We start from the raw sequence: 72,089 nt of genomic DNA, 5'->3' as shown, positions 1-72,089 counted from the left end.
AATCATTCATCTGTGACAAATGGGCGTAGTTGCAGGATCCTAAATCAGGGTTCGCGACAAACTGGCATAGTCAGCAGGAGCCTAAATCAGGATTCATGACAGGTTCCTGCCCCAAAACAGGGCTCCCCCTGTTAATGCTGCAGGGAGGATGCTTCGGGAGCATTAATTCTGGTGCACCAAAATCAACGTGCAACTTTGTCACTGAAGGTCCATGAAGAAGTGTTCGGTGTTGCTGTAAGAGGCGTCCAGCACTGCAGCAGCAGCATCCACTGGAAAGAAGCAGCTCATTCTTGTCTGCTGTGCAGAAATAGGTGTGTTAAAGAAACTGGAGACGGCAATGTTATCTTGAGAAAACTGCTGAGTTCGCAGAAACAAATAAAATGAAAAGTGTCTCATTAATGCAGAGGAAAATTAAAAAAAGCATTTAAAATTATAGAAAATTTTCTATCTTAGAATAACTCAATAGGTAAGGTAGAAAAGCTTGAAATGTCTTTCTTCAGAACCAGGCAATGGAGTGTAGTTTAGTTGAATAGCTCTGCCTCAGACTTTCTTTATTATCAAAGCAACATGAAAGGTGTAAGAGCTTGGGCAAAAGAGAAATGACTTGCAACCTTTCTTCTCCTTGAGTTGTGCCTTTGTGCATGACTTATTTTGGTGTTTTCAAAGGTATTGAGGAACAGGATGAAGTGTGCGTTTGCATTAGTGGTTTTGTTCAGATCAGGAATGCATTTTGAAACAGCTCTTCCAGTTGTCTGCACTAACGTCATTTGGTTTGCATTACAGGGCAATCTCAGAGCTCACACACTCAGCTCCTCCTGGATGAAAATGAGACCAGCACTCCCACCGCTAATGGCCATTCAGTCCATCAGACCTGAACATAGAGCTTGTCTGAAGTAAATCCCCCCCACCCTGCCCTCCCCGTTTTTTTAATAATGTGGGCATTAGGTGCTCAGCACCAACCGTTTATCTCCGGATGTATCTTCTAGTTGCAAAATATAGATGCAGCCTTAGGCTATGGAAATGGCTTAGGTTGCTACCCCACAGCTCCCTATCTGATCTTTGGAAGATCTGTAGCTTTCTCTCATTCTGAGGATTGATAGTAAGTGCCTGTTAAGTTTTTTTGCAGAAGAAAACAGCTGTTTAAATAGCAATTATTATTGGTAAGTGTGCAGGGTACAACCTATTGCTGTCTTTCTCCTGAGTAAGCAATGAACAAAATTCCCCTGAGAGGCAGAGCCATTAAGGAGCTATCTCGAAACATATGCTTTTGCAAGTCTTTCATCTAACTCAGAGGTGGGAATGCAAATGTGAAACTTGGGGACATCCTGTGGCTTTGTAACACTCTCTGGGAGAGATGTGCTCATCGTGATGAATAGAGCTCTCTCATTCATATTCCTCGTTTACTCATGTAACATTTATAATATGGATAATGTTCCCCCTTTAATAAGTAATTAATAATAGCTCAGTGAGAGTTACAAATAGGACTTAAAATTATACTTCATTGTCCTTAACTGTTTCAGATCAGCACAGCCTGGCTTTGCAGACCTGTGCAAGGGGCCCAGCAAAGCTGCTCCCCTGCAGTGGGAGTCCAGGGAATACTGTGCTGCAGGCAGACGTGAGCACTGGATTTCCTTCAGCGTGCGTGCAGGGATAGCAGAGCAGGTGGGGACTTGGACCTGCCTGGCCTCCTGTCCCTGATCTCCCCAGATGCTTTGGTTTGCTCTGGGAGCAGAGCTTCTTTGAGGTCCTGCCTCCTATCTCTTTGTTCCCTTTCTGGGGTCCTGTCTTTTGGGTCAGGAGCCAGAAGAAGCTGCTCTGGCGATGTGGGGGGACCACAGCTGAGGAATGCTTGTGCCGTGGGCTTCTTGCTCCTGCTTTGCAGGAGTCTGGCTCCATATTATTCTTGACATGTAGGGATACATGATTTGCAAACTTGTAATATGTGATGGGGTCATTGCTAAAGAACACTTTTCATGCAAGACACAATCAGCTTTCCTGCTGTCGTATCTCAAAGGACCCCTCTCCCGTGCCGTGGGAAGGAGCCCCTACTGCACGGTGGCGAGAAGGCTGTCTCGAGCAGAGCTGCCCTGGTGGCTTGGGGCCTGGTTCAGGGCAGTACTTAAGTCTATGCTTAAAATAAAGGACTCAGGTGCTGTCCTGTTTCTCTCTCAAAGGTCTGCACTACCACCCTTCATCTCACCAAAGACGTGCCTTTTTACAGCAATACCAACAACAAACATCCTAGTAAATTTTATGCAGTCCTTGGAGTTTATTCTTTGTTGGGGTGTGAACTCTGCTTCAGGGTAGTGTTTTTTGTATTATATTTTTTCTTCTTTTTTTTTCTGGTTGATTTGTCTCAAATGATTTTTTTTTTTGTCTGTCTGATCAGTGCATTTTGGAGGAAGATCATGGCTGCTTCATAGAATCAAAGCCTGTGAAAAGATTTCTTAGTAAGTCTTTTTTGGATATAACAATTTTAATAAGCACTTTTCACAGACATTTTGAGACTCCTGCTTGCTTCAATAGCTATAGCACAAAGACTCGAAGAAGATATATCTGAATAGCTGTGGTCATAAAAATAGTTTTTTAAACCATAGAACAAGAGCTTTCTTAAATTACAGTGTGATGTCAGGAGTGAAAAAGATTGGTGCTGGTGCCAGAGACTGATAGAGGAGAGAGAAAGGAAAAAGAAAACACCAGCGATAAAACCAAGCAAGTTCATTTAAGAACTGCTGCTAAGGCCTTACAGTAGATTTCTTAGTTCATCGCTAGGACTGTCAATATTGTGCATGTACAAATTATAAAAATCCCACCTTGCTCTTCTCAAGACAGAAGGGAACAGCTTGGCCAGCTTCATTGCAAGGACAGTATAAACTGGGCAGTAAATATAAGGACAGTAAATTGAAAAAGATGTGGCCAAGACTTTGAGCAATTGACTTGGGTCAGGAAGGAGTGAGGGGGAACTTGGGGCAGGGCTGGTGTGGCGCTGTTGCTTGGGAAAGGGGCTTTTGGGTTCATCAGTATGCCGCATTATTAAGACATGCATGGGGAATGCTTCTGACATGACTGAATGTAGCGGTTTGACATATTGCTCTGGCCTTTGTCTTAGCAGAAATACAGTAACATTTTCTGTTCTGAACCCAGCTCTTAGAGAAATTAAATCAATCTTTCTTTCCATCTGCTTGAACAGGAGTTAGATTGGACCCTAAATATTTTAAGTAGCTTTGTGTTGAATTTCAGCACGAGCGTGGTCAAAATTAAAGCATTTAACCTGGGAAAAGAAAAGAAAACTTTAATGTGGGCTTTAATGACAGTTAGGGAAAAAAATACCAGTCAACAAGTTGTCATTCTTAGCTTCCCGTTCAGTTTTCATTACACATCACCTGACACCTAGGAGGCATCCGTTTGCTGTTGGGAACTGTGGGCACCACCTCCAAACAAAGAACAGTAATTATGAAATGCAAAAACCTTCTGGTACATGAGTTCAAGATCTTGCTGTAGCTGCAGTGTTTATTGTTTCTGTAAGTGGCTTGGATGATGGCACTGCTGTCAAATGCAGAATCTCAAGGTCTGTAGACTACAGTAAATAAAGACAAGGATGATGCAGGCAACCGTAGACACTTAGATAATCTACATTTTACCAGCTTAGGTCAAAAAGCATTCAAGAAAGACATTCCAGCAAAAAAAAAACCAACCCAGCGTGATGCGACAAAATACATCATTCAAAGAACATAACTCAATATTTTAAAAGATGAGCTGTTTTCTAGACTAAAGAGGCACTGATTAGCCTGCCATACAGGGAAATTACCAGACCAAGTCTGAGTTAGTGAGGATAGCTCACATTGTTCCCCTAAAATAATAGAAGCATATTTGGAAAGTGTAAAGAATCTCTTGATTTAAGAAAATTAAATGTTTTGCTCAATTCCAATTTCAGTTGCTTCAATTCAAATGCAAAAAGCAACTTAAATCAATATATGCATATGAAAAAGCAAGGAAGTAGTTCAGAATAATTATGTTGGAAAAACTCAGATTTGGCTTGATTATATATCTTAAAATGTCTAAAAAAGAGTAGTTCCTACTGTACGTTGAATGCATAGAAAACTTATTGAGAGAAGGGCTTAATGTGATGTGCATTTTTTAGATTAATTTGAACAGATGAGAAAATAATGAAAGAATTTTACTGTACTATGGTGGATTTTTCTAAAAATTGGCATTGTGTGGTTTTTTTTTTTTTTTAAATCTATGTTTTAATTTTGGGGGTGCTTTGTCAGACTGTGTGTGTGCATACAAATGACAGAGAGAAGGAACTTCCAGTGCCTAGAACTGGCAAGCTTAATTTAGGTTTCTTAAAACTATCAGTGCTGGTGGCGACAGTAGTAGTTCTCTTTCTGTGTACTCTTTCTAACATGATTCATTTGTTTGTGGTTAAAAATTTAAAAAGCCACTTCAGGCATCCTGTGAGGATTTTCTGCGAATCCCTGTGTTTGTGTCAATGTGCCCATATGCAATTTTAGCTCAAAAAATACCTTTGTAAATCTGGCTTCTGGCATCTAGGTTGTTAATAAAAGATGAGGTCATGGCCAAAATTTGCCTCTTCTATCATTGCTGCTGTAAATGGGAGGCTAGCTTGTACTTTCAAAGCAGAATTTGGCCTTTAATTGGTATTGGCTCACCCTGTGTGATCATGAAACATTATAGCAACACATGGGGTTTTATTGAAATTCCTTTGCAACGGACCTGCTTGCTTTTTTTTGCTTCCCTGTATACTGCTGTTTACCAACTCTGCCCAAAGGAGAATACCATTTTTTCTATAATGATAACTCTCTCTCTAGCCTGGTCAGTGGACACATCGAGATTTGCTAGTTCATGTTTATCTCAGCTAAACATTATTTGGTGAAACACTGGGAACACTTTTGCTAAGCCCAGCCTCTCTGTCCATTTTTTTCATTGGCTTTCTCTCCATAGGGCAAATGACATCTGAGATTTTTTCTATGTGTTATAAAGGATTTCATTAAATCTTTTCCATAGCACTTCTAATCCAAATCTGTCACTTCTCAGCCAAACCAACCATTTATGTTCATGACCCTGCCCTTTTGAAGGGCGTGGAAATCTGAAGAGGTGACTTTAGTTGGCTGCTTTTTTGCCTACAGGTTCTTTGTGCGCTTCTACAGAAGGGTTTTTTGGTATGTATTTCACACTACTGAAAGGGCTAAAAAGGGGCTGGTGTATTTGCAGAATGAAGGAGGATTAATGGATCTTTTAGGGAGGCTGAAGGGAAGGCTGGGAAGTCAAGGGGGATAAGCAGATAGTTTGATAGAAACTTCTGTCTGCTGCTCATCTGTGCTTATGTGGTCTATCTTGTACTTAATTTCGCACCTGGTTCTGGTTTTGGAGTCTGAGGTAAAAAGGCTGTTCTAGAGTGGAAGTGTTTAAGAATTAATTCCTCCCATTTTTTATCTTATTTTGTTCATTGTACAATGGTTGTGTGTGTTAATTTAGGATGAAGATTGTGCTAGCATGACTATGCTGAATTTTCTCAAGGGTAAACTGCTGCATACACTCCACCTGAAGCCACACTGAAAATCAATGTGGAAATCAAAATCAGAACAAGGCAATTTGCTTTATGAGCAGGGTGATTCACCAGGGGCAAATGAAAGATCCAGGAGAATCAGTCTGATGTCAGCAGAAGATTAGTAACACATGAGGATTTCTCATAAAGTTCCAGTTCTGACTAAATATTTTTGTTGTAAACAACTGCTGCTGAAATGATACAAGAGAAGAGAAACAGTACTACATTACAATGTTTGGAGTCTTTCTCTTTTCACAATATAAATGCATCAATTTTCTTTGGCTTTTATAGCTCTGGCAGATAAAGTGTAGAGGGTAGCTTGAAGGGTCATCTAGTTTAACCTTTATTAGCACATGAATGCATGAAACAGTATTAAATAGAAAATAGAAACACTTCAACATCATATCAAGTGCTCAGTTTGTATTTACAGGTCGGACTGTAATTTGTGAACATACTGGATGACAGGTCTTTGTTTCCCTGACTGTTAAATAGAAAAGGTGGGAATTCTAGAGGTACTAAAGCAAAAAAAAACCCAAACCCCTATTTCATTATTTTGATTTCTTTACCTTTTTCTTAACTGCATTTAACAGTTTCTTTCTCTCTTGGAATAAAAATTTGTAAATTCTAAATGTATCATTTGGCTTTCATGACATTTTATTCAGTGACAGAATGTGACAATGCTCATTTGTTTTTACCCATCAACATGATAAATACGAAGCTATGAAGTATATAAATCTTTTTTCTGGAGGTGCTGTTGAATTAAAACCCTATTCTAATTTCCCTTAAAACAGAAAGTTTAATTGGAAGAAAGTTGAACACTGTGACAACATGCAGCAAATATACATATTTTTTCCGTTCATATCTTGTATACTTCTGGGCTTTTGAAATCAACCTGTTGGCTTACATGCGTATTCTTTATACCGAGATTTGACTGGTGTGAGCAAGTTCTATAAAAAAATTCCAGTTATTTTGTAAAATGCCCTGGTAAGCTTTTTCCTTCCCCTAATAACCCTAAAAGGCACACGCATAAGAGTAGAAAGGGCTCCCCTACCCACCAAAACATATCGGTCTGTAACTCATGCATAATCCAGAGGTGCTGAACAGAAGATTCCTGCTGTAGACACTAGGAACTCATTTTCCACGGGATATTAGCAGGCATTTTCCCTTTCAATTAGAATTCTATTTGCTGCAACTCATTTAGCCCTCAGCACTTCATAACTGTGCATAAAAAAATGAAAGGATGGCCTACAAATAAACTTTATTGGAAGCTACAAGTAGATTGGCCAAAGATAACTTTGCAGAGGCAATAGCTGTGGATGAGTTTCTGTGCCAAACCAGGTCCAACCACTTTTAATCCATATTCTGTTGCAATTTGATATCCACATTCTCCTGCTCCATCAAAGTTGCTGTATCGTTCACCCTTGCTTTTCTTCCTTGTTTTCCAGCTGCAGGGCTCAGGTCGGTGAGCTGTGAAGCCTCCTGCTGTTGCCGTTTCCAGCGCAAGCATGGGAGCACTCTGCACTGGAGCGGGGAGGTAGATGGCGGCGGTCCCAATGTGGGGAAGGCTAAAGGGGACAGAGGAGAACTGGGAGGATGAGGGGGCATCAACTGGGGCTTCTGGGGGTGTCGCTGCTGGGACCAGCAGTATTTTTGAAAGGATTATGGTACCACGTCCTTGCCATGTACCATATTTTTCCAAGTGGATGCATCTAATTGTAATTGTCACTTACTCAGTTAGATGGAAAAATTTGGGATTTTTATTCCCAACATCCAGTTTTCCTCACAGAGCCACATAGTTTGTCGCAGACCTTTCTGTTTTGTGTAAAAAAGGATCTTTCGCTTTGTAAGAGCCTCTTCTGCTCATCAAGCTTTCTGGCAGGGTGACAGGGGTGAGGTTGAGTTTTGGTGGCTTTGCTTTGTGTGGTGGAGGAGGGGAGGCAGCCCGGGGGGTGGTGGTGGTGGGCATCGGGGCCGGGGGGACAGGGCTGGACCGCTGCTGGCAGCCAGTGCTCAGGTTGATGTGGTCACCTCTGGGACTTCTCCCTCAGCGAGCTGAGCTCTCCATCCTCTCAGGACTGCTCAGATGAAAAATGCTTTAGTAGGAACTTGATCTTTTCTTCCCTGGTCACCAGGAGTCTGGGAAAAACAATAAACTTGTATCAAAATTGTTATTTTCTCAAGAAAAGCTCACTATTGTTTAAAAAAGGGGATTTTTTTGTTTGTTTGTTTTTATAGGCTGGTTTTATTGTTCAGTTATTTCAGGCGGGGAGTACAAAGAACCCAGCTGTTTCAAGGTGTGAGTCGAGCTGCTATAAATCAAAGGGATATGGGGGGTGGGCTGGGCACTCCATGGGAGTCGTAAGCTTTGACGAATGAACAGATATCTTGGTTTCCCTTAAACCCATTGCTAGCCAGTTCAGGTCTTCCACCTTGTCTTCAACAAACCAGCAGTGAATGCCCCCCAGATATTTTCTGGTATTAATAAAAAAAGCCCAGCAGAGGTTCTTTTTGTGTCCTTGGATTTGGAGGCAGGGAGCCTTAGCGAGGGTCCTGTGTGAGCAGGTCCCATCATACTTCTCTTGACCTGGTTAAGATGGTTTCTCATGTTGAAGAATGGCAGAAACTGTCAGGAATTTTGTTTTCTGATGGTTGACTGCTGAAATTCTGAATTTTGAAGGCTGCTGTTAGCAAGTAAAATAAGCCCAGAGCCACTGAGAAGCCATCAAATGTTCAGTATTTGCATGTTTTCTCTTTCTGTTTTGCCCTTGTCAATGTAGAAGAGCTTCAAAAAATCACAAAACTCAAAACATGGGCTTTTTTGGACTAATTTTTAATTACTTAGCACTCAGAGCCTAAATTACTGTTTTTCTTGAAACACCTCATAAATGTCAAGTTTTAAAAAGAGAGTATGTGGTAAACATTTGAGGGTGATACCGCGTGTTTTGCATGTTAAACAACACAATAAAACATAATGCAGCTTAACTGTGGCATGGCAACAGGTCTTCCATAATTAACTGTGCTAGTTGCACATGAATCTCACTGATTTATTTCAAAGTGGGCTGGAGTATGAATGTTTCTTAACCAAAGCCCAGAGAAGAGAACGATCCTTATATGAATTATAAATATGCAAGAAAAATACAGGATGCTAGGAGTGTTGTTTTTTTTTTTTTTTACTTTTTCACAATTTTTCTTCTCTCAAGTTGTCTATCAACAACTGTGTGTCTGCTTAGATGAGCATTTAGTCTCATCAGAGGGATCTTTACCAACACGAATGCCAGTTCACAAGCAGTACCAAACAGCTGCAGCCCACTGACGTTATTCAAATGTTTGTAAAAACGTCCTGGTTTTATGAGTGAATATAGTGAATCCTGTAGATGAAAAATGAATCGGAGAGTGACTAAGCAAATTCAAAGTCAGATGTATCTTTTCCATGCAAAACCATCTTATATTGCTCACAGCTCTTATTTAGATAAACTTTTCTATGCTTATGGACTAGCATCATGTGGTAGTAGGGCTGCAATAATAACAGTGCTTCCACAGGGATGAGTAGCACAGGCAGCCCAAAGCATTTAATGGCATCAGTGTTTCCTATAAATTAAGTGTGCAGCATTACATTTTATTGACAGGAAACAGCTAATTTGTCTCAAGGCATCTGGCTCTTGATTTTATTAACCTGCAGGATGCCTAAACAAAGAAGCATTTATACAACATTATGTCAAAAAGATAATTATTTCCAGAAAGGCACTGCTTACATATGAAACACTCTAGTGTTTCATGTAACAAGCAGTGGAATAATTGTCAATGCTGTACCTAATCAGAAAGTAACTATCATCTCAGAAGGGGATAAAAGCAAATAATTTTTCATTGGCATCTTGAGAAAAAACATTTTTTAATATATATATTTAAAAATATAATTATATATGTATATGTGCACTTCAGCCTCCCTAGAGTTATTTTGGTGCATTTAATAATAGCATTTCATATTCTGTCAACTTTCATCCAAGCAGTTAACAGACATTAATTGAGATCCATGGTCTCACACCTGTCACTTTGATGAGAGATGGTGGAGTGGAAACGGAAGAAAAGCGAAGGGCCTGACGGCCAGAGAGGCAGGCGTCCCTCGGTGGACAGCGTGCTGAGAGTCTGCCTGCAGTGCCTTCCTGGTGCCGCCAGCTCTGGGAACTTTACTGTGGGAGTCACAGCTTTTGGTGTTTTCCTTGAAGATTCCCTATCTGAAGTCAAGTTATTATATTGCATCATCAGGAGGCTTTCATAGTCAAAGAGAGCAGCTTGGACGGGGGGCTCCAAAGACTCAGAAACCGGAGCATAAAAGAAGACGAATGCATTCTATTTCAAAAATCCTGTAATTCTGAAGGACAATCTTATGTGGCCCGACGTGTGATTTCTGCGAGTGCGGGGCTGTCGGGGTGGTTTCCCTGAGCTGAACGGGAGTCACGAATCTCAGGAGAGCACCGGCATCTCCAGATGCCTGCCCTCGAGCCTCTGCTGCTGTCGGGGCTGGGAGAGGCTGCCTGCACCGAAACCTCATGCACCCAGCCAGGGTACGTGGGACACCCTCCTGCGGCCGTGGCTCGTCTTAGGCTTTGTTACTGCAACTGCGACAAAGTCCTCCTCCCCGCCATCCTCAGAAACGTGGCAGAGCCAGGGCCGGCCCGCCTTAAGGGACATGTGTTTGTTGCATACAGTGAGCACAGATGAGGCATCATTATTTCTATTATTGGTTAGCTCTGTGGCTGCTACATTAGTCATTCAGGGGAATATACAATTTTGCCCTGAATTCGGGAGCAGGATCCAGACCCCACATCTGTTTTCCCATTGAGACTGCCAGCCCAAGCCTGCAGGTCTTTGCTGCATGAGTGAAGTCTTCAAGCTCCTGGTGGACCAGCCCTTCTGGTGACACACAGGGAGTTTGAAATCTCTCCTCAAATACTGTGCCTGTAGTGCTGGGGCACTAACCACCAGCCGTGAATGAACCTGGGGCATGGGCACTGGCATTTGAAAGAGCTCAAAGCTGTTTAAGAAGTTTGGGCTGTTTCAGCGATGGTTGCAGCATCCCAGCTGAGTGAGAGGAAACTGCCTGTTGAGGCGCAGCTCCTTCAACTTCTTACATGTTATTTTGTGAATGAACATCTGCCCAGCTTGAACCATTTTCCAAAGCTTCCCTTTTGCTGCTGGAGGCAACCTGAAGCTGCAGGTGCATGGGGTCCAGCTGGAGCACTGGCTGGTCTTAAGCCTGGTGGGCGCTGATTAGTTTGGCTGTCGCAGCAGCAAAGCAGGTTGGGAGCCTCACCAGGCTGGCTTCTGGTCCCAGACCTCAGGCTTGGGCCTAAATGGCAATCTAGATGTACCGCAGAAAGCCGGGTCTGTCTGTGTTTGAAAGGGGATGCTGCAACCCGGTTGGCGTAGGACTGTGAGCCGTGACCAGGCAGCATGGCTACCCAGCATTTTGTAGCCAGCTGCACTAATGGAGTCACTTGGACTTGGTATATCATCCTTTCTTCATTTGATGGATTTGACAGATTTGACAAAACTCCTTCTAAAAATACACGGAGCATGCCCACACGAACCTCCTCCCCTCCCCAAGGCTATCTGTGATCTCTGTGGCACCTGCGGTATCGGTAACTATGACAGACGGTACCAGGCAGCCTATAGTTGCCCCATACTTCTATATACACCTAAATCTGTAGTTGGGCTAACAGATTATAAATTTATTATATAAATAAATAAATATAAACACAATATAATTTATTATTATATTATTCTAATATATTCTTTTTAATTAAAATAAATAAATAAATACATACATATAAAACAGATTATATAAATAAATAGTATACAGTTGGGCTAATATTATAAAAATAATGCTTGTCAGTCAGCCATAACTGTTTGTAGTTGCGGATAGCAGGTATGATGTTTGCAGAACAGATGCTTATATTGAGTGAAGCTGCCTGTAAGTCCCTCCACAGTACAGATGGGCACAATCATCTGATTCAGTTGGGATTAGGTCCGTGTAATTTAGTACTGTAGAGAGAGATGAAAAGACTTTGGAGAGGGTGCTGCCTGTTAGTGGAAAGGATAAATTGGAAGTGCTGCTAAAAAGCTTTGGGTTTTAGTTTCGGATACGGAGAAGGGACACTATAGAGAGAATTTACCCTGCAATCTCTGACTAGCAGAGGACTTCCCACCTGATGGAGAAAATGACACTAAATAGTGTGGTCATTTAGTTACTGTTTTGTCAGCTGAGGTTATCTGGTTATCTAGAGCCCACATGCATGTCCTTTCTGTTTGTAAAAGCTTTCCTTAAAGAATGTAGCTGGGTAATCAAGCCTCACTCTAGGATAGAGCAATATTCATATAATTGTTTTTCTGTGTTTTATGACTTTGCCAAAATTTAAGAGTTTATATTTAAAACTTTTGCTGTCAAAATGTGTGCACAATTTCTATTCTCTGAAACAATTTAGCTGTTTGCAAGAAAGAGATGACTGCCTTGCTCAAGAGTAAAAACTCCAAACCTTTTAATACAGGTAGAGCTCTAGAGCGGGGCTGGAGAGCTGGGTGAGGAACTGGGCTGGTGTCAGGCTTTGTCCCTTACTCTCCCTGAGAAAATACCCCCAAAAGACTGCTGTTTCTGCTGTCTTATTTCATCCTGTGTGCACGGGGCTGTGCATGCTCTCATGTGTCTGTGGTGGAGAGGGGTGTGGGAGTGGGTAAGGGATGGGTGGGAATGGGGAGGCAGGAGCAGGCGGCAGGGCTGAGCCCTGTGGGCTGGGGAGGGGGCTCAGGCGGGGCCGAGCCGGAGGCATCAGGAGTCACAAGTTGCCAGGACGGCTGAACTTGGCCTGAGGAATAGAAGAGGTCTGGGTAAAGGGTGCAAGGTTAAAAATTCACTTATTGCCATTGCAGAGTGTAGCTCCTTTCGCCAAGAAGCCAGAGTGGCCATTTCCCGTTGGCATCTTTGTGACACCTGAGCAGGGGATTCTCCCTGCCTCACTGGGCAGCTTGGGGCTGCAAGCACGCAACCCGGGAACTTCCTAGCCCCTTCCTCACTTGTTGTAAGGGGTTGCTTACAGCACCAGAGGGAGGCAGTGGACAAGAAAAAAAAAATCATTTTTCAAATTGCCTGTGCAAATCAGACTTTACTATCCTGAATGGTAACAAGTGCAGTGCTGCTCACACACAGCATTTTCCACAGACTTACAAATAGTTCAAGGTACATGGGCCGGGGATGTATCACAGCTGTCAGGGAGAAAGATGCTGTCGCCTCCAGGATGTCTGCATTATTTGCTACAGGAACTGGGAAAGTGTGCAGTGAATAAGATGGAGCAAGGGAAAGTCTCCTGGGATGGGCTGTTAAATACTGCCCTGGAGAACTTAATTTTCGTCCTGATGCTGCCTAAATTCCATGGGGATTTAAATCACATCACTTCACTGACATTTTTCACAGGTGATGCCTGTGTGTTCTTCAATTTCTGGATTTCTTATCTGAGCTCTTCAGTCTGACTTGTTGAAATGAAATGAAGAACACTTGGAGTTTCCAATGGAGACCAGGAGAGCTCTGCTTTGCTCTGGAGAAATATAGTGCAATAAAATGCCAGGTTCCCTAAAACAGTCAAACGTAAACGTTTCAAATGAGTTAGCGCTGTTGACATTAATATCTCTGTGCCTCAAGCCTTTATTTGTAAAATGGAATGAGGAAGTCTCCTCATCTCATGGGACACTTGGGAGAACAAAGTCATCGTTTTTGGGAAAATGCTCATACGCTGAGGAGTGTGTAGGGAGATGGATAATTCTGTCTTTACAACGGAATTTGAGTAACTTGTAATAAGGGACACATTGGTGGAGCACTGAACAAAGATGGAAACAATATAAGGAACTAACTTCAACAACGTTGGATGCTCTTTTGCCATTCCCCCAGTGAGGAATATCAGGTGAGCACCAATGCCCCATCTATTCTGTGTAAAAAGAGGAAGGACAGGAGTGTTGCAGAGAGGATAGTGTATCACCAGGCAGTTAAAGGGTACCACAACATCATTTGATGGAGCTAAGCTAGGTTTGCAACGGCAGCCTTGCCTTGGGAGCCTTGTGCTTAGCACTACCAGCTGCTCCTTGGGGTCTGGGTGTGCTGCACAACGCAGTGCCGAGTTAAAGGCACCGAAAGAAAGCACAAGGAGGACGACCGACAAAACACCATGCAGTGGTGCTCGCTTGCTTCTGCCAAGCAGTGCCAAGTGTCCTCGCCCTTGGGTGCTCTCTGCACTGAAATGCATTTGCCCAAAGGTGCTCATGCACCTTAGAGATAACAGCCAGTGAGAGCTCAGGGTACCTGTAGGAACGCACATATGCGGCAGGGCTGAGTTGGAGAATTAATTTGCAATTCAGATGTAGTTACTGAGGTAGATAAATTTAATTATTTAGAGACATTCAAGCCAGATTTCTGAGTGCCACACTCATGTGTATTTGTCAAAAACGATCATTTGCTTCATTTACTCTGCAATGATTTTCATATTTTGAATTGTCACCTCAGCTCTTAAAGTTGTGATGTATGGCTAGCACTGAAATATCTGAGGAACTCCAGACAAAGAGTAAATGCTTGGGAACGTGGCCGAGGCTGTTCCTGCTCCAGTATGACAACAAGCAGGCTTTATTGCTTAGTGCTTGCCATCAGAGCTAATACACACCACCATCTGGCAGGTGTGCATGAAGAGAAAGCAGTGCATCAAAAAGTCAGATTATCATCGTGCCTAGGCGCATAACCATGTGGAGGAGGCCACGAACAGAAGCTGTACGTTTCAGAGAATGAAGCCTCAGCAGATGAATTTTCCACGAGGTAATGGGAAAATCTTGCTCGCCTTATTCACCTCAGTAATTTCACTGATGTGAACTTGCATGAGAAAGGCAGGCAGGACCCTTGTAGGTCTGGTGAAAGATACAGGAGGAGCATGCTTAAGACAGAGATAAAAATTACAGTGCTTTGGTAGGACAGAAATGGAAAGAAACTGGGAGTAGATGTGCAGCAAATTTTCCGAGAGCATACAACTAATTTTACTCTTTTCAGATACAACATTATGAACAGTACATAATTTTCAACTCAGGCAGATCTGGCACTAGCATATTTTAGAGGTTTTTCCTGTAGAGTGGCACACTGCAGCTCGAGGCCCTCCGTTCCTCATGATTAATGTATTGTGCTTTCTACATACAAGAAACCTTGAGCTGCACAGGTACATAATGGGCACATAAATGGGAAGAATTCAGAAAGGGTTTTTCTCACAACCCTGGTGACTGAAAAATCCAGAGAATTTTGCTTCTTTGTTTCACCTGACCTGGTAGCTTTGGTGAACTCTGTCCCTCTCTAAATAAGAAACCTGCTTGTTCTGCTTTTTGATGGATGATTCTGCTTTACTACCTGGCATTTTACAACTAATGCAGTATTTCTGGAAAGGCTCATATCTTGCAAATCAAAGATATGCTTTTGCATCATAACCAAAAATATTATTGGACAGTGTCCTTAAAAATAGTCTTTATTCAGTATTTTTATTCTATCAAGTTTGTTTTCTTGCCCTACCTGCTGTACATCATTGTGACACATTCTTTTGCTAAAAGACTTCTAGAGGGAAATATTAAGTTTTCTTTCCTTCAATATTATGTGCTCGGGGACCTTGATTTTTAAGAGGGAGACAAATCCTCCTCCTGTTTTAGTGCCTAGATATAGATATGTTTGATTGTATAGGCCACTCAGGAACATACCTGAATTTGTTCCCTTGCTTAGCTGTGGTCAGAATTCAAAGCACACAGTACATGAGACTCAGTCACTCCTTCTGGCTAATTAACATGATTGGATATTATCTGTCTTCCCATCCCAGATAAGACATATAGAGAAGCCTACAAGCCTGATGGCTCCCTATGGATTGTTGTGGCTCTGGTATCTAGACTAATGTTTAAATGAAGAATCATTAGGCTTTTGCACTAAGATGGTCTTGAAGACCCAAGCCCATTACGTTTTAGGGTGTGCTTTCAAACATTAGTGTTTCTTATGCTGATGCACGGGGTGTAATGTGCTGATCTCCTTGTGTGCCAGCAGACAGGCAGGGTGATCAGGCAGCCTGCCGGTAGCGGTGCCCGCAGTGCCCCTGCCCGTCCCCTTCTTGGTGTGGAGCACCTGAGCTGCTTTGGTGGAAACCGTATGTCTGGGAGGAAGCGGGGCTCCCCTCCGGCAGCTGTGCCATTGGGATGGGGCAGTGCAAGGGCAGCCTGGCAGCCCGACCCCCTCTGTCGGAGGGCAGGGGTTGAGGTCCCTGAGGGAGCAGGGCTGGGGGGGCTGGTGCTGTGCCGTGCCCCTATTATAGACCAGAGCCCCACCAGAGAGACAAAATAAGCTGGCAGATTGTGCACCTGCGTCTGTGAGGTCAATGAGAAGTTGGGAAACGGGCATCCCCGCAAACTCCAGAATCCCTCTGGCCACCTGCCAGCCCCTCCAGATTGCCATGGACCTCATCAGCTCCCTGCCCATAGCCCCCGTGACCCTGTGTCCCCCTGTGCTTACCCACAGCCCTCCACCACCAACACCTGAGTTTCACTGCTGTCTGAAATGAGTCCTACTCGCTCATTTGCTCTTATGATAGTGACGTTCAGTTTTTGTCTAAACTGCCAAGAAATCTTTGAACAGGTGCCACCAGTGAAGCATTTATCTAACTCTTATGTGACACTATTGCTATCTTGTCTGGCCCCTGTTTGCAGGTTGTCTTATCAGACCCATCAGGTGGATGGATGGAAACATTGACGGTCCAAGAAACATGGTCTCAGTGTAACGATTCAAGCGTTTGAATACTCACTTTATGCGGTATGTTCTAAGTCTGAAGAGGATGAAATGATTGCGTAAATTTTGGCTACTCAAAATTTTTTCAGCATCCTTTGCAAAGCGGGTGGGGGAGGCTAGGCAGGCCTGGGTAGGAGTTAAAAGAAACAGCAAAAGAAGAGCTATTGATGGGTGGAGAGGTGTAGGTTTACTCATTTATTTGATTTTCCTGTACTGCTTCCTGGCTAGTTTGCATTAGGCTCAGTGTGGATTCATGAAATTTGAATGAGTTTACAATATTTTTCAGATAAGAGCAGTCCTTGTGCAGAAAAAAAGGTAAGATGTAGTATTCAATTATGCAAGAATAGGGAGAAAGTACAGAGCAGCTGACTCAAGGCAAATAGACTAAGTGTTGGGGAACGCCGCAGTGCTGCTGATCTATCTTTTAATGATTATTTATTAAGAACAGACGATATGTGAGCTCTCCCTTTCTGGCTTCTCTTCAGCTGGATGCCATCAATAGAGGAAGGCTAACAACAGTGGTTTTGGGATAGACGTATATTAGGAGTGTGTTAGAGGCTACAAAGAGATGGGAAAATGGTGCAGGGATGGAAAGAGTATTGTGTTTACATTTTCTGCGATGAAAACAACATAGATTTGAATGCTGCTGTTGCTATTGATTCTCATTGACTTCATTGAGAAATACATGCAGTCAGAGATGTGGAATTTGATTTTATGTGGCTAAACATTTAAGCAAAGTTGTCATTGGCTTTTCAAGGCAAAAATTCAATTACTAGGATTTTGACATCACCTTCTATTTTCTCAGAATTATTTTAAGATCTGGTATCATCCTTGCATTTTCCCAATATCCTTTTTTTTCTTCACTGTTTTTTTCTTCATACTGAGGGCATCACTAAGGTATATTTTGCCTTTTTTTTTCTGCCTTTTTTCCCATTCCACTTATTTCTTTGCTTCTCTTTTCCCCTCTTCTGTTAATCTCCTTTCTCTCCTTGTATGCTTTCTGTTCTTTCATTTGCCCCCTTTTATTTCCACCATGCAAGCTCTCTCCACTTTTACATTAGCAGGTCAGCCACAAACAGTCAGCAGTTTTAGATGGCCTATGTTTTACAGTAAAGAAAATGAACCTTTCCATTTGTGAATAAAAATGTCCTTGATAACTTTGAATTACTTTTTCTAGCAGTTTGAAATGGTGAAAGAGGAAGTCTGAGGTGGGCTTGTGAGGAAGACGATTCTGCAAAAGCAAATGCTGTGGTGTATATGACATTCTCCATTCTGAAAAAGTTAAAGACAACATGCTTAAAGAAGGCATTTGATGGAGCTGGACACATTAAACATCTAATACAGTGGGTCTTGCTATCACGTGCTCCTTGCAACACAAATATTTCAGTGTTCAGTTCCTGAACCTCTTAATTGACTCCGTTGAAGTCATAGGGAAATTTATAGAACTACCTCCATGTAATGCGATCATCAAAAGACCTGAGTACGTCTGGAAAAACAACGGTGGTCCTGTTTAAGCTTTCCTTCCTCTTCAAAATCTGCTTGCTGAAGGACCTTGCCAGTTCTCTGGCATCATTTGGCATCCTCAGTGTTTTACATGACAGAAACAATGCCTGCTGTGTTAGCTGGTCTGTCTGGCATCCCTAAATTTCATGACAGAGGTGAATTGAAAGTTCTCCACACAAGAATTTAATTCTTTGTTCCAAGGAGCAGAAGGAGAGTTCCTCCTGTTGGTCCATGTACTGTACCCTACCATCCTCTTTGACCTGAAATGAGGGAGACTTCCAGTACGGTGGTAGTTTCCTTCACGTAGGGACTATTGAAATAAGATTTGAGACTAAGGTCATAATCCTTTTCTTACCACTTGTGTGCAAACCAAGTGTAAGCATATACATAATACACGGTTGGACTCAATGATCTTAAAGGTCTTTTCCAACCTAAATGATTCTATGATAATGGTGTATGAGAACAGCTCAGCCAAAACTATGGAAGATATGGGGGACATAAGTGGCAGAAATGGGATGCCTGGGGAAGTCCTTCTGTTTCCCTGGTTAATCTTGCTTCTCTTCAGGCAGCTAATTTGGGAAGTGGGAGCCCAAGAGGGTCCCTGGTTTGCCACCAGTAGTAATTCCCACTGGCCAACTTAAGCCAGACGCCTGCATCTAATTCAGATGCTCAAGTCAGGAGGTTAGCCCACTCCACTGCATCAGTGGAGAGAGAGATCCTGTAGAGCCTGTTGAAAACAAGACCTTAATTGAGCTTGAAGGAATCTTTGCATCAAGGACAAAAGGAATCTGGTGGGACACTTGCCTCAGGCAGGTGGTATGAATACTCAATTGTGGAACAAAGCAATGGCAGCGAAAACGCACTCACCTAAAGCTGTGCTAACATAATTTTGAATAATGAATATGTGAGAGGAAACCAATTTGCTTTTAGATATCCCACAAACAGAAAAAAAATAATCAGATAAATTATTCATTGTGAAGTATTTGCATAGGCCGATAGGAACTCATTAAACACCGAAAGATTGATTTGCAAGAAAGAAATGGAGAAAGTCTTTAGTCTGGTATTTCTCTTCTCCTGAATTTCCAATAATTGTCTATCCAGCAAAGGAATTTGTCCCTTTCTTCTGCTGTTATTCTATATTTCCTGGACCATCCTTGCTGAATGTTTTATGGCAGAGTTCTTCTGTGAGCCAAAGAGCTTGAATTTTACAGCTACATATTAAAGTGCATCAGAAGATAGTAGAAGACATCACATTTCCTCCACTTTCTTGTGGCTGAATTGCTACAAATTTTTAAATTGCCATACCTAAAAGTATTAGCTACAGATAGATAAATCTCCCATTTTTTTAAACACAACCCAGTCTCTACAGGCCAAGAATCCAGCTTTTACATTAAGTAATATGACAAGCAATTCTCTGTTTCTGAATACCCAATTTGAGCCAATTTAAAGGGACATAGCTTGGGGCAACTTAAATCACTATACCATACTTGAGTTGGAAAATACTGGATTCTTGTAGAAAAAGAGCTGAATCAGTATCTAGGTTGTTTCAAGCAGTTTTTTGTGTAACCTGTTCTTTAAACCCTGCTAAAGATGGTTCCACAGCCAGCCTAGGCAGCATATTCCCAGTGCATGCCTATTCTTGGAATTAGGATACGCAAATTGAATTATATTTGCTGCAAATTAAGCTGATTTTGTCTTGTCCCACCTTCAGGGGACACGAGAAACATTTGATACCTGTCCTTCTTATATATCCTTTTCATACAGAAAAGTGTTACTGTGGTTCTCAAATTCATCTCTCCTAGACTAAGTAGGCTTTCCTGCAGAAGGTGTATTTTGCTGACTCCTCATTCTCATTCATTTCTGTACTCTTTCCAAGTGTCATGCCCACAGTGTTCAGCTGAAGACTCATCAGCTCCAAGGAGAAGAGAAAAAAATGTCTTCCATGTCTTCTGTATGTTATTCTTTTAATAAACTGGGTAAGGATTATATGTGGTGGCTTTGTAGCATTGCCATAGTTTTTACTCATGGTAAAGCGGTGACCAAGTGCAACCTCAGATACTCTTCTGCAGAACTGCTGTTTAACCAGTTTTCCCACACCTTGTGTTTGCACCACTGACTTCTCTTTCCCCTGTGAATTTGCCTTTTCTGAATTTCTTCCCATTCTTCCAATGTCAAGTGCATTTTGACTTCTGTTCTCAACCTTTGAGATTCTGCAGTCCTTCCTGACTTAGACAGTATTTTATTAATATAGTCTCCTTTCCACTATCCATGCTGGTAGTAGTGAAAACATTGAATAGAGCAGGCCCTAGACAGCTGATGTGGGATCTGCCTTTCATGTGTCTGCTAAGGGTAACATTGAGTCCACAAAATATATGCATACAGACACATACAGTGCAAATGTGTAGCGGTAGAGTACAGAGATGGAGTTGAAATTTGACATGATAATTCCTATTGTGCCACAATAACTCTGGGATGAACACAATTAAATGTCATAGTCACTTTTTTTCCCAAATAGTGCCATTTGACACTGTAATTGCTTTGTATTCAAAGCACAGATCAAAACTGCTACCACAAAGAATACTATGATTCTGTAACCATTGAAAAAAATAACGATATGGCCTCTCCACATATGATTTAATTCTAGCACTCACTGTACTTACACTAGACTCACAGTACATTTTTTGTAAAAATTAGTAGCATGCTTGCCCCTTGCTCCCTCAGCAGTATTTTGGATATCAGTCGTTAGATCATCTTTCTCTGTTTCTGTGGTTTAGTGAGGAAAGCAGAAAGTTGTTCATTTTGCCAGAATTACAGATTGCTTTCCTTTGCCGGTGGAAGTTGTGTTGGCTTAAGTTGGAGGGGAATGGGCTGAGATCACCCTTTTGCACTGGAATATCTTATGTGGATGTGTGTGAGATAAATGAGGACGAGAATAAATGAGGAGAGAGAAGGAGGATGGCAGGGCAGGAGGGCAAGGTGCAAGGAAAATCTTTCTCTACAGAAAGACAGAGCTGTCTGGAAATGTGCCCCTCTCCCAGAGGAGAGGGGGAGAGTCCTGCTGGAGGTCTGTGAAGCAGTGCCTTTGCATGTCATGGAGACTTGGTGGGACTAGTCCATGGATCAAACTTGGGCAAACTGGCAGGAGCCTGGCTTTCTGCAGAGCTGCGCGTCACCTCCCCATTTTTAGGGCATGCTGGAGATTCACCTGTTCTCCACCCACGCATGGAAGACTTTTTTTCCCTTTTCTTTTCCCACGGGCTTTGTGGCCGAGGAGAGAGCCCAGGCGTTAGAAACACCCTTTGGTATTTCATTACTGGCAGAATGGACCATAAACACATTGCTGGAAAAATACAGTCCTTTAAGCAGTGACCTAGTTAAGGCTCCCAAGTCTGCAGAAATTTGGTTTTCCCACCTAGGCAGCTCCTAGCTAACCCCTGGTAAGCTGCTCCTTTTCTCTCCCACTTTCTCTGGAAGGCCGTAGCTCTCTCTTTGCAGGTGTAACTCAATCAAACAGGCACTGCATATTCCTCGCTAGTCATTGCCTAGTTCCCCGGGCACTGACTGAGCCATTGCCTACCCATCGGCCTCATCAGCGAGTTGCATAATGCTGCAGAGACACAATGGAGAAAGGGATATTTTTAAATGTGTGCTTTATTTTTTTTTAAACCTGTATAAATAAATACAAAATGACAAAGAGGTTCATGTTTACTAAACATTGCATTTGATTGTATGACATTACACAGTGTGTGTCACAATAGTTCACCTTGTAATTGTGTCCTTTTAGCTGTTGGTGCATAATTCTATAACTCATAGGATACAATTAGTCCTGAAGCTGCATCCAGCCACCCTTTTAGTGGAACCCCTGAGTGCTTACAATTGCAAGAGTGTATTAGGGGAGCGCTTGAGCCAATTGGCTGAAATTGGGGAATTTCATAGGAGAGCTCTGGCATAGCAAAAGAAGAAGCTAATGGAAGGGATAGGATAGATTCTCAAGAAAAGAAAAAGTATTAAAGCTTTGGAGCATTTTTATTTCTGATTTTCTTCCCCTTAGTGGTTAACAGAAATATATCTGAAGTAATCAAAGTCAGCAGAGATCACAGGTTCATTTAGGAATACGATTTTTTTCACGCTCACTGAGAGCAGGCAAATGGACAAACCTTGCATGATCAGTTTTTACCTGAAGAGCTGGTTCATATTTTGATAAGGGTAAAAATATACTCAACCACTTGATGAAATGCTGATTCTCCAAACTGCTTACCATCCTCACCCAGTGAAGGTCAACTGCCAAGGTTTTATAGACATACTCGGGTCATGATTTGCTTGCTTGCTTCTTTAAATTGCACTCCGTGTGCTTTTTCACATTCATTCTCTCTAATTCTCTTCAGAAGGCTTGAATAGAGCTACTTTACCTTCACATTTAGAGCATATAAAAGTATTTGCTGGAAACAATTTTTGCATTCTGTTCGGCCTGTTTAAAGGAAATTGTTGTTTTCAGGTAGATTAGAATTTTGTATAGATTTTTCCTGTTATTCTGTGAAATACATATATTTCATATGTGTTTTAGGAATGGGGGTAGTTGTAAAGGATGACCCTTGACTACTTGAGATCTATGATTGGACACCTCAGTATGGTTTATATTTGCTCACTGGCTAACTTAATGTATATTTATGGGAACCATGTCTAAAGAAACAATTATGGATTTGAGTGGTGTCAGCACCAGGGAACTGGTGACATTACACATAAACCATAACAAGAAGTTAAAAGCTGTAGAGAGGTTTTGGACTTTGACGATCTTTCCCTGACTTTATTTTCCCCCGGATCAGGGGATTTTTGGTAACATTTAGCTGATTCTGCATTCAAATCCTTGTTTCCATACAAGTACCACGTTTGCTATTGTTTGCATTTGCTATTGCCTTCCTATGAAGTACTGCTCACTTGAGGTTCATCTTCCCCATCTTCCCCGGACGGTGGAGTTACAGCTCAACACCTTCCTTCCTTTTGGCTGCATTTTGAAATAAGCTTGGTGGGTATCTACCTTACCGGGGAACTATTTACCACTTCACTGTTCCATAAAACGATTGTATCCAAACACAGGTACCCCACTGCTTTGATGCTGGACATACTGCTGTTACGTGGGTCTGTGACAAGGCTGAGACATTATAGAAGTAAGTCAGAAAAGATATGTCTTTTCTCAGCTCACATTCTTCCTCTCCCCTCCTGCACAGAAGTTTTTGTAAACGATTTCATATGCTTCGAATTTGTCGGACTCAGTAAGACTTTCCTATCAGGACAAAGGTAAAAATGTGAACTTCTTTTAAAAAAGAAAACCAAATATTTTCTGCTGAAAATCTCAAATCCAGCAACTCTATCCTCCTCTCCTCCCCTTTCCAATGTTTTATTTCCACTGGGCAACATGTTTTGAAGCCAGCTGTTATACTCTGCTTGGAGTATACTGAAAACCCATAGTTCTTCCTGGCTTAGGAGTGAAATATTGAGCACCTTTTGCAAATTTGGTAGTGGAAAATGAGGCTCACAAAATCACTGGTAATTGAGCCTCATAAAATCAGCTGCCACTTAACAAAAATAATGGGACTTTTACTTGCTTTCCAATCCTCTCCTTCCTGCTGTGGCTACCTTCATTTCCAAATGTACTAACAGAGGACAGAGATGGCACATGCAGAAAACCTTCTGGGGTGAATAAAACAGTTCATATTTAAAAAGATTTGTTTGATCTAAACAAAGTCTTTTCCACCAAACAGTTGTCTCAATAAAACCTGCAGTATGAATCTCAGATGGGCTGCGTGGCATGAAGCCAAAGGCTGAGGGCTACCAAGCACTGGAAAAGCGCAGGCATAAGTATGCCTGGATGGCATCCATAGCACATCTACATCTTAGCGCACCTACAGAATACCACAGAGGCCAATTTTTCTTATAAGCTTTTAAAGAACATTAAAAATACGAATGCTCTCTTTTGTATGTCTCTCTGATGAAGGAGTAATAGAACTTTGCCCTGCAGTGGCTGGGGTATGGGTTGTTTCCCATTACCCCCATGCTGGTCCGTGCTTGCCTCTGTGTCCCAGGTCCTCGGTCACTTGGGCAGTGCCAGCAGGACTGTCTGCCTTAGAAAGCAGACTGACAGAACGAAACTCAGCCTTTGGCTACAAGGGGAAGAGGAAAACAGTCATCTGGAATGTGATGGGCCATGCTTTAAAGAAGTGTTATTAGCTATAACTCCCATGAAGTCTGTGGAGAGGTGCTGATGTACACAAAGAGTACATCATTAAAGTATTTTTCCCATCATTTTTTCCATTTCTCCCTTACCCAGACTCCACAGTTTAAAGCTCTGTTGCTTGCAGTTGTCAATAATTTAAAACTCTTACCTTGCTTTCAGCCTGGTGCTGGAACAGGCCACCTGAAGAGCTCTCCGGGGCTGTGAGTACATTTGGGAGTTTTTCTGTGTAGGTTGTTATGGAGTTCTCTACAACAAATTTAAGCATTTCTCATCTCAGTCAACTTTTTGTCTCCCTTGAATTTCCTGTTTCCAATATGTATTTGTCATTTCTACCTATGAAATGTTCTCCATAAACTTATTATTTGCTTCTCACTTCAAACATTTTTTATTCTGAGATCTTGGCTTTTGAAGCACATGCTGGGCGAAAAAAGGAACTCACTGATGTTAGCAATCCTTTCCATAATTCTGAAGTCACGTATCTCAGCTCCAAATTTCCCCTTTCTAAGCCCAATTCTTTTAACCTTTTCCTGTAAATTAGATTCTTCAGGCTTGGTGTCACCACTGACTGCAAGGCAATAATTCTTCCTTTGATGGAGAGGTCTGGAGAGTGACAAATTAGTAGTTTAAATGGTGTTCTCTCTCTCTCTCTTTACTCTCCCCATTTCTGCAACTTCTGCATTATAAATCTGCTGTATAGCATCCACACAGATGGTGATATCAAACATAATATTATGATCTGACACTGAGCTTTGAATGTTTCTCTTTTCTAGATCTAACAATATATGTTATGTCACTTGTGTGACATATTACAGGTATGTCAGAGCAGCAAAATGTTCTTGGCTTTCCTCCGCTAGCTGCTGTAGCCACCCTTCCAGTAAGATCCAAGCTATTGACAGAAATGGCTCCCATCGGAGGGGCTAATGAGCAGGAATAATCCTGAAATTATTATGTGGCCACTGCCTCTGGAGCCAACACCGGGAAAGGCTCAGCAGAATCCCACCTCTCTTGCAGGCAGGGGTACGGTATACTGATTGGTAAAACTGTCAATAGGCAAGTCTGGAACAGCTTGCAACAGCATGCTGAGAGGAGAGAAAAGAGAGAAATTCAATTGCCGATGTTCTTGACTCAGGAATCACCTTAAGAGAGCCGGTATTTCCCACTTCCCACTGTAGGTAATGTGCCTGAGGGCTCACTTTGTCCAGAAAGAAAATTGATCGTGTCTTCAAAAGAAAAGAAAAAAAATCCCTCCAACACATGAGTATTTTATCAGGAAGGCATGGCTATTTCCGAAACATTAAAAGTCAGCTGCTCTTCTCTAAGAATTGTAGTAAAAAAGAGTGAGGGTCCATTTGTTATTTTTCAGTGAGTTATGAGCCAGAATCTATTTGACTGATCTCTTTTTCTGTATGATATTGTATATATATCATGCTGAAGTCTCCAGCTCTGGGCTCCAGAGTAGATTATGAATGATATCTACCTTTTATTCCAAAGCAATGAGGTACTGAATCTATATTTGAATTCATATAATTAGGCAGCTGTGAATTTTTATTTTCCGTACATGGACAGACCCTGTCTTTTATTAGACAGCCTTAATATACATTACAGCTGCAAATCTTACATATGCTCATATAATTTTGCTCACTCCTCATTCTACCTTAGACCTTCCTTCCCTTTGCAACTCAGTTTTATATATCAATTCTCTTCCATCCACCTGACAAAATAAAACCTAAGTATTTTCCTTTCTCAACAGCTCTGCATTTCTGCAGCTAGCTTCTTTGTTCCTAAACTCCTTACCACTTCTCTGTTGCTCCCCCCCCTTGCTGATTCATTACTAATTTCAGGACAGCTAAACCATTCTTCCTACCAGCTTTCGACTATGTTTCTGGGTTGGCTTTTCCTCCTTTTTCTATGGAGCCAACTTGAGTTGGGCGTATGAAAATACATAATTGGTATGGGGGTGTATGCACTATATATATATATTAGTGGAGCATCTCATTTTTCTGAATATAGCTGACATAAAATCATTTTTACTTGTACCATCAGTGAACAGATTGCTTATTATGAAATATAATCAGTATGTGAAGGTATATTTTTTTGAAAAATGTGTTTTCTGGCATCAATTTGTTTGTATACATTTAAGACTTTGTTTCCAGCAAACTTCACCTGCGCAACTCAGGAATTTCTAGGAAGATAAGCATCAGTCTTGCTCAAAAGAATGTCTGTTCACAGAACAGATCATATTTAAGGGGACTGAATGTAGCCAAAGAGAATCAGAATAGAATATTCTGCATTAATTTATAATATACTCTATTGTATGTAGTCCAGCTACTAGGATCTTTAACATAATCCTTACATTTTCCATATCTATAAATTTTCAAGGGGACTTTTATTTCTGCTGATGGATTGTAAGATGTCTTATTCCCCGTTTCTTTCTAGCTAGGTGCTTGGCATATATTCCAGTTATTCTCTGACAGTAAACTGAAATCAGAAAAAGAAATCCAGTTCTCCTCAACAAGTTCTATATTGCCATTAACCTTTACATGTTTAAGTGATGTTTACAGGATGAATGTAAATGTGAGCACACTTCACTGTTTTCAGTCCACAGTCTTGCCTAGTTCTGTGTGCAAATTAGTTGTACAAATAAAGAAATGTGGTATTTTCAAATGACAATATTCCGATTTGTGTGCTGCAGTGCAAGAATTGCACGTGGAATTGACGTGCTGTTCGTGAACATTTGTTGGGCTCAGCTATATTCCTTGATAACCTAAAAATCAGACTTAACATGCCTCTATTCTGAAGCAATACATACAGATGAATTGTCAGAATAAAACGTACTGATTACACATTTGGAAAGCCTGATTTTTGTAAATTAGGTCTATGGAGAATTGCATGAACAGCTCTTGCTAATGTAGACAAATGAGGCACACCAGCCTCGTACCGGAGTTTTGCTCTTTGAGTTCCTGTGTGATGCTTAGATGTAGCCTCTCTTACATTGGATTAGCAGTTAGAAAATGGATATAATTTGATTTGCTGTTTCAGCCAGAATTTCTGCTAACAGTGCTTGTGGATCCTGAATTTAAGGCAATGTGAGAAAGAACGACTGGAAGGGACAAGGCCAGGAGCTGTAACAGGTGACAGAAGTCAGCTTTAAATTGCAGACCCAAACTTCCCATTAAACTAAAGTGGCTGAAAGCCCTCGGCAGCCAAAAGCCCAGCAGCTCTCAGGCCTGCTGCTGTTTGCAGTGACTTGGGCTTGGGTCTGGCTCACCTGCTTTTTAGAATAAATTGATTTTGATCTCATTGCTACAACCAGGTGTGACAGAGCAGCCGTAACTATCACCCTTGTCACTCGGTGCAGTGGTTTCCTTCTCCACCAAAGCAGTTGGTCCAGGTGGGCCTATCGGGGTGCTGCTCTCCTTCCCCAAAACATTAGGAAAAGGTGTAAATGGGTGGTCTACCTGGGTGTAGGAAGAGAATGATGGACCACGGTCATCGGAGGATCCTGGGGCAGTGGCTGCGGTTCTGCTGGGGAGCAGGAGAGGTGGGTCTCTGAGTTATAATGGGGCTTCCTAACTTTGTGGATGCTAAGGTGTTGGTAAGAAAATTTTTAATAGTAATAATTCTGTTCAATGGTAATACTTCAGGTCTACCTACCAGATCTCAGTAGGTCTAGTTCTTGTCTGAGCAGATAACACTAGTTTTTGGTCAAATCAATTTGAGATTTTTACCTTAGCTGTTGCTTTGCCTGCTTGGGCTGGGGTTCTGCTGCTGGATTAGCCAGGAACACCCCCCAAAAATGACTTGGATCTCACTAACATGGAAATGAATAGATGTGAAGTGAATGCATTTTCCCCGTGCTTGTTGCTGAGCAGTGTGCAGCCTGGGACAAGAGGGGCTGCTGAAGCAGTGTGCCCTTCGTCTCTGGGACGTCGCCGGCTCCGTGCTGCAGCAGGTGCCCCTGGACTGCTCCACCACTCCTCTCTGATGGGAGCTGGAGAGGATGCACAGCCTGATTATTTGGGTTAGGCCAGGTAAATTGGTTTGTTAGGTTGGTGATGGCATGGGACTTCTGTAGCAGTTTGGGAGCACAGGAAGCAAAGAGAGAGACAGCCATTTTATTTTAGGCTTATGCTATACATTGAGATTCATTATACAATTTTTTCCCTAAATTAATACAAAAATAGTAAAAATAGGTTAAAAAAAGCCCAAACGAAAACCCCTGACATCTTGCAAGCCATTTATTTGACGCACAGATTAAGACTTCTTGGAGCTTAAGTAACCTAGAATTATTTATGCTGACTTTTCCTTTTCTTTTCCCAAATTAAAAAAAGGTGATGACTTGCAGAACACCAACTACATCAGTCTGATTCATGCCTGAGAAGCGGCTGCCCCAGGCAGCCGCAAGTGATGCTGAGGTGCCCTCTCTCCAGGCAGGAAGCTGTGCCAGGACAACGGGGCGAGTGGTGGCACGCTGGGACATGCCATTCTGTCCCAACCTATGTGCCATGGGCAGGAATACGTCTTCGAATCCCCTCCTGGGATGCCTTTGCCATGTTTTTCTCCCCTCCCCCCAAGTTCTCACTTGCGCTTTCCTGGCAGCAGACGGGTTTCACAAGGGCTCCCTGGGGGCCCACCCCCGCCACAATTTGGAGTTAAAGCTCCCCCCCCATTCTCTAATGGGACTGGGAAGGGGGTGAGGGGGGGATGAGGTTTCCCCTGCCCCTGCCCTCGGCTGGGGTCCCTGGGGGTGCCCTGCGGTAATGGTGTGGTGCCTGGCCATGGGTGGAGGATGCTGCTTACCTAGGGAAAGGGGCTCTCTCCCCTCCACACCCCCTTCTCATCAGAGCTCTGTGTACCCCGGGAAGGCTTACTTATTTCAAAATATTTATAAGTAAATAAATGACAAGTAGTTTTTGTGATAAATGTAGGAATAAAACCATGGAAGAAATACTTTGCCCCTACATAGCTAATTGTATAATTCAATTTGTATGGATTGGGGTTTTAATACCCACGAAGGCAGGGGAGGAAAAGGTTCTGGGTAATTCTTTCTGACCAGGGTCTTCCCAAAAGTGGCTTCTCACAAGGCTCGTGCCTTACCACGAGCTCTGGTTCAGCAAAATCCAGCAGCGCTATCATAACGTGAGGCAGGTGAGGAGCTAGCTGTGTGGGCTGCGCACGCCCCTGGGACCTGCCGGGCCGGGCTGTGGGACGGTGACATGGGAAGCGTCCCTGCCACAGCGCCTGGTCCGGCGTCCCCAACGCCCACGCAGCAGAGCCACCCCTGCCCCTCCTGCGCTCCCCTCCTGCCACCAGCTCCCAACCACGCGAGAGCGGCTACAGCAATTGGGGGTCCACAGTGAACCCAAGGCTCACTCCCGTTAACTCTGCTTCCCTTCCCTGCATCTCCTTGAACGCGCTATCTTCCAAAGTTAACAACTAGGAGAAACAGCAGTTTGCTAAATTTTGAATCAATCGGTTCTTCTCCCACAAAAACCACTTGCTAAAGAGCCGTTTCTGGCTTTCACACTGCTTTTAAGAGAAGTCACGGTCTTCCTTCTGACTCTCCTGAACTCTGACCAGTTGTGTCGCCACTCTCATTTGTTTTCTCTTTGAATAAAAATAAACAAGGTGTTGGTTGAGGTGGGATTTGGTGGCTCACAGGAGGATAGTCAGCCTAGAGAAAAGCATTTAAAAGTACACCTTTCAATTTACAGTACATGTTTTACCTGAATTCAGCGCTGGCTCAGAAAGCTTCTGAGTGCAGATGCGAATCCTCACATGGCTCAACGTAACCTCAGGCCACTTTGGTACTGTTTTCCCTCCAGGATCATGCAGTTGACCATGATAAGTGTGTTTGCTTGTCTTTGGAAAAGAAGGTCTTTTTCTTTGCCAGACAGGTTTTTCTCAGCCTTCACAGCTCTAATTTTAATCTAACTAGAACATTTTCACTTAAACCTTTGGGCAGAAAATTCTGGCTTCACCAATTTATTTTTATAAATTAGTTATTCCAGCTATACCAACTTTTCTCTCTTCATTTTTCCTCCAATTAGAGTACTTGTAACTTGAAAATGAACTTGTGCTAAGACAACATTAGGAATTATGTTACAAGAAAACTGGACTGATCGTGATGGTCATATGCACTTAGGTTCGTTCTTTTTCCCCGTGCTTACCCCATAGTAAAAATATACTGTACACCATACCTTACTGTATGGAAATTTTAATGTTTGTAGAAGATATATGTGCTCAGTGAGCCACAGTCCTATATAGTCGTTAGCCTTCATTAAAATTTTTGCTGTTAGATTTTAGTCAGTGCCTGACAGTGTATAATACTCTGTTTTACTCGCTGAATTTATACAAAAATTGGGTCATCTATATTGCAAACAAAACCACAGTGATACCTGGGCTAAAAAGCCACTTAAGAGTATGACAAAAAACTGCTTAAGCCTAGGTAGTCTTCCAAAACGGAGGTTCACCAGTAAGGGTAAAATCTTATGCACAGTTAGCCACTGGGAGTGCTTTGGACTGAGAACAGAGCACAGCATCCACACCTATTAATCAATCGGCGCAGTGAGGACCAATTGACTTTTTGGTGAAGATAATTGCTCCAGAGGAAAGAGTCAAAGAGGAGGAAGGCCAAAGTGGGTTAGCATAGTCTGAAACCTTGAGAACATGCCATTTCTGGTTCATGTTGAGGTATTCAAGCTACCTGTAGAGAAGGAGTATTTGGTGCATCTCTCAGACACATCAGGATTCAGGCAGAAATCTCACGGACCTGGGCTGAGGACGCCTTGGACATTTTCATGGCTTTACCTCGCCAAGCCTGGAAGTGGGGAGTAGAGTGGCGGCTTGAGGTGAAACACGGTGAAAAATATAAGTTGTTTTTGGCTCTGTTTTGGGTTTCCTCTGTTTTGGGGATGCTTCAGAGACTGTCTCCCGCCTGTCCTGTCCTTCCCTGTGTGGAGAGGGGCACGGCACCTCTTCCCTCTCCCAGTCCTGGCTGGCCAGCAGGAGTTACTAGTTACTGGTGGGGTAACATGGCACTGGGGGGAACTGCTAGGGGAGGAATCTGGCCTTAAAAAAATTTTTAAGAATGGGCTGGACAAACATCCTTCAGAAACGATTTAAATGTCGTCATTGGCTCTGCCTTGGGGCAAGGAAGTGGGCTGCATGACTTCTCACTCTGTCTTCTGTGGACACCCAAGCATATCCTGCAGCACTTTGCCATAGGAGTGCCTCCACATTCTTTTTCTGACAGGTTTGGAGATAGAGGATTAATTTTATCACTGGTTTTATCACCTTCCTTGGAGATCTCTGAAGGCCTCACATGCTGAGATTTAATGAGAGATCTGTGAAACTACAAGCTTGTCTTTGGACATCTCTTTAAAGGCGCTCCTATCTATGCATTTCAATTAGATGTGAAGAGGTTTATGGTAGCCATCTTTGCGTCAAGTGTTTGCAAGTGATAGCATCAGGGATAGCAGAGGTGTAAAATCAGTGTTTGCCATGTATTCCTCTCTGCAGTGTACAAGCAACCTCTTTCACACATCTCGCGTTTCCAGGTGTCCCACAAGCCAGTAGATTGCTGCTGCCAAAAGTGGTTTGCAATCCTCTGTAACTCTCAACTAATTTGCTAATGCCCTCAGAAGTTTAAAAGCCACTGCAGCTGCCTGTTGAACAGCCAGGAGATAGGGTGACTGTTATTTAAATGACATAACGACCATCACAGGAAATCTACGGTGAAGTATATTTGAGGAATGATTTTTGGCTGGAAAACATAGCCCCAAGCCTGAGTCTAAAGAAAACAGGGGAAATGGATCTTTCCCCTAGCCTCACATTCATTTGGCTGTCTTCAAGGTGTCCGCCTGATTTCTGCCAAGGCTGAAGTTGTTGTTACAGCTTCCCAGCTGCTACCGCAGCAAATGTTGCTTGTTCAAGCAAAGAGCCTGTGCATTCCTGGACACAGCTTCCTTTCCTTCTGGTCAGAGAGGGGACTTATCCAGGGGAAAGTAAACGTTGCGCGCTGCGCTGCCAACTTGTTTTGCTAGTCAGTATGTAACATTTTGCTTCAGGGCAAAATATCTGGTTATCTTATTTTCTGCTAGGGAGGAAGCTTCCGAAGTATCTCTGCTTGAAAATTAATATTCACGAGGCGGCATTTGCAGGTTTTGCATAGGGCATTTGGGGGGGGTCACTGGGATTGGATGCTAAAGAGAAGTTTCATGCAACGAAGCACACCCTGGGTGAGTGACCACAGATGCGCTAATCACCGTGCGGGTAACACAGGCAGCGCCCCGAGGCACAGCGCTCCCGGTGGTCCCAGCCCCATGGCTCCCGCAATATCCCTTCGCCCTCCAGATACTGTGGTTGAGGCAAACGCTGTGCCAGCTGCCGGCAGCTTTTCAAGTACTCTTACTTTCTGGATGAGCTGTAAAAAGGAGTCCGGTTGCAATACATTCACCTTGCACCAGAAAGCAACAGTCCATATATTCATGAGATCACCTGACACACCAGCCAGCTTCCTGCAACTGGGTTTTCACAGGCAATGTATAGCCGGAATACTCTCAGCAAAACCTACAGAATTGGCTTACGTATCCCCACTGGGGCTCAACCGCATGATAAAACCTTACAGTAATGAGCCTGTCGCTCTTAAGGGTGGAGGGGGTGGAGGAGGAAAGAGATGCTGCTTTATCTGTATTACTCCACATCACAGATGCTGACAGAATTATTGATTTAGAACTCACAGCTCCAAAAAGACTCAGTAATGTAATCTTTTTAAGGTATTTTTTTTCTTCCCTCAGATGTGATGTTTTCAATAGACCCCTTAGATATGGGCTCTTTGGGGACGTTGTTAAACTTGCTGCTCCTAAACCGCAGTCCCAACCTTCGGTTTGTTCCATACAACTCTCACGGTCTACTGTCTCTTGGAAGAGCCCATAGCTGCAAGGCCTATTGCTTTACAGGTACTCTCAGAAGATTGAGGGATTAAGTTATACATTACGTAAAACTACCCATTAATCCTCTTAGTGTGCATTACCAGTGAATGGCCTGAAATAGGCTCTCATTAAAAGAGCCCTAACATTCACTTTCTTGATGACATTTTAGTATTTGAGGTTTGTGTCATGGATTTTGGTGCTGAAATATTCAGTACACCATCTTCTGTCTGCTGCTAGATCCACTTGCACATGTTAGTAGAGTGCTAACAAAATTACAGTTGGTAAAGCTGATTACATGTTTAACTAGTAGCGAGATGTATAAAACAGAATTACGTATTTTCTAGAGTGACAGAGTCACTGGGATTTTTTGTTCTTTTTTTTTTGTTCTTTTTTGTTTTTATACGAAAAAGAAACAGCTATAAAACCATGATTAAAAATGTTACAAGGGATGATTTACATTTTAAAATGATATTTTTAGAAAAAAAAAAAAAAGTGATTCATAACATAAAAGGGTTTGGAAAGCGTTTGGTTGCTGTGTACTGCCTTCTTTCCCAGTACAGTTTGCTATCTGTTATACAGTCTTGCATAAATGTTTAGATTAGGGGAGAAAAGAAAAATTAAATGTGACGGCTAAGACCTATAAGAGCTGACTCACTGACTTGAGTTATTGCTGTGCAGAAAGTTTGTAAAGCCTTTACATCCAGCGAACATTTAGTGCTACTTCAGCCTTGACAGTTGACCTTTCAGTCTGATTGGGTTTAGCCACAATAATTGCAGGATCTGCAGTACTGGCGATGCAGACAGCTGCTTAGGAACCCAACTTTTCTCATTAGATCTTACTTCATGCGTCTAAAATTCAACCCCTCTTTGCATGTGTGTGCAAATTCTCTCTGTTACAGGAGCTGAGCAAGGTAGAATCCCCCAGCTCTTTTTTTTAAAATTTATTTTTAATTTCTCCCATCATTTTGAATATTCCTGGATTTAGATTAGAGGGGGGAGGGAAAACCTCCAAACCCCTTCCTCTCCCCAGATATTTAGTCAGTACTGGTTTCTTTTTTTTCCTCAGTAAGACCTAGTGTAAAAAAGCAACAAACAAACAAGTTAGACTGTTGTAATTTGGTCAACCACTCGGGTGCTATCCATATCCACCATTTCAACACACTCTATTTCCTCACGGTTTTCAGGATTCTTCTTCTCTTTCCTCTTCTTCTTGGACGGTGGCAGGAAAGTCAGTATCACAGGTAAAATGGCAAAGCAGTGAAAGAAGGTGACTAATGCTATTAAAAACAAGCACCTGAACAGTGTACGGGTCAGATTTGAAGGCACAGCTGCAAGAGGAATCAGACCAACAATATAGCAGAGGTAGCTCTGCAAAATAGCTACCCCATGCACTTCCAGGGCATTTTTCACCCATTTAGTTCTTGTGAACTCTTTGCCCAGGACAAAGGTTGATAACAGTGGAGCACAGTTGTCAATTGTATAATTAATTCCGTAAATTAAGCACAACACAGAAATACAATCTAGTTCCACTTTCCACAAGGTCATAAAACCTATAACTCCAAACTCAACCGAGGCAACAGTTAGAGTGAGCCAGACATTGATCAGAGAGTCTGCCACAAGGAATGCAGAGAAGAAGAGCAGAAATAAAGCACTAATGCAGGAGTTTTGTAAGGGGGCTCCCACTGAAGAGGCATAACGATCCATGTACACAAACGATGGATTGAAAACAATGAATTTCACCTTGGAGGTGAGAGAGAGCTTCCTCAGGGTCTCCAGGAGGTCGTAAAGTTCTTCCCTCTTGGTTTCCATTGTCTTGGCCACCAAGAACATCCTGGAGGCCACGACATCGACTTCATTGTTGTATTTCTTGGAAAAGATGATATCCTCTGAAAAATGGGCAAACTGAGGGGCCTTCAGGAAGGAGTTCCTCAACATATCAGTGAAGTTTTTCTTGGGCAATCCGGTAGATATGTTGAGTTTCCTAAGGTAATTTAAGTAGCTTTCAAACCAAGATATCCTCACAAAGCCCTTGGTATACTCCAGCACGTCCTCCTGGACACTGGTGTTCCAGTACTCGATCGACTCGTAGATGTAGAACCCAATCACTGGGCTGTAGTTACTGAAATACTTCTGCTGGGCAGTCGTATACTCAATGGTCCGTGTCGCGGTCGCTACGATGTTGCTCAGGTCTGACCCTTCACTGACCTGCAGGTAGCCCATTAAGGCAAAGGAAATATAAACAAGGTAAAAGAGAACTACAAAAGGCTTGACATAGGTGTTTGTTATCCAGTCACAATAATAGCGTTTAAGGAACCACACCAAAAGATGACTCTCGTAAGTGTTCGTTTCCTCTGAATCCGCTGTGTCCTCGCTGAATTTGGCTGTCAGAAGAAACCTATACCATGCAGGCTTCTCTTGCAATACCTCTGGCTTTGGTACCTTTCTGCAGAAGATACTATGCTGGTAGTTGTTTTCTATGTAGCCAGTAAACACCAGGCTGGAACCATAAAAGGAGAGTACATAGAGGTAGTTGAAGAAAATTGCAATACAGGAATTGCAGCAGAAAATCCTGGCTGCTTCAATGTTAGTGAAGGGACTGGCACCTATTCCAAAAGTGACCAGGTACATGGCAGTGGTGAGAGAAAACGAGAGCATGGAGTCTGCAAATACGGCTGCAGTCCTCTCTTTAACGTGTTGGTCTTCTCTAGTTTTTCTCCAGGAGGACAACATTTCAAAAGTCCCATATAACCCATGACCTACAATAGAGAACAAAGCGAGTGTTTAAAGTACTCGAATCAACATGAGGAAAAATGTAACGTGGACATGCTAAAAGACTCAAAGGAGACACAGCTTGCCGTTATCAATGCTTGAAGTAAACGTCCTGCAGAAGAGAGACATTATTACGGTGGTCTAAGCCACAGGAGCGCATTCGCTACCTGACTAGCAAACCTTACTGCCAGCGTTTGAGGAGAGTTCTGCATCACTGGTGCAGGGTTGATGGGTTAAAGAAAAAGGATTTTTTTCTGGTTGGCTGTTTCGTTTCATTATTTCGGAGTGCCTGTGATGGAAGACGCTTTGAAATTAGTTTTTCCTGGTGATGGGATCTGACCTGTGGTGAAAACAAAGAAATATGACCTTGAAGTGCCTGTGCTGGAAGCAGAGCATTGGTTGGCTGCTTTGTAGGACATCTGTAAAAAAATGAAACCTTCATATAAGCTGAACATTGTCAAGTAAATCAGTCACTGATTTCTCCACTTCCTATAAAAATTTTCCACCAGGAAAAAGAAATCCTAGAAATAGAAGAAACAAAAAAAGCACAAATAAATTTGAGAGATGCAGAATGGTAGAACTGATATGGAACTGCTTAAGGCATTGGTCTTCTTACTTTAATATATCTAAGGGCTTGTAAAACCAAATACAGCTCTATTTTTCTTGGCAGTTCCTACATTTTGTAATGTATTTAATTAACTCTTAAAGTGAATATAGCATTCATGAAAGGAGATAAAGACCTGCAGACCTAAAATCCTGTGTTTAACCCCCAAGTGCAGGTAAATCAGGAAAAGTGCATGGTTTTATCTTAATCCCCGGTTGGTCATCTTCTTCTTATGGTTTCTTTTTTGTGATTGATAACCAAGGCGCATTTGGAGGACACAGACCTCTGCTCCCTCATAGTGGACCCGAGCTGGGAATGCAGCCATCAACCAGCTATCACATGAGAGTGGCTGAGATAAAAGTAGGTTGGTGTTTTACACAGAGATGAATGTAAAAATACAGTCTTTGTATCACACCTAAAATGTAAGACTTTAATATTTTCTCATAATAATTCGTATCATTTTCATCTTTACTTAATAGCTCCTTTCCATCTAATCCCACCCTCTTTGCTGCCTTTTTCTTACTCCTCCTCCTTATTCTTTTGCTGTTTTTGCTGTCCCCTGTCTACCTCTCTGGTCTGCTCTTGCATTATGTCTAGAAATGCCCAAAAGCCAGCCCACAGTGTTTTGCTCTTCCCCATTCCCTGATAAGATTAGATAAAACGATCAGTGCTGAATTAGTTGCTGATGACACTGAAGTGCAATCACTGGATTTTTGAAGCTGACGCTCCACTCAGGCAGGTCAAGGTAATTCAGAGATCTTTGTTAGAATTTCAGGCTGGCTGCAGAGTACCAAAATTGCTGTGTCGGCTCTGTTCTCTCCACCTGTAGATGATCATCATTTTTGCCACAAGGGCTATGAATATCGGTTAAGAAACCCCCAAACAAATGAGATATTCTGAAGAACCAGAAAACCAGAAAATACATTAGGGGGGGTGGAAGTAGATGATCTTTAAGGTCCCTTCCAACCCAAACCATTCTATGATTCTATGATCATGTTTATTCTTAAATGCCTGATGCAGGCTAAATATTTAATTAACTTGACAAAATAACCCTTTTGTGGTCAGTCCCTTTTACTGTAGGGGCAGCTGTATTTGATTCCCTCCACCCTTCCCGCAAGGAATATCCTGTCTACATTTTAACAGATGGCAGAGCTGATTGCTCTGTTAATGCTGAAAAGAATAGATATGAGGTATTTTATAAAGAATTCAGAATACAGAGCTCATAAGATGAGATAATAGGACAGCTGGTTTATCTATCTCCTTAGCACGGTCACCTGGTATTTAGAGTAACAATGTCCGTGTATATCAGACATCTTACCTACGTTGTTATTTGGAGTCACGGCATGGACCATGACTGTCCAATTTGTAGCAATATTACGCTCCTGGTTTTGGTATGGCATTTGGCATTCATCTTAATTTCCCCAAACAATGTTTTACAGCTGCTTTCAGAAGCCAGGTCAAGACTGTCAATTTGATAACTAGCACCGTGCCCCCTCTTAAAGCTAATGGGGAATACTGGAACTCCCCAGACGTAAAATCAAGCAAAAAGCACAATCAGTGACTGGCACCCCGTTGCTAATTATGCTTCAAATAGTTACGTTCTAGGCTCAGTAGGGAAAGCTATTAAGCTTGCTTTCAGTGTGTTCTTTGTAAAGACAGACTGACCTTTATTTAAATGTAACTGATCACTTGCCAAAGCAGGGAGTGAGAGGTTTAATCCATTTATGGCTCCCATAAGTCCTGCAGACAGGCTCGTCTGAGAATTTCACATGGCATCATATGCATTAGCTTTGAGTGAGCAAAACAGTATAAAATGAGGTCATTGAATATTACAAATTACTTCCATCATGAGCTTTAGCTATAGCATGTTTTTGTAAAAAAAACATTTCAGTGTTAATAGGCTCTTGCCTAAAAATACTCAAATAGCTGCATTAATTTGGAAAGCCTTTGACTTTGCAATGAATAACAGAATTTAGAGCTAATTGAATATGATGCTGAGCATGACTTTTTAACAGGTATAAGATTTCGGATAATGTCTGATAACATGACTCCTGATACCACATATTTTCTTTAAGTAGGAAACATAAAGCCACAATTTGCTCTTACATAATCTTCAAGACTACCCTAAAATGGAATCTGATTTAGAGAACTGTTCAAGTAAATGCACGAAGAGGCGTCACCGCGTGTGCTCCACAGAGCCAAGAGAAAAACATTTAGATACCTTTCTATTTTAGGATAGGTTCCTTTTGTTGTTTGCTACACAATCTGCGTGCTAGGAATTGGTATCTTCCTTCAATTGTACAATTTGTGATTCCGCTGTCCGTTGGTATAATAGCTACAAAATTCTCATTTACCTTGAGGAAGACAAGCCTAAATGACAAACTTGCACACTTTTTGCATCAGTGGCACTGCTGACTTCATCCAGTACCCTCTGAGAAAAAGATTAAGCCCACACTCGTGCTCAAATTAGGCATGGCAGTCCAAAGATTAGCCTTATTTAGCTAGAATGGGATTTACCTAACCTAATTTACTCCTCTAAATACTGACTACAAGCACAACTTGGGGTGACAATCTCCAACGTTGTCTAACTAACTCGCTGATGCTTGTATAAGTCTAACTCACAGAGATTAGGGCAGACAGCTCCATGGAAGCATTTTGTGAGAATTTCTTTCACTATTCTGTCATTTCAGAGTTTCCATTTTTTGCATCCCTAGCTGATTTGCACCAATTACCTCTTATTTCTCTTGCTGGTGCTCTCTCTTCCCTATATAATATTAATTAGAAGTAGGCAAATTTTTTCTTGCAAATAAATTCTGTAATTGCTTTAACTGATTTTCCCTTTTTACTAGACATTTAGCCACAAATCTTTAATGATTTAGAGCAATTTGTTCATTATTCACAGTCATTCAGTAAATAATAAATATGAACTCAAACAGCTAATGGGCTACTGGAGATCTTTTCCTGTTGACATTTGCTATTATGATTCACTGGTCATGCCCTACAGTCAGGCTGTACAACCATGAGCTAAGAAGGAGGAGTACACGGAAGGATGGTTTTTTTTAAAGGAAAAGAGGTTCTGAATGAGCAAAGGAAAATCACAGCGGAATAGGAGAAAGGTATTGGAGAAAATGGGGACCAAAATATTTTTTTCCTTATTCTCTTTTTCTACTACTTTGTATTGCAGGAGATACTCCTACCACATGTCTTGGATGACTGAGGAGAGAAATTCTGGCTTTTGTAGCCAAAGAAAATGAAGAAGATGACACATAGTCACTGTTATTTCTGAGGAGCTTAATTTTTTTACGGGCTGAGGTGGGCTATCTTTAGTTTTAGAAGCTAATAACAATAGCAGCAATAAAAACAATAAATTATGCCTAGCTTAAATACAGCACTTTTATGAGTAGCCTGAAAATGCTATAAAAAGTTTCATTTGCCTCCTTCAGGATCAAGTCTTGCAATTACACGTGCTCTGAAAAATCAACGCAGAGCATGCATGAGAGAAAAAAAAGCACTTCTACGAAGTTGTGAAAACTAAGGCAAAATTTTCTGTTGCTTAAAATTATCCATTTATTTACCTCATTTTAAACACTACCTATGTGCAGGCACTTAAACTGTTCTTTTTAGTACCATTTTAAAATCTCAAAAAAGAAATGCATCCTCTCCCCTGCTAAGTGGTTGTTCAAGCAAGAGGCCTTTACAAATGGGCATCAGCAGCCTAGGCTTAAAGTTGGCTCTGCTCCTGCCTGGCAAATGGCAGGACTGAAGCAGAGAGGAGTGAAAGGATTTAAAGCAGCGCCAGAGCCTGTGGGAGGGCAGCGACGTGACCTCCCAGTCACCAGAGTCACAGGCCAGCCCTCTATTCGCTTGGCTTAATTGCTTCCCTAAACCAAAGGCTGCTGCCTGCTTTTATTGTTTGAAGATTAAGGGTTATGTTCAATTTTGCACTAAAATCATATGAGGGTTCGATCTTATTGTGATAAGATGAGGTTTGGGTATTCAAATAGACTTCTTCTGTAAGGGAAAGTAAGGGGAATGACTGAGAACAAGGTTTTGGTTCCTTTTCTTGCAGTTTTACCCATCTATGAAAGCAGAGAATAACAGTACACTGTGGCTCTCGTTTTTTTGTTCTTACTGTTTTGAAGGTTGTCTGTGTGTGCACGTGTGTTTGATACTTGAGTACAATCTCTCTGAATAAAGTTTCACTTACAGGTTGTGAAATTCCAGCCTTCTGTGTGGAAGGTCGCGTTTCAGGGGTAATTAATTTTATTCATCCCATTTTAATGCAGTGGCACACAAAACGCTAATAATGATTGATCTCCACCTTGGTGAGGCTGAATGCTGCACCAGTACATATGTTGCCCATTAACTGCCAGAATTAAGACTAATACAGCACCAAACTGTCTTCCTAAGGCGGCACGCTCCTCTAGCGGCAAAGCTGGGTTAAGAGGTATTTCCCTCTGCTCAGGCACTGCTTCCCCTCTGCTACCAAAGTTTGCTGCTCCCTCATTGCTACTAATTCACCTGTTTCTAGTCTAAATTGGACTAAAGGAATGGTCGGGATGAGAAACATCAGCAACATTTTTTTTGATGGTTACTTTTTAATCTGCAATCTTTTCCTGACACTGATGGCACAAAAGGCTGGCTGAAATTGGGAATGAGTCATGGTAGGAGGTATGGGAGCCTTGTAAACCGGGTAGGCAAAAACCTGAAGTGGAAGCATGCTCTGACGGAGTTACTGAGGTTAAGTCTGGATTTTGATTTAAGGTTTTTGCTTGCATTGTAACGGCTGCATTCTTGTAACACTACCCGTTCAGCTGGACGAATGCTGTCTCGCTTAGGTTGATTTAAGCCTGAAATCATCCCACTGAATAGGAGCACTTGTCTGCAAGAGGAATTTAGTGTGCTGTGAAAAAGTGTGTGAATTTACAGAGGACCAGCTATGTTGCACCAGCTTTCTTTGTGGAAATCTGTGAAGGACAGCTTGATTCACATTCAAAGTGGAGTGAAATATCATCCGCAGAGACAAACACCAGATGAATTAACATGAAATAGCTAGGATGCTATAAATTCATATCCCAGCTTGCTGCCAATGCAGGCAAGGTCTCAAGAACTGCACTTGTGCAAAATTAGTACGTGAGAGATCAGAATCATACTGCAGGAATTGCCCTTTCCAAAACGATACCTGTAATAACATATGATATAATGAAGGTGCAATTAAATTTCCTAGCTGACAGTATTAAAAATAACAATGTACACTGCTCCGCTCTGGGATTGCTTTCCACAGTAATGTCAACAAAGAGGCTGAGATAATTCCCCCCTGCTGACTTATTTTTTCCAGCTAGATCAGTGAGCTCATCAGCTCCCATCTTCTGAAAAGCCAAGTGAAACTGCTAATCCGGACTCCCTTTGTCACAGGAGTTGCAATCAACCAGTTGTTGACTAAATACGCGACCTGCCTCATGCGGCCTCTCCCAGCAGGCACAATTTTAACTCGGAACATATAGCAGGTTCAAAGTGCTACTGAATATGCAGGCAGAGCATGAGAATTTGCATCTAGTTGAAGCAAACATGTGGCTCCGTACCCTGTTCTTACTAAATAATAAAATACTGCAGCTAACTGAGATCCTTCAGCATGCAGACAGAATTAGCACCGAGCCTAACTTACATGACAGTTTTCACTGCGTTTATAGCAATTTAGTGGCATGGGTTAAGCCAAACAGTTAAATCATCATTAGCATGATGTTGGAACAAACTGTGGGTTACTCTAACCAATGTCCACCTTTGCAGTCCACAAGTGGCGCTGCAAAACTACAGTTTTGCTGCATGAATGTCAGACCTCAAAGAGGGTGCGTATCGTCGGACATCCCACTGCGTGCAGACTTGCCCATCCCAAACGTTTCTGCTGAGCAAAAAAAATGCACTGCCAATCCTACTTGCTTTTCCTACATATGCCTGAGCATTTCTGGGAGCCCAGTTCACAGTGTCGTGTAAAATCCTACAGGATACTAACATCATCTGATCAACTGTGTTTGCAGGCAGCAGTGTTTGTCTCAGATATTGCACATATTGCAATATCGTACATATTGCAACGCTTTCTTTACCTCCTGTCACACAGACCCTACATGTGTGTACTGTAACTGAATTACAGGTATGACAACATACCTCAAAAATATGATGACAGTGCTGACGGGTAGGTTCAGTATTTGCCATTATTGTTTTAAAGACTACTAAATTTTACTCATATATTACTAAGGTGTACTATGCCTGCAGATGTTAACATCCAACTTGGGATCTTCCCAAAAGAGAAACATACTGAAATTAGATATGTCAGTCTGTTAGACATCTAGGCATGATACCAGCAGATCAGTCTCTAGGATTGCTTTACGTTTGAATATTAGCCATTCACCCTCAATTGTCAGGCTGATCTCTCCAACCCTGCTTACAACAGCACTGGCCATCCTAGTCAGAAAGCCCCAGGCATGCCCATGTATTCCTCAACTTACTACCAGGATCAAAAACACGAGTGTCTTGGCACATTCACATCAGATAAAAATCTGCCTCAGTCTCCAGAGAGAGAGTTGTGTTTTGTGCTGTATCTGCTTGGCAACAAAATAAGAGAAACCAAAATGTTTAATAATATGCTTCCAGTATCTGCTGTGTTTCACAGCTGTGGGCGGCTGTGCCCACAGAAGCGCACCGCTGAAGAGAAAGTGTCCCCCGTACAACACACTGCATTGGTTGGTGCATGCAGAGAAGAAATCTTCAACTGGTGCTCAGCGCTTCATGCTATGAGACCACAATGTTATTTTTAGTCATAGATCCTGCAGAAAGACTCTCCGGGCCGTTAAGCCCGCACTCAAATTGCTTAATGCACAGGCAGGAAAACAGGGTGCCTCTGGAAATCCAGCACCAAGTTTATGCCTCATTTAGGTCTTGTGTAGCGCTGCCAAGCACAGCTTAAAAGGGGGCTAGGTTCCTCGTAAGACTCATATGGATCTGCTGCACCGGAGTCATTTTGATTCCAGTCTTCTGGCAATGAACGTCTGCCATAATATCCTACATTTTCCATGTTTCTAAACTTAACTTTTGGAAATGCAGCGTAGGATTAGCTCTCTGTTCCCCTGTGAAACACTCTGTTTGGGTCAGGCGTAGCCCCTTCTGAGTTATACTAAAAAGTACACATTGGCACAAAGAAGGCACTGACAAAAAGAAATCACCCTCACGCTCTCGGTCTCACCTTAAATGGTCGGGACACAGTCAGAGATGCTTGGGGTACATGATGCATCCCAATTATAAACTCCCCAGAACTATCTTTTCTCGTGGCAAGCAAGCAACAATGAGCCAATGTTTTAGAAAATGGTACAAATCACAAGCTAATTTTAAGAGCATGATCAACATATTACTATTGAAATGAAAATTATTCTACATATAAATCCCTAGCTCTGAAGAAATACATACACAAGACACATGTAGACATTCCTGTCATTTTTCTACCTATATGAGGGGAAAAGAGGCAAAGAGAAGGAGAAGTATTTTAAATAAGTAGAATTAAAAAACGTCTCAGTATTCATAGTCCTAGTCTTCACCACGATCCCTAATCAGCAGTGGCAGTAACCTTGTTTCCCACTTTTTATTTTTGGTGTATTTGTATTTTAAAGATATTCATTATAAAAAAAGTCTTCTCACTTAATATTGCATTTTCAAATTATCTTTTTTAAACCTTACCAAATTAAATTCAAATTGATAGCCTCTTATTATAATGATTATATGGGTAATTCAGCACGTATATCGTTAATCTTGAATAGTCCCATTGATTTCAATAGAGTAAAAATTACTGATTTAGGCTTTGGGAAAATGCTGGGTTTTTTGCTTGGATCACCCTTTTTTAGTATTGAACCCATGCAACATTTGAGATTTTGTTGTTATAGTGATAGCAAGAATGTCAGATAAGTACATTTTAAAAACAGAAATACATTTGAGAGAAAACTTGAGTGGCTCTTTCATTTTGAGAAAGACATAAGCAAAGCAAGTTATAGTTCAAAATCTACTTTTATATATAAAGTGAATATTTAATTCCACTTAAGAATCAGTAAAGGCTTGTTTTGGCATTTAAATAGCAGGCTGTCAACTCTGTTTAAACGTGTGACTTGCTTTCCTCTGTTTTCATGAAAGACCTGGCAAAAGTTAAAAGTCATATTTCGTTCAGCGCAACGGAAGGAGCTGAGCGTTAGCTAAATCTGGTATTAGTTGCTGGAACATTTACGTCTGCGCGGCATGCTCATCTACCGACTACCCAGACCTCCTGCAGATCCGAACCGAAAGCAGTTGAGCCAAACCCGCGCCGTATGTGCAAGTCTCTGGTTCTGGGGCAAACAGCAGCGGAGCATCTAACTCCTGCTGGCCTTCAAAGGATCTCCCTGCCCGGGATTCCCCCGCTCCTCCCAGTAATGCCTCTTCGCAGTCTTTAACTCGGAAACATCAGAAAATCCCCCAGGAAACACAGCACTCTGCCTAAGCTGTTATTTGAAGAGACAGGGAGAAAGGCTTAGTTTTGCGGCGTGGAGGATGAGAAGAGGAGGAAGGCACAGGGCTGTGCTGCCCGCCACCTCTGCTGGCATGGGGCACGGACCCCGGGGTGCGCGGGGGGAGCCAGGACCACCCCCTGCACCAGGGGAGCCGCACAGGACGGGAGAGTCCGATGCCAGGGTAGTAAAGGAATGACAGATGTGGCCGGCAACATGAATTTCCCCCATGATGCATGAACCTGAAGCCTCACTAGCCAAGGAGGTGGTTAGATGTAGAGTTAGTATGTTAAGTACCACCAGCCTCATCTCACATATGACATGCTTAGATTTGTGTCAGCAGACAAAATCGCGAACTGATTTTCCCCACAAAGTGAGTTTTTGACAGATTTTATGCATGCTGTGTAAAAAAATTACTTAAACGTAAGTGAAAGCTACCTGCAATCACCTGTGAAAGGTTAATGTTTACCATGTTACAGAAGAGCCAAGTGATGTAAAATACGTGACAGGTCCCAAAGGCAGAGTAAGACACAGTGAGTATATCTGGGCCAAAATCATGTTTGAAATCCATTTTAAATTTCTAAGCCCACAAGCCAAAATATTATTTGCTTCTGGGAGTGTTGTCCTAGTGGAATATGGGCCAGTGGAGTATGGATTGGTTTACCACACTTCAAGTTCCCCTTTTCTGGTGAGAAAGCTGCAACAAAAACATCTCAGGCATACCCTTAAATTCTCCTGTTTAAGCGATGTTTGTCATTACTCTTACTCATAATATATAGATCAGCCATATGTGAAACACAATGTTCAAAAAATTGCAAAACTTCAGTTAAATCACATACAACCTATTATTTTTACTGATTAAAAAAAAGAAATGAAAAATAATTACAAGTTTGGAACTCAGCTTGGGCTTTCCACCAAGCACTCAGACTTAACTTATCCCAATTTAATTTAATCCATCTCTGCCAGCGTCCTCTGCCAGAATGCAGAGGTGTCATGACCTGAAAATGGCAGGCCCCCTCCCTGCCACACGTGCCTCTCGGCTATTGCCTATTTTGGCGATGTCATTTATTAGAAGCCCAAAACGTGCACCATCTCTCTCTCAGAAACACCTAAAATGAAAAGTCATGTCAGTTCCTGCTGACCTTCCCCAGGTCTTCACTGACCATCCGAGTCCAGGATGCAAAGTACACCACAAACGTATATATGTATCTCCTACATGTATATGTAGAGATAGCAAAAGGTTTTTTTTCTCTAACCTCTGAACTTCCAATATATTTTCATATATGTGGAAGTAAGTTTCTCTTGAGGGACTTCACTATCTGAAGAAAATCAGGATGTCACAGCCAAACTCTCCGTACCTTTGACTGTTTGGGCCTTCTCTGACAAGGCAGTGCATGCACTGACTTCTCTGCAGTTAAAGAAATGCAGACTGTAAAAGTATAACATCTGCCTGCTACTCTTTGCATAAATGAATGCTCATTAAATGTCCTGCATCACCTGTAACACACTTTTCCTATGAAACAAGTGTATATTGACACCGGTGAAGAGGAAATGCCTGATCTTACTCAATGACTGAACAGCACTTGATTTCAATATTAAACTGTTCTCTGACTTCCTAGAGATACAGCTCCTCTTTTCCAAAAAGCATTGTATTTACTGAGTCATCAACACTCTTCTGAAGCCAACAAGCATGTATGCGTGCAAGGATTTCACTGGGGTTTGTGGTGGTGAGGGGGGAACATGGACACATGTTGGCTGCTCTACTTGCTGCTCTTGCACTGCATGGGAAAGGGCTGGTCCAAGTGTCTGAAATACTCTGCCACCATTTGTATTTTAAGCCTATTTCCTTCCCATGGATTAGTGGCTTCTTGGTATTTGGGTTCCTCAAGGGGCTTGAGGCACCATCCTTCAGGAGGACTGGGGAGAGGGAGACCAGCAGGTGGAGGAGGTGGTTAATCACCTCGCCTTTGGGTGGAAAACACTGACTTCAGTGAGAGGACTCATTGGTACATTGAGTAAGGAGGGGTTCCCTGGGGGCCTACATCTGCTCTTCCCTGTGAGGAACAGAAATGCTTGAGGGACTGCAGAAGATGTGTGGCTGCTTAGAGAGCTCAGGAAGAGATTAAGGGACTGAGGAGAGAAAAAGGAGAGGAAAAAGGAATAACGAGGAAAGTGACATGCCTGGGATTCTGCTTGGGGTAGATAAAACCAGATAATTTTATTTATTTCTTAGAAGAGGAATGAAAGGAACAAAACACAAAATGTTTTAGGACTATAACTGAGCTGCGCAGGGTTGAAGTGGGAAAGCTGGGCAGATGGAGTGACAAAAAAAGAAGTGTACTTCCAGGGCACTCTTGGAGTCCTTTGGCAGTGTGAAAAAAGAAAAGGATGAATGGTGAAAATCACTGGGAAATCTGAAGCAGCTGAGATACAACTGCAGGGTATAGTGGGAACCTGTTTGGGAGCCAAGGAAATTATTGAAGAATATAGGAAAGAGGGTAGGAGCAATGGGCCCAGCTGTGGCTGAGGAGAGGGGAGGATGGAAGAGAAGAGAAATTAAAAAAAAAAAAAACCAACAAAATGGCAGAAGGGACACACTGGCAAGAGTAGGGAAAACAGGAGAAAAGATGAAGGAAGTTTAGGGAGACCAAAAGATGCTGAGAGCTGTGCAGGCATCAGGAAGGAGATGCCGTGGCCTGGAGCAGGGAGATGGGTGAGACCTGCTGGAGGAGGCTGCCGGAGATGGCAAACGAGATGGATGAGATGGGAGAAAGGGGCAGAGGGGCAGCAAGCTGAGGCAGCCAGCTGAGGGAGGACGCGCTTCTTCCCAGCACAAAGGGATGGCAGAGGGGCAGCCAGACAGGGATAGTGAGAAAGCTTAGCTTGGGGAAAAAAAGCAAGAGAGTCTCACTAAGCTTCACGTTTTTATTAACTGACAACAGGAAAATTGGTGGAAAAGTACTACAGAAAGTCAAACATTTGTGTGTGTGTGTTACCTTTGTGTGTGGATGGAAGGGCACCGGGGAGACCTGCGCAGGGGCTGGTTCTCTCTCATTGAAACTCTCTATATGTAACCAATGTTGACACTTCAGTTTTACTGAATATAGCAAACACTTGGATGCTTGATAGGGAGGATAATGAATGCTTTTAGGGCGTACAAATTTGGCATATGTTGCAATTCCCTACCAGCATGTTCTTCCAGAAAACTGAAGAAGGAGCTGGGCTGGGTGCCTTATTGGCATGGAGGCACAGCTCCAGCAAGCCACGTGTGCTGGCGTGTGCTGGCACGTGCTGGCCCGCGCACCCTTGTCCTCTCAGGGTTTTCTCACTGGTTGTTAGCTGCCCTGCTTGGTTTAGCTACCTGTTGCCTTCACGGTCCCTAACCTTCAGCAATCCTCTCGCTTGCCCTCCTGTGCTTTTCACTCCCATCATCACACTGACCTCCCCTCTTCCTCTGTTTCCTAACGTTTTTCTCCCATCCTCCTTTCCCAACTGTCTCTGATCCCAGATCCCATCTTTGCTGCTCCAACTTTTTGCATCCATAAAGCCCTTGTACAGATATTTCAGCTCACTCCTCCACCAGCACAGCTCTACCCCAAGCAAGCCACATGGAAGGCGTGCATCCAACAAATTTGTGTTTCTGAGAAGCGATCGGCACTCCTCTGCATCTGTGAGGTGCTCCTACGAGCCCTGGTTCCTGCAGGTACCTCCCAAAACATTCTGCATGTCTCCTGCTCCCGTGCCCCCTCCTGCCAGACGAAGGCCTGTGCGGTCTCCTTCTCTCCCTGACTTTCCCCCGCCCCCCCCCCCCCCCCGCCTGGGTCCTGCCCGGGTCCTTCCCGACACTTCCACCTGCTCCTTCCCAGCCGTCCCTCTCCAGACCTGCTCTGTTGACCATTTTCCCCTCCTCTCTTCCCAGAAAGGGCGTACCGACAGGGCGGGAGATGATGGGAGGATGAAGAGAGGTGGTAAGAAGAGGTATTTGCATTCGTCCCCGTTTTGCCGAGTTTCACACAAGGCTGGCTATCGTTTCCGTTTACAGCAAGCTGCAAGCTCAAGCCGCTCTCATAACTGCTAACTGGTTTTCCCCTGCCAGCATCGGAGGCTAAATATAAGCCCGTGGAGCCGGCCCTGCGTCCCTGCCCGTATCTGGCAGCGCCTGGCATTCCACCGCGATTTCACAGAGCCGATGCTTTCCACGAACTTGGCAGCTGAAGAGAGCTGCCTCTCCCCGAATAAGCTGTAGGAGTTTCTAGAGGAATAGGAAACAGATTGCTAGTTTTCTCTTCAGTGCAAAGGGCAATATTGCAATTTTCTTTTGAGTCCCGAAGTTAAATGCTGTGCTCCACCTCTGGGAAGTAAAAAAAGTCATGCCAAAAACTTGTTCAGCCAGTGCTGCTTGTTGCCCAATGGTTTGTTTGGTAACACTGTGGGTTTTTTGAGGAAACTGGTATTTTTAAAGGATTGGCAGTTATTAAACAGCATTTAATGTGTACGGGAAACTTACGATGAATATGTTAGCATCTGTGCCAGACCAAACATCTGTAGTTTTTAATGGACCAGGCAATAGGAAATAAGAATTTTAATTCTGCTTTTCAGCTGACACTATAAATCAGCTATTTTAAATTCAACCAAATTGAAGAATTTCATTTTTTGTTTCTTAGGGTCAAAAATGAATAGCCTTAGTTCAGCAAAGTATTCCACATGAACTAGACATGTGAGTAATCTTGTCCTTAAATAACTTGTTTACACACCGATAAATGCAGATGATGATAGTTTTAAAAAACCACGGAGGCATATGCTAATTCAAAATATGCCCAGACGAATGGTGGGAGCCTGCCAAGTTTCACAGGTTTTAGGCTTCACTTTCATGTTAGAAGTACCTGTATAAATCCAGAGCTGAAGAAGAAAAGTTCCCAGTTTGACTTGACAAGATATCCCTAGAGAAGAGCGCAGCTGCAGGCAGCCTGCCCTCCTCTGCTAGCTCGCCCCCAGCGCAGCCCCTCCGTGGGGGCTCGGCCAGCCCCGGGCACTGCCTCCTGCCTTGCTCTCACAGCTGGACCGCGGGTGACCAAAGGGGACCCCTGCTCTTTTGGTACCTGCTGGGGAAGGAGATCTCTGGCAACATCTCTCCTGGCTTCAATCTTTGCCATTCAGTTAGCCACCAGTGAGGGCTAAAAAGAAACCTGCCACCACGTAAAATCGTCACGGTAGTGACGTACTCAGGCCCATCAGTGACTGAGATATTCTGACTTAATGAGTTACCTTTCGTGAGCTGGGTTACAGTAACCCGCCTTAATTAAAGAGTAAAATAAATGAGAATAAACTACCACGAGGGTGATTAAAACCAAAACATGAAGTGTTTAAATGAGTATGTCATATTTAACAGATGGGGTAGGCAAAAGATACTCCTGCCTGCAGTTACACAGCCTGAGCTTAAGAGTGCAACTTGGTAAGCCATGGTCATTTAATAACTTAAAATTGTCCTATTGATGCAAAAGCAAAGGATTCAACACCTACAGAGGCTGGTACCCTTCACTCTAGGCTGTTTGTTCTTGGAAATGGCTGATGCTGAAGGGATGTTACAGCAAACAGGATGAATGAAATAGAGTATTAAAGAACACATTGAACGGAGTACTTTGCAGACATATTGCCTGAATTATTAGAATGGGGTTGTGACTGGACAAAGTATTTAAACCACTCAGAAGGCAATTCTTGAAAATATGAAAGAGCAGATAATGGCAAAACATTGCTGACCAACTTTAGTTAACGCATCTTGGAAGGGCAGTGATAGTATCAAGATGAACTTAATGACCAGGAGAAATGGTGTGAGATAAACAAACTATAATTCAGCAAGGACAGGGTAACCTTCTACATGTTGGTTGGAATAACTGATTGTGCAACCAGGGTAGAAAGTGACACGAAGGATCTGTGAATTACCATGTGCCACCAACCAAATGCCAACCATTTCATACTGTTGAGAAAAAACTGAATGTCATACGGGGATGTATGAACAGGAGTGCCATATGCAAGATGTGTGAAATCATCCTCCTACTCCACTTGCTCTACTCAGCCTGAATCCTGCGCCCAGATTTAGGCACTGCACTCCATGGAACATGTGGAGCAGCCAAAAGCAAGAAGATTGCTGGAAGTCTGGTAAGTGTAGTCTGAGGAAACCTGGGACAAAAGGGAAGAGGACGGGGCAAGTGAGAGTGGCCCCCAGTATGCAAAGAAAAAGAAACGAAATTGTTTTCCAGATGCAGTGGATAAATAAGGAGGACAGCTGAGTTGCAAAAGGGGAATTCAGGTTAGACATGATGCAAATGCTGTAGTGGTAGTGAAACACAGGGGGAAGCGGCCCAAGGAGGAGAGAAAGTGCAGGGCGAGAAGCATCTGTTAGGAAGGACGTAATCTTGTCCTGTTGCAGAGGGCAGATGAAGTCTGGAGAGTGTCCCCCCTGGCTCTGCAATGCTGATGAAAAGTTAAAAATCCTCAGCTGCTACAAACCGGGGAAACTTCATTAATGATTTATACCAGTAAAGGGGCCTTGCCTGGAATGTGTCCAGTGTAATCATTTTTTCTACCTAATTTTTGCTTTTAGCCATGAGATTATGAGTAATAGCTACGGGGCTACACTGTTAGCCAGAAATCCTTTAGCTTTCTAAAGGTCAGTTAATCTATGATCTAATCTGATGGTCACTGAAATTAAGTGGAAGTAGTTCAGCAGGCTATAATGGAGGGTGGTTTGTGTCTCTAGCCTTCAGTTACCTTGAGTTAAACCATCCTTTATAAGCAAAACAACATAGAGGCATGAAATAAATTTTGAAATGCATGCTGAAGCTTTCTGTTGTACTGCAGAAAAAAAAAAAAAAAAGGAAACCCTGCCTTTCTAGCTATCTGCTGGTTTAAAACAGTCCTCATTAAAAACTCCAGAATGTCTTTAGTGCCTGCTGTTTACCTGTTGATATCCCTGTCTCTTGGGAGATTTTATGCAGCTGGGGAAGCAAGCAAGATTCCCGTGAACCTGGCTGCTCTGTCTTGACTTGTTCACAGTGAGAGCTGAGCTGCATATTTGAAATTTACTCCTTTTAAGAGTGGACTACTTTAACTAAGCAAGACCAAAGGAAAAAAACCCAGGACAAAATAAAAAAGGAAAAGAAAGGCAGAGTTGGCTGTACAGCTTGGCAGTTAAAGGAGCACTAAAATAGAAGTGTGAAACTTTTCATAGTTATCTGTAAGTCTTCAAGGATTTCAAGTCTCAGCATAGTCACTATTAGTGAATTAAAGATCTGAAAGGTTGTCCCAGCAAGCAGACGCTTTGATCCCTAAACAGAGCTAATATTTCATATGTTTGAGTCGCTTCCCCCAGGTACTTTCATTTCATATGGCTGGACTTTAGACTGCTTTTCTACTACTCTTGCAACACACCTGGAAATCCCCTCCTATGTAATATTATATGCAATATACGCTACTTAGTTCGAGGAATTGAATTTATAATACATGCACAGGCATAAAAACCCACAAAAGAAACCAAAGACGTAGGTCAGAAAGCTGGCCTTCCTTTGGCTCTGACTTTCTTGTGCTGCATTTCCTCTAGATTATGATACAGTTTAATTTTCATGGATGTCATCTGAAAATGAGAGCCAAGGTAATGTAATGTAGCTGAATTCTCTTTGTCACTGAATATATTCTGTACGTTAACTGGTAGTGCGATGCACTGAAGCATAGTCTTTAATTAAAGTGCAACAATACCACAGCTACAGTACGGGCATGGCACGGGAACCTGGTGCTGGGTATAAAAACAGCTGTGCTGAAACGTGTCATATCACTACACGATGTGACTGAGTCAGTGGAGACACTCTTACACTTGAAACCTGAAGTATCACTGAGCACTGATTTTCATCTGGGGAAGCTGTGATCAAATCAATGCATGTATTATTCTCCACAAATGAATAATGGCGTGAACAAGGACATATTAAACACCTACAGCGCACAAAGCTTTTCACACTGGTTATGAACCAAACACAAACAAAGAGACTGTGAACTCTCCAGAGCTCTCGTTTTGTCTCCCGTGAAGTCCTCCTGCCTGTTTGGATACAACGTGCGGCATCCCCACAAACGCCCTGGTGCCAACAGGAAAGGGCACTGATTTCACATCGGGAGCAAGCTGACTGCCCTTCTCTCCTCCTCTTTCCTGCCCTCGAGGAAAACAAAACAAAACGAAACCACCCCGTACCCCACAGTGAGTGAAGGCGGTACGAAAATCGGGGAGATGAAGATGCCTTTGCCGGCACCAAAGCCGGGGAGCGGCCAATGCCGCTTCCCTCCGTAGCCCTCTGCTGCGGGATGCACTGGCGCTAACCAGATGGGTCTGTCCCTGACCGGGGGAGGCAAAGCTCTCCACCCCAGGGCTGCAAAACCCTCCCTACGCTCGCTCAGCCAACACAGGGGTTTCAGGAGAAACGCAACCCAGAACCGGTCACTGCCCTTATCCCACAGACAGGTGCCGGCCAAGCCAGGACAGCACTGCCCTGCTCTCTGCAGGAGCCAGTGCTCTCTAAATGCCCAACGCGTGCAGCCCCTTTGACTTGCTGGCACAGCTGATGCTGTCATTGCAGCATGGGGACCTCTGCAAAGGTTTCCCTCCAACGCTGGCCACCAAAACCAGAATCAAACATCCACAGGAAAGCAGCAGCTGGGCTCCCTCTCTGCGCAAGGCACGGCATTCACATATCCTTGTTCCCCACTACTGTGCAGGCACCACAACCTATGGCAGGGTGCTACGCCACACCGGAGCCCCAGGCATGATTTTAACATCCCAGCGCGGTACAAACAGTTTAGGAAAAGAGGACATGTGGATTTGGTGCAGGGCAGTGTTGCAGGGAGGAGGCACCGGGAGCCATGCAGTGATTCTTCTCTGCTTGCTGGGAAACGCATCAGGGAGGCACAAACACACAAAAGAGAGAGGAGAGAGGAGATAGTTACCTAACATGACGAAGGGGATTCCCAGGAAGGTGGAATTGTATTTCCCACCAGTGAGATTGATGATCCCAGCTGCAGTCAGGGTGGCAAGGGTCACGGTCAGCAATCCCAGCAGGCCAAGCCAGGGTTTGCTGCGGACACAATCCTGCATGGAGCAGCAGAGAATGGCCAAGGTGACCACAAGGACCAAGCTTGTGATCAGGTAGCGTTCTGACACCCTGCTCGTCTTCTGGAAATCCTCCTTCAGCGAAGAAGAAGTGAAAGGATACATTTTGACTTTCCTGTTGGATTTCTGGAAAAGTTCAACAGTGTCACAAAAAATGGATTCCCACTTCTCTGCTACCATGTCATTCAAGGAGTTGATTGCCTGCAAGTAGTAGGTGAGCTGAATGGCTTCTGCAGACTTCACCCGGTCTTTGCTGTGCACAGTAACCCCACCAAGCTGATGCCCATTATACACTTCCCTGCCATCCTTTAAGTGAGTAATCGGATAAGTGATTGCAAAATTAGTTCGATTAGAAGAACGAGCAGCCTTTAATTCCTCCAGTACATGCACTATGTCGTCCACTATGCATGTCTTGTCATTGTTCAGGATACATATATGGGCAAACGTGTAATTGAAACCAGGTCTTTGAACTTGGATCCTGGTCACAGCAGAGTGCAACTACAAGGGAAAGAGAAATCACACACGTTATTCATCAGTTCATCGCGCACAGTAGCAGCCAGAACAACAGCGGCTCCTCACCTCCGTCCCTCTCCTATTTGATCTAAGCAACAACAACAACAAAAGTTCTGGTGACTGCAGTATTAATAGCACACTCATTGCAAAAAAAGGAAACATGCATTAAAATAGCAGTATTATTCCCCTGGTGTCCTTTGCTGGTAAATCGGGTGTGTTGTGATTTGCATCTGTGCCATGCGCATCTGCCGTTTGGCCTCTCTAAATAAGCAAATTCAAAAGGCCCGGACCTCCACTTTCAAGTGATCTGGGTGAATATAGAAGGGAGAGCTATAGCCTGACTGTTTCCGGGGCGTGCTTGGGGTTGCCAAATTACTCTCTCGACAGATAAACTTCAGGTACAGAAGGCAGAAGAGCAACGTGACCGGGGGCGCCACCCGCGCGGGATGCACCGGCAGCCTGGCAGCTGGCAGCGGCAGGGGACCAGCACTCGCTCGGAGTAAAGGACAGGCCACAGCTGCACGTCCCAAGTGCAGAGATTGTTGGCATAGCAGGAATAAGATAGCTGGCATTAATTAATTTGGCCTCTTTTCCCCTCCCTCTTTCCCCCATCAAACCCTCCGCAAATCTGAGAGCGGGAAGTAATGGCAGAGAACGACACTGGTTTTCTCCTTCTCTCTCCAGGATGTTGTGTCAACCAGGGAAGGCCCTAACTTTAGGGCCTGCGGGTTATTACCACTCATTGGTTGGTCTAGCAGCTCTTAGTGCAGCCTTCTTTGTAAGCTATTTTGCATCCTTCTGAAATATGCCATGCCTGAGCTCTGACCCAAACTGCATTCCCTTATTTTTGAGCATCAGAAGGGCAGAAAAATTACCCTCTCTTCTCAAAAAATTATAGAAAACTCTTGCAACCTTTTCTGAATCTGTTTTAGTCAACACAGAAGAAGCAAGAAATCTAAAAGATGGTAAGGGAATAGCCCCAATAGGCTAAGGTTACAATATTTTTCAAAAGTAGAATAATGAGTTTCTAATGTTGGGAGCCTTAGCTGTTTTTTTGCACATTTTCCTTGCAAAAAGTGCAGGCCTCACCCACCACCATCACCAATTAACTCCTTCTGTGCTGCTCTAGTTGTGCAGAGAGTACCAAGACCTTCCATAGGGATGCTGCTGAGGCCAAGGCGATGTTACCCACCGCCAGAAGTCTGAGCAGACTTTCCCTGCGGCTGTGATGTCCTTCGTCCTGGGTAGCCACGACGTTCAGGAGAAGGCTCCTTCTGCTCTTTTCCAGCTGGCATGGGGGGTACCCAGCATCCCAAATGCCGGGGGGCCCTGCACGCCGCTGCGTATGTGCTTTGTGCATGGCTCGGTGAGATACGCGATTCTCTCGAGGCATCAGCAGGGACGACACAGGGGGTCCTGCCCCGCTCGTGCCGCCTGGTCCCAGTGACCCCGTGGACATGGCAGTCCGCACAGCCTGGTCACTGGGGCAGGTGGCCACGTCTGCTGCCATGGTGGGAGTAAATCACTGGATCTGCTCTGAGGAACTGCATTGATTTACCCTTTGGTCCCTTCTACACCGAGGGAAATGGTTGTAGGAGCATTGCAAAGGTGTGGCGACACAACCAGGGCTGATAAAGAAGAAGCCTTCCTTCACCTGCAAAGCAGGGAGACCATAGCTCTTCCAGGGAGCTGAAGAGCCAAATTAAGAATGACTATAATTTCTTTTCCTTAAAGGGGGAATAGTTATTTTCTGCCTTCAGATTTTGAGCAAGACAATGAAAACTGGCTACGGGGAGATGATTCCTTTTTTCTTCTACTTGCATATGCTGTTTTCCACTGCAATCCAAAGAAGGCAGGAGGCTCTTATGCCCAGTAAAGAGGCTGGGATTAGGTGATATTTAATGGAACTAGTTCCTTCTGAAGACAAACACTGATTAAAAAAAATAGAACATAAGGTACACGAGAGCAGTAGAGCTTACATACTCATCTGGTGGCAATGGACAAAATGTCTAATAATCATGGCTAAAATCCTGCGTCTGTTGAAGTTAAATAGTCATAGTGACTTTTGTGTGGTATTTCAGACCTACTTGCAGAAAAAAAACCATTTATGCAATACTATGAATCTGATTGATAGTTTTGTGATTACATTGCATAATCTGTGATGGGTATAAATTTAGTTATGCTGCCTCCGTTCCTCAGGATGATATGACATAATATAGGGAAAGATTACAAAATTCCTGTATTCTCAACTTGCTTCTCTAACAGGTTGGGGGTGTATTTTTCCACATTTGAGTAGTTTTTATTTTCGACAGAACAACAGTTCAATGTTCACATTAGAAAGACAGGCTTGAGAAATAAACTGAACTAACAAATCTTTTCACAGTACTGTGAGAACACAATACCTGGCCATGGTCAGAAGCAAAGTTCTCCATCGTGGTGGGAGAACAGATAATTGTCTGTGCAACAAATTAGGGGCTTTTGCACAACTTCCTTCTAAAACGAAACAAATGAAAACATTTACAGGAACATACCAAAGAAATGAGCCTCTATGGGGAATTCTTCCCATCTTTCCAGTTTGCTTCTGCAAAGCTCCGCTTTGCAAGAGCTGTTTTGGGGTACGAATTCAAATGTATGTCATTACAATTTGCGGAAAATGCCCTGATTTACCGAATCAAAGACAGACATCTGATTTAAATTTTTACAACGGCAGCTACTGTATGATTTTCATTGACAACGGTTGTAAAATCAGATGTTCTATGAAGAAGCGCAGCTGCGGACAACTAGGAGGAACAGAAGGAATCTCCTGCCTGTATTAGATTCATAATACACCTCCTTCAGAGAGGATCCATCGGTGACACAATGCAGAAGAAACTAAACTGTCATGCAAGTTTTATCAACGTGTGTTGCTATTTACCTACCCTGCCTCACTGCTGCATTTGCTTCCTTCTACATCTGAAGCACTTTCTTTTAATACTTAGGTTATAAAATAACCTCATCTGTCACAGCTGTTACTTCATCTTTAGCGAAAGGCTAGAAGCTAAATGTCATATCCAAAATACTCATTTCTTCTTGGAAATGATCATTTCAGACTCAGGAGCCCGTTCTGTGGCGGTGGCCTGGTGCTTCCCGCAAGGCTGTGCTGGGCTGGACCAGGCGCTGCATCGGGGGGACCTGCCCATCGTGCCTCCCACCGATGGGGCTTTGGGGAGGAGAGGGGAGCAGGCAGCCAGCTCTGCGTCCTGGCACATCCTGGCAGGCGAGCAGCCCCCAGAGCCTCCTGCAAGCTTGTGCAGTTTAGAGCAGCTCTGAGACGCACTCCGAGCTTTGCCAGTGGCCACAACATTTGGTCGTGAATTGGAGGCAAACAGGTAAAGAGGAGGAAAACCTGCCATTCCCTTCATCCCAGCAAAGTATGCTGAGCACTGCCCCAGCACGCCCATTCAGCTCCGGGAAGCCTAACTCAGACTTTCATCCTCAAGACAAACACATCACTTTTTACCTGCACTTTGTTTTTTCAGACCAGATCCTAGAAAAAAACCGCTCTGTCGCCTCAGTGCAGGGCAGGGGTGAGCTGCAGCATGGCTGCAGGCTGTCTCTCTCCCTTTGCTTGCCCATGGCAGCCTGTGCACAGCGGCGCTGCCGCCTCTTCCCCGCCGAGAGCTGCAGTCCCACAGCACTCTCCTCTCTGCTGCCATGCTGGGGATTCAACTGTGGCCAGGCAGATTTTTCCACTCGCATCCACAGCCCACACCCATAGCCCCGGGTGACTGGCTTCCACAGAAAACAGAACATCCAAGAGGTTACAGGGGCACATCCTACGAGTTCAAGGTATTACACGGTCTGCGATTTGGCTTGCCTGTGGTACACCAGGAGGTCCCCCAGGAAACTTCAGTTTGTTAACAGGAGATGGTAAAGGCTGTTGTGTGAAGGGGACAACATTGGCAATATGCTAATGCATAATGCATATTGCACTCCTCAGTGCAGCAGATTTTAATAGCAAGTAACCATATTCTGAATAAACCTGGCACCTAGTACTGGGACAAATGACTGACCACCAGATTCTCATTTATCCAGCTGTTTTCTTATCCTTTCCAATTCTATTAGGCGAAAGGGAGATTTAAAGGAATAACAAAGGCTGAATGAATGGTTTTTCTTGAAGGGAGACATGCACTGCTTGCTCATCGCTCACAGCTTTTTCAGCTAGCTAACAGTGCAAGGAACCAAAAAGCAGTTTACTGCTGAGATGCCAGAGCACTGCAGCATGAGAACTGCACGGCATCGCCTAAGCTCCCTTGCCATGGTGGCACACTGTCCCTGAAAGTGCTCAGGCACGAAATAATAACTTCCACCTCCCCCTTTTCATCGTTGTTTAAACAATGCAATTCCCCTCTCCCTTCCGAAAATGGTGTTTATGTGTGTCCCATACCATGCCAGAGATTTCTAGAACAGAGTTTTCTCTTCCTCCCACCTTTAGCCATTCACATTTGGTAACATCTTGGTCTTGGTCTTTGTTTATTCTAAGTCCCATGCTCACTTGGTTATTTATTTTAGACAGAGAGGAAAGATGGCTTCAACCATAAGACAAATCCCTTTCTGCAAATACCTCCAGTTGAGGGCTGTACTGGTCTCATGCCTCCACACCAAGCCACGCTTCAGCCTGTGGCACAGCTGACAGATGAGAGGTGGCGAAATCGCACCGCCCTGCCGGCTGGTTTTGCCCATGGGCCCAGGAGCGGATGCCAGGAGGCAAAACATAAAATCCCTTCACTTATCCTAGGCTAAACCGTTTGCTCCAGGGCCTCAGAGAGCTGTGGCTGCAAAGATTTCCTCAAGCTGTTTTTGGCTGCCGGTCCTCCTACCTCTGCCATCAGCACAGGAAGGCAGGCGCCGGGAACCAGAGCTCCCCCGTAGGCTCAATTTGGCTGTCCTGGGATGGCCAAGCCCCGCTCCGGGCTCTGCGAGACAGCTCTTCCCCATACAGAGCTTGGCACAACCTTCAGCAGCGGCAGCAAAGCTGAACCCGCAGGCAAAGGGGCTGTACTTAGAGATGTATGATCAGGACAGAAAGGAAAGCTTGATTTTATTCTTAAGTCCATGCAAAAGATGCAGGGAGCTACAAGAAGGGGCGAGGAAAACCTCTAGCCCCTTTGCTTTGTTGAGAAGTCCTTTCTTTAATTCAAAAGCGAGCAGGTATTACCAGAATTTTGTCAATTTAATCAGGTAACAAAAAAGGCTGCAGCCTCCCTGTGAAGCAAACAGATCCCATCCCAGCAGGGAGGGGTTAGAAACTGCTGATTCATTTGCAAAATGGTCCAGTCCCAGAAATCCTTTAAGCCCAGGTTACATAATCTGCTACCCCAATCAAAGCTGTGGGCAAAGGGGACGAGGCACGAGGACGCAGCGATGGCTCCTGGTGTCCCACACGGGTCTCGCCTTGCTGGTGGCACGCCTTTGCTCCCAGGGAAACTCCACGGCGAGAACGACAGCAACATGCAACGGGACACTTCAGTCTTGACAAGCTCCTATTCCCAGCTCATGGAAGGACATCCCAACTCCCGTGGGAGCTGGACGAGAGTTGCACCCACCATTTTTAATATTAAGGATGTGTACAACTACCTCCTGCTTATCATATATACTGCAAAAATGTGTTTGGTTTTGCTGCTGAGCGGTGACGTGTGGTGTTTTATAGGGGATATTGCTCATTGTAAGGACTTGACTATGGTTTGTTACTTGACATACAGGCGACGAATAGCCAACTAGACAAAATTAGCTACATATACAGATGTCCTCCTGTACTGTGAATGATCTGGCACATAGAGAGACATGTTTTACTCACAGGAGTAAGATCTTTGCAATGCCATATTACTTTTTTTGTTGTTGCTATTATTTGCCTCTATTTAGTCTTTCAATCTACATCTGATGGTTCAAATTAAAAATGAGCTTTACTCTAGTCAGTGTTGCCAACTCTTACGATTTTTTTACTGTCATTTTCCCCAAGTCTGGTTTTTCTCTGAGCCCTGGAGCCTGAAGTATTGTGAGTTTTTAAAAAAAAATCTCAGCTTTCACTAAAAAAAAAAAAGAGACATGTCTGATCTCATGGTTATGGAGGAAAGCCTGAGAAGGCTCAAAAATAAAGTGAAGAATGAACTCATTATCTGTTACTGCTTAAAATCTCATCACTGTTTTGGGTTCAAGACTGAAAAACTAGGAAGCAGGATGAAGACAATGATTTTAAATATAGGCTTCATTTTCATGTGAAGCTGGTTTACTCTTTTGATAATTTTTACAGGTAACTTGTGCCAAGGAAAACGAAGAGGAGAAAAAGCCTTTAATGGATAGCTATAAATTTCTCCACTTCTTCTATGATCTCAGTAATCTCTGGCATTTCATGTCTTTGCAGAGTGCTTTTCTATGCGCTTCAAGAGACGGCCTCAGTCAAAACGTGAAAGGGTTATGAGAGGGAAAAGACTTGCACGGCTTCCAGCTTAATTCACAAAAGAAAACATCGTGGGCTCTGCACAGATGGGCAGAATTAAACTATTAAGAGTGTATTTTCATCAGAAGAAGGTGCAGAGAGGAAGGCAAGGGAGCCCCCAGATGGGGGGCAGCAGCCTCCTGACCAAGCCAGCCTGGCCGAGGGACGGGCAGCGTGGGCGCAGCCGATGGAGGCAGCCAACAGACCCCAATGGCTCAGGATAAACAGAAGTTGATGCTGGAGAGTGTGCAGTGAGGATCACTATGGGTAGCTGGGCTCTTTTTCTAGCAGTCCTACAATCAGGTTTCCTGAAGAGACGCTAAGATACTAATTATGCAAGCTATCTATTTTTGCAACTAATTTTTTCAGTTGTCCAAAACATGGTGAATTGTATTTTCTCCAAACAATTTTCATGTAAATAAAATCTAAAAATTGTTCAAACTACAAGCCATCAACTGAGGGACAACTATTAGTGCTCCAAGTGGCAGATGTGTGTGCATTTACATTTCCATCTGTCTTCTTGGTAGCTACAGAAAATTGCTAGATGTGATTTTTCTTTTCTAATCTGAAGTGGAGAATCTTTTCTAATCAATACTGTCTTAATTCTGACAATCGCCCTGGTAATTCTGCCTGAATTTGTCCCACCGAGAGAAGCCCACTCCTGTTTCCAGGTTGACCGCTGCCGGAGGGCGGGATGCCTGGGCAGCAGAAACCCCTCTGCGCAGCCTGGTGCGTGGCTCCGAGATCCATTTTTCATGATGGGGAAAACAAGATGTAAACTTCGCTCCCGCAGCTGATCTTGCACCAGCTCCACCACCGGTGGCCTTCTCCAGGCACCCCAGACCTCTCCACCGCTCCGTCCTTACGCTGATTCTCAGGGGGCTGAAGACACAGTGCAGGCTCTTGCCAAGGGCTCCTCCAGCAGAAGCGTGACGAATGGTCCCTTCCTTGCTGCAGGGAAACCTCAATAACTGCAAGCTCACAGCCACAGCCCATCGTGCTAATTAACGACTCAGCTCCTCGTTCTCCCTTCCAACAGGAGAGAGGGGGTCCTGCTGGAAACCTCAACTTAAAGGCAGGGCCCAGTCACAGCTTTTGGGAAGCCCAAACGTGGTCGCTGGGGAGGCCTGGCAGCTCTCCTCAAGCTTTGCGGCACTGCCTGGGACACCGGTGGCCTGGCCTTGATGGCTGTGAGACACGGAGGTCCCTGGCCTCTGGATGCCTGCCCTGCCTGCTTGCTGGGCTTTCCCGGAGGGGTGGTGTCCCCCGTCACACACATCCAGCCATGTACTGAGAAAATCTGTCCCCCATGGGCTCTGTTAGACGGCAGGCGAGGTCTGACCTTCCAAGGCAGGAAAGGCGGCGCAGCACGGGGCGCTGGGCGTTCCTAGCACGGGCTGCCCGGCTGGCGGCAGCTCGGGGCGCACAGGCACAGGGGAGCATCGCACCATGGCGCCAGGCAGCAGGGAGAGCGGAGGGGCCCCGTCCTGGCCGGCGCTGCTGGAGCAGGGCAGGGGGGCGGCGGGGACCAGCGGGATGTGGTTGTCCCCCCATGCACAGGCAACTTCAGGACTTCTGCTCCGGCCGCTGGCCGGTGCCTGCGGGAGAGATCAAACCCTCTCGCCCGCAGAAACCACGCCGAGGAGCTGCTTGCTGCTGCCATCGGGAGCTCAGGGGGGTTTCTGCACAGGCTTCCACGCTGTCCTTGCAGCGCGCTATTTATCTTCCCTCTTCCCTGGCTGTGCCCAGATCTTACCTGCGTATCTTAATTCTCATCTGTTTTCGCATAAGATACATTTTAGCCCTGCAGCATTGTGCTGCTATGACAACAGGCTTGCACTTCTGCTGCTTTCACACCCTTGTTTTTCTTCTATTAGGACTCTTCCCCTCATCTTACAGCATTGCTCTAAAGACATGACTTCATCCTTTATTTTTTTTTTTTTTAGCAGAATGCACAATTTTTTCTGTTGACCGTTTCCCTAGAAGTCTTTCTAGTGCTGGAGCTACTTAGAGAAGGTGGAGACCTACTATATCCATTGCTAGATCCAGAGTTGACTGCCTGTGTCCAGGCATTCCGAAGTCGTCGAAGTTGTTTTAAAATAAAGGGCACCTTGCATTAGCCAGGATCGCGACAGACCCAGCTTTCGGCTCTGCTGAACAACCAGAACCTGCTTCCACCGACTTTGAAAATAACGGCTTAAGCGTGCCATGTTTGTACAGCAAAGCAACTGGAAATACCACAGACACGGGAACATAACAATGGTTATTTCTTCCACGAGTTTCCTCACACGTAGAAAATAAGTGAAGAAATCCGGGAAGACCGTAGACAGAGCGTGCAGGCGCACACATTAACAGGGACATACTAATTACGGAGCAGAGAGAGGAAATAAAATCCCAACAAGTATGAGGTCTACAAAATTTTGAAGTTAAACTGTTTTGTTCTGCAGTAATCAGAAGTTATGCAGTTCTTAAATAAATGTGTCCTTAAGCAGAAATACCTAATTTTATCATTTGCTTGCATGTTCAAATAGATATTTAATCAGTTATCTAGATCTATTGATGACCAGTTTATATGAGAGGGGCGATGCATAACCACTGTCTGAAAATTTGTAGTTAGGAGAGGTTTCTTTAAAAAAAAATAAACCTTCATCTACAGATTTTCATAGAGGCAAACTGCAAATACAATCCCCATCAGTAAGGCATGTTACATTTCAGTCCCTTTTCATCTTTGCGTCTTGTCATCTTAAGTGGAGTTTTTGCCAAAAAAATATTAGTACTGTGTTATTGTTACAAACACAATAATGTAAGTGGAAGAGAGGATATTCTTCTGCAAAAAAGGAAACCTTTCATTTAAAAAAAAAAGTCTTTTGTAGTATAATGCAGCTAACTCACTCTAAGTATAGAGGAATGAACAGGCTCAAAGGGATGGGTGTCTCAAGTTCTGGCTAAATCAGAATACATTTTCTGGGGTTCAAAAATCTGGCCAGGTGTGTATTTCCAGTGAGTCTGTATGCCTTCAACCTACCAAGTTTCTAGCTGCAAGTGGAAATACCACCATGAAATGGCAGGGGGCTGCTCTAACACTATGTTTAGGTGGGATTCTAGGCTTAGACGATTTCTACAGACTTTACATAATCCTCTGAACTTCTGCACCGATGGTCCACACCAAATACCCCAATTATTTTTGTTTCTCTGAGCACTTCTTGGAAATACAGGGATAAAAGCACACTTTCTTCAGTTAGGTGTTTTTACTTCCTACCTCTCTCTCTCTTGAAAGAGTGAAATCTTGAGGAAGAAAGGTCCTGCACACCGACAGCACAGGCTGCCAGTGCCCTGCGCTCAGCTATAGAGCAGGTACAGCAGCGAGTAAAATTTCATTATTGCCCTCCCACAGCATCTCAGTCTCAGGATGCATCTCTTGCATAGCCGACTCTCCCGAGGCCTTTCCTTGGATCATCTATTCAAGGCCAGAGATTCAGGGTATGTTTCGGTTTCTCCCTTTCTTCTGCCAATGACTATGCTAGCTGGAAACGCAACATCAGGATGGCAGGCCTAGAATGGTTTCAGTATTTACGGGGAGTTACGAGAACTATGGATGGAGGTTTATACAAAAATAATAAAAAAGGGTACTTGGCATCATCTCGAAGTCAAAACTATTGTATAAGGCCGCCACACACCTCCCTGCTAATGAGCAGGAGAGACCTTGTGTGGAGCAGCTTGCACATTCAGCAAGACCTGCCACCGTCATGTAAGCAGCCAGCGTCGCGCTGGCAGACGCATGCTGTCAGCGGGGAGGCCTGTGGCAGTGCCTGCTCTGGGAGCGCTGCTTGAGAGCTGGGCCCGAGACAGCCGTCAGGCTGAGCCCTTCCCTCAATCTCTTCCCAGCCAGCCAACGGGGTATCGTGCAGCAGCGATAATGGCAAGTTTCTTGGGCTGATAATGTGCCCACGAGGAATTGCACTAAGCTAACCAGAATATTTTAGAGATGCCACCAAGAAGTTATTTCATTAACTAATTAATTGATTAGGATGTTAGAGTGATTAACCTTTGACAGTACCAGCTACGTTTCAATTTCAACTGCTCAGACCCCAAAACTTTGTATCCCTTTACTAAGGGGACAGTAATGGAAGCTGACTTCTTCCTCTGCCGAAACCAGAGGAAATCTTCTCCTCCCCTTGCCGCATGACTAGGGCAGCTGTAGCTGTTCAAGGCTCATTCCCGTCCCTCCTTGGCTGATGAGGTGGGATACGGCAGGTAAGGAAATGGAGAAGCGGTGCTGCAAGAGCAGCCGGCGCCTGCCTGGAGCAACCATCCTCCCGGGTCTCCCATCCTCCTGCTAGTGGGTGGAGATGCAGCAACAACCGTGCAGGAGGAGCCAGTGTCCAACCTGACGCCTCTTCTAAAGCAAAACCTCTCCCTCGGGGAGGTCATCCTTCTCCAGAAAAGGAAAGATAAGCAAATGCTGCCGTATAGGTTCTCTGCCCTGACTGTGCCTACACGGCAGCATTTTCAGGAACGTAGGTGGGATTACTCCACGGTTTCACCCAGGACACTTATTTACAAGCACAGCACCTTGAGTTGGTTGGCTCTGGACTGGGGCTGGGGCTGCCTTTGCTCCCTTCTCCCCTTCATGCAACTGCATATATAGATATATAGGAAAACCTTGATGGCCACCTTTGCCTTTCTCCTTCCCTTGGTGAGCCCTGTTGACACAAAATGATGTAGCCCTGCATCGCTACGGATATAACAATACTGGGAGCTGAGAGCCCTCCCTCCTGTTTTGCTGTGCTTTGACCCACGGGGCTGTCCACAGGGTTGGATGGGCAGCTGCCTGAGCCCGGCTCTGCCCACAAACAGAAAAATAATTAGGACAAAGGACATAACCTATTCTGCACAAGGCATAGTGGAATTTATTAGATAAGTAAAGAGTTGGAAATAATGCATCGAATATGCCTGACAATGTCAGATTAACAGTAAGAGTAAACAGTCAAATGGCAGTGGTGTTCATTATATCTCACTAAATGAAAAATAATCATTTTGTTAGCAAATTCCGTCTATTAAAAATGAGGCAGTGTTAAATACTGACAGAACTTTCTAAGTTATAGCTCTTTCGCTGATGTGATAAATCTTATGCCGAAGTTTGCTTGCGGAAAGATTCTGAGTACCATTTATTTGTGTGTCACTATGCTATTGATAAAACTACAGATCTCTAGAGAAAGCAGCACAGAGAAAAAAATCCATTATCATTATTATCCTATGACTGAGTAAATGTGCACATACTGGATATGAATGCAATTCATGGTACAAGAAAATGAAGGAATGAAAATCGTCTCTCTGGAGTTTTCTCGTTTGCCAGTAACATTGCTGTTACTGTACTTAGTGAGTCGATGCTCATTCAATCTGTTTGCTGATTACCGTTGGGTAATATGTCAACAGCAAAAACAGGAAAACATAAAATACTGAGTGGCTCTGTACTATAGTGCTGTATGTGTCTACAGTGGAAATAAAATATAAATAAATCCACTGTAACAGTTATTTCCTTGTTTAGTAAAGAGCGAGGTCTCCCCAAAGTCTGTTACAATAGGTATATGCATCTATTTTCTCATTTTAGAAGAGACACTCCCTGAAACGATTAAAGAGGATTAACACTGGCTTTTGTATGGGCTGACAGTTTGACATTCAGTGGGGGGGGGAAAGCAATGCTGAGTCTCCAGGGTTTCCACAAGGCAACAACGAAAACGTGCAGGACTGAGCTAGCCACACCTCTGGTTATTATTTGTAGCTGTTCCTTTCCTTTTTCTTGGGTGAACTTGACCCTCTTAACACACAGTTTTTGCATCTGTCCTCCCTGGTTTCCCTTCCAAGATTGTTCGAAAGTACTGGGGTGTAAACTAGAGTACCAGCTTCAACAAATGCAGGTTGCCGACATGTTATGACACATAGTACGGTGAGATGTCCTGTTAGATTGTGACTCGCACGCTCCGTGCCGCTCAAGTGACAGGGAAAGATGCTGCCCGCTCTAACTTGAACCGGCAGCGCAGGCTGCACCATGCCTGCAATCTACAGCTGAGCTGGATTTTTCTTCATCTATGAACCCAGCATTTTCTGTCATGGTAGGTTGGGAGCGGAGGGGAAAAATACTGCCCGCAAAAAATGATCAGCTGAGTTATGTCATTTGCCTTCATGAGCAGTGAGAGGGAGGTTTTGTGCTGCCCCTCTCCAGGCAGAAGTGCGGTCCAGACACAGCAGCAGCCCCCAAAAGCACCTCGGCAGATTGGTACCTAACTGCTCCTGAAGTTTGAGTTTACCGAAGCCCGAGTCGCCTTAACTCGGGAGCACGACTGCAAGGCGAGCGCAGAGGTACCGAAAAACGATGTAAGGCAGCAGCCTGCCCTTCCCGCTCACCCACACCAAACAGAGCCAAAACGGGGAAAAAAGAAAAAGGTAAAAAGGAGGGGGGGGGGGGGGGGGGAGACGGCGGGGCCCGCGGGCCGGGAGCGCGGCGCCGGCTCCCCGCGGCGGGCAGGCATCCCAACTGTTGCCGGGAGGCGGCCGGGCTCCCGCGGGGGCCGCGGCCGCGGCGGGCGGGCAGAGGCCGGCGCGCACGGGTGGGTCCGTGGGCGCGGGCAGGTGCGGGGAGCGGGGCTCGGTGCGGGGCGCCGGGCCAGGCGGGGTGGCGGTGCCCGGGGCCGGGGGACAACGCCGCGGTTACCTTGAGGATGAGATCGGTGTGGTGCTGGTCCAGCATGTTGGCCTTGCGGAAGGAGGTGATGATCACCCTGCCGTACCTCCCCGGCGTCTGCAGGTCGGAGTAGAGCCGGTGCTTGGAGCGGTTCACCGGGAAGAGGCTGTCCACCAGGTTCCTCTCGATCTTGGCCAGGCTGTGCGTGGGGGCCAGGAGGTGCTCCACGCTCTCCTCCACCTGGTAGCGGCTGAAGCTGGCGCCCAGCAGGATGGAGATGAGCACGGGCGCCGAGGCGAAGAACACCGGGTGGCTGGCGACGAAGTGGCCGAGCCGGGAGAAGGACGTCCCCAGCCCCCTGTGCAAGACCTGCCGCAACATCCTAGTGCGGAGGGCGCGCAGGAGGGCGAGCGCCGCGCCGGGGCCCCCGCAGCTCCCCCACGGCCCCCGCAAGACCATGGGGCAGCCCCGCCGGGCGCCGCCTCCCCGCCGGCCGCGGCTGCGGGGGGCCGGGGGCCGCCGCCGCGCGTGTGCGTGTGTGCGCGGCGAGTGTGTGCGGTGCGTGTGCGCGCCCGCCGCCTCTGTGCCTGCGGGGGGCGGCCCGGGCGCCCGTCCTCCTGCAACGCCGCCGTGCCGGAGAGGAGTTTCCCGGCGCCTCCTCGCCTCACTTGCCAACCCGCCGCCCCTCGCCGCGGCCGCGGAGCGGCGGCGCGGACCGCCGGGGGGGGGGGGGGGGGGGCAGCCCCGCCGCCGCCGCCGCGGCCCCGCCGCCCCTCGCCGCGGGAAGGGGAAGGGGCAGGGGCAGGCGCCGCTCGCCGCTCCCCGCCCCCGCCGCGGAGTTTGCGCGGGAGCGGGGCTGCCCGCAGACTGCTGACTAATCCCCCGGCCGCGGCAGGCGGGGCGGGCGCGGAAAGCCCTCCGCGGCGCCCCCGCCGCCGCCCTCCGCCCAGGGCCGCGGGGCCACGCCGGGCGGCGCCTAGCTCGGGGCGGCGGGGCGCAGCGCGGCGCCTCCCGCCGGGGCCGCCCCGCGGGCCGCGCTCGGGACGCCGCGGCGCGCCCCGCCCCGCCCGGCTGCCGGCCGGCTCCGCCCGCCGCCGCCGCCGCCGGCACTGCCGCGCCGCCACATCCGCGCCCCGCCCGGGCCGCCGCCCCCGGGACGGCCGGGCAGCGCGGGCTGCCCGCGGACCGACGGGCGGGCGGGCGGGGGCGCGGGGCGGCCGCCCCCCCCGTGGAGGGGGAGCTGGGTGTCTTTCGTGGGGCGCTTCGGCTCGGGGACCCGCCGCAGAAGCGCCTGGGCGCTTCCCCCGGCGGCGGGGGCGGGCCGCCTCCCGGGGTGCCCGACGGCGCGCTCCCGCCCCGCAGCCCACCGCGGCGGCCCCGCCGGCGCGGCACAGCCCGCCGGCCCGAGTGGGCATGTGCGAGCGGCGCCGCACATGCCCATTAGGGACGGCGGGTGCCGGCGGCGAGGCTGCCGCTGCCCGCCTCGCCGTCCCCGGCCGCCCGGCGTCCGCCCCGGGCTGCCCCGGCGGGGGCCCCTGCTGCCGGGGCCGGGCCGTGCCCGGGGAGCGCCCCGCCGCTCCGCTGAGCGCAGGCCGGCGGCGTGCGGCTGAGCGCTGCCCACCTGCGCGCAGGTACGGCCCGTCCGTCCCCGCGGGGCGCCATCGGGGGGGCGGCCTCGCTCTTTAACGTAAATCGCAGTTAAATAATAGAAACGAGCAGAAATGCCCGTCTGGGTCCTGCCGCTCTGGCTGCTGGCGCGCTGGGGCACGCTGACTCCTGCCGCTGCCAGCTGGCCCTGGCTGGTGCTTCTCAAACAAAAGGTGTTGGTGTTGGGAGTCCAGTTGCTACCCAGGCCGGTGGTTTTACAAATCGGCGAAAAGGAAGTTTCTGTTTGACAGCTGTTACACCTGTTGCGGCACGAAACAGCAGCAGCTCCTTGTTTTGGTTCTTGATAGACTGACAGTCATCCTTCCTTTTACATTTCGGCAGTGTCTGACCTAAGCTAATGTTTTGTCACCGACGCTTCGTGCACAAAACCTCCTTGACATCATTCCCGTCTCCTCGCTCACAGCTCGGTCGCACAGCTTGAATGCTAAACTCTTCCCACGTTTCACCGCTTCTCGTGTGGCGAGTGAGCGAACGGCTTGATTGAGCCGCGCCGAGTTGTGGCCAGTGAGGTGCTGGGGTCTGTGCCCGAGGCCGGGAAGCGCTGCCGGCAGCGCCTCGCCCGCAGGGCCGGCGCGGCTGCACCTGGAGCACCCAAGCCAGGGGCACCGGGGTTTGTGATACGGTCGTGCCCCTGCTCGGTTCCACTCCCACGGAGGTGGGTCCCCGCTGCTTGTATCGGTCCTACCTCAGTTTAAGAGAAAAATTTAATTTGAATGTAATCTGAAGAAAACCTCAAAGGTGGAAATAGAGGCCGAAGTGCAGACGTGGGGGAGGATGGGGCCCAAGTTTGGGTGAAGTTCGGCATCAGGCCGGGCCTCGGGGCGCGGGTCTCCTGTCTCCCCGTCCAGCGCTCTCCCCTCGCTGCCCATCGCCAGCTGCACGCAGATCACAGCGTAGGCTTGGTCGCGTTACGGTGCGTTCGGGGGAAACACCAGGATGTGCCTCGTGCTTTGTGTCATTAGCAACAAGTAAAGAGCTTTTGTCATTGCTGCTGACAGTTTCATCTGTGCTGATTTGGTGTTTTTTTTTTTTTTTTTGTCTCCATTAAACATATTTTATCATTATTAAAAATGAAGGGGATTATTAATTATTTCAGTAACCATCCCGTGGCTGATTCACCGTTTTCCAGGGTACCTCAGGAAAAGTAGTTTGAGGACCTGACATCCAGCCCAGTTCTCATCACGTTAACATTGGGTAAGCTATAGGTGACCCCAGGAAGAATATATCCATTTTGTGGGGGCAGACAGGAAAACCGATGTATCTGCAGTTCTGCTGGATGTTGCTCTGTCTTGCCAGACCTGTGTCTGTTTTATTGCCTATCGTAACCAGCATCAGACTGCACTGTTAACTGCGGTGGCAATGGTATCTTCCCAAAGGTAGTCACGGGTTTTTACCCCACAACATTCTGCCTCCCTGTGGCCCAGGGAATTGCCCCGCCTTTGACTGAGGGGTTGCCCGTAGGGGAGGGACATATAGAGCTGGGATGTGATGCAGCTTGACACGTGCTGCTGGAAACACAGCTCAGCTGTGTGTGCTGTAACCGCACTGAGTGAGAATGTTACAACGCCGCGAGTGTCCTGTGGATTTTGCCAAACCAGCGGGGAAATCTTCTGTGTATTCCTGACTCTGCAGATCGTGAAGTCACCTTGTTATTGACCGTCACTGCTCTGGCACTCCAAAAATTGCCATGAAAATATGTTATATGGTAACATGGTTGTCAGGAGGGGAGCAGCTGGAGGCCTCCCGCTGTGCTCTGTGAGGAGCAAAGCATGGTTGAGCTCTCGCCTCTGTTGTAGGGGAAAGCTCCAGTCACTACAACTCCTGCTGGTAACACGTGCCGGGCAGCGCACGTTAACCTGCTGGGCATTAACCAGCTCTGCCCATCTTTTGGAGGAAATGGAAGGGTGGGATTTCTGTCACGTGTACGCGCTACTCTGCTACAGCTCTGAATGGCACTTTACGAAATAGATAACGATGTCTCATTGCTCTAGAGAGTTTCCAAACTAAATTAAGAAGAGAACGATGGGAAGAGATGACCATACAATGAGGTGCAGATGCTGGGAAGAGGGATAATGAGGGGGAGGACAATATGATTATGTCCTTTCAAAGCAAACGCCTCAGGGCAGCTACTTGTGGGGACAGAGTGTAAAAGGGAGATGGGGAAGATGTGACTCATAAACACGGCACCTGCACAGGGTTCACGTCTGCTCTCAGGAGCAGGCTTGTGTGCTGTGAAACATTTGTTGGCTCTCAGACCTGTGCAAAGAGACTGCCTCGACCCACGCTCAGGAGCTCTCCAGGCCGAACAGCTCCGGTGCCTTAGCATGAGGCCATGGTGTCGTTCCCGGGGCCTGCAAGGTCTGGATGGGTCAAGCACCCCACAGCCCAGGCCACAGGGCTTTAGCTCTTTGCAAGCACAAGCAGGATGCTTTGAACATCCAGAAACGAGCATCTCTCTATGCATCTGCTCAAATCTTGTGACGATGGCAAGTTTTATACCTAATGTGAGAGGAAGAAGTGGACAAGGTTTTGTTTAAAATAAGCTCTTCCTCCTACCTCCCCAAAAGGGGTCAAATGAAAGAAAAAGCTGAGAGAACTGTTGGAGGAGGGGATTCCTGATGAGTAACTTCAGATGAG

The 72,089-nt window shown here is 45.0% G+C and overlaps 1 protein-coding gene across 1 annotated transcript; it reads right to left on the bottom strand.

Annotated features, from left to right (window-relative positions):
* Nucleotides 1-34,172: 34,172 nt before the first annotated feature.
* Nucleotides 34,173-68,243, bottom strand: PTCHD1 (patched domain containing 1; the record flags this gene model as incomplete). Its single annotated transcript, XM_082337431.1, has 3 exons — nt 34,173-35,827; nt 53,952-54,612; nt 67,815-68,243. 3 exons carry the CDS (start codon nt 68,241-68,243, stop codon nt 34,173-34,175), a joined length of 2,745 nt encoding a protein of 914 aa, XP_082193557.1.
* Between the last annotated feature and the right edge of the window lie 3,846 nt (nt 68,244-72,089).

The sequence above is a fragment of the Platalea leucorodia genome, assembly GCF_965183815.1.
Source record: "Platalea leucorodia genome assembly, chromosome: 2".
Classification (NCBI taxonomy): Eukaryota; Metazoa; Chordata; class Aves; order Pelecaniformes; family Threskiornithidae; genus Platalea; species Platalea leucorodia.
Note: the sequence above shows the minus strand (reverse complement) of the source record. Positions and strands in the feature narration are given on the sequence as shown.